The 67177-nt window shown below is 64.3% G+C and overlaps 2 protein-coding genes across 2 annotated transcripts; one reads left to right on the top strand and one right to left on the bottom strand.

Annotated features, from left to right (window-relative positions):
- Positions 1-12286: 12286 nt before the first annotated feature.
- LOC128979046 (twist-related protein 2-like) lies at positions 12287-12811 on the top strand. Its single transcript, XM_054397127.1, has one exon. It carries the CDS (start codon positions 12287-12289, stop codon positions 12809-12811), a length of 525 nt encoding a protein of 174 aa, XP_054253102.1.
- A 7815-nt stretch (positions 12812-20626) lies between these two features.
- Positions 20627-45936, bottom strand: HDAC7 (histone deacetylase 7). Its single transcript, XM_054397143.1, has 23 exons — positions 45787-45936; positions 43763-43853; positions 41980-42091; positions 41495-41610; positions 41245-41367; positions 40677-40786; positions 39517-39715; positions 39034-39239; positions 36941-37138; positions 35297-35519; positions 34386-34519; positions 33062-33182; positions 32847-32896; positions 26312-26419; positions 25553-25608; positions 25240-25327; positions 23937-24056; positions 23485-23582; positions 22906-23024; positions 22583-22716; positions 22400-22484; positions 22109-22247; positions 20627-21384 (listed from the first exon to the last, which is right to left on the bottom strand). The coding sequence occupies exons 1-23, from the start codon at positions 45934-45936 to the stop codon at positions 21339-21341; spliced, it is 2826 nt and encodes a 941-aa protein (XP_054253118.1). The 3' UTR covers positions 20627-21338.
- Positions 45937-67177: the final 21241 nt, after the last annotated feature.

The following is a 67177-nucleotide window of genomic DNA, read 5'->3' as shown; positions in this document are numbered from 1 at the left end:
TCACGCACCGCTCACACCACCCCCCCCCCCCCCCCCGCGCCTTCCCCTCATCCCCGGCCCCCCCCCCGCCCCCCTCCGCCCCACTGCGCCCCCCAGGCCCACCCGCTCTCCTACCCCCCACCCACTCCCTCCCCCCCCCCCCAGTCACCTCCCACCCGCTCCCAGCCCCCGCCCCCGCCGCCCCCCCACGGCCGCTCCCACGCCTCACCCCCCCCCCCGCCCCTCCACCCCCCACCCCCCCCCCCACCCCCCCCCCCCCCACCCCCCCCCCCCCCCCCCCCCCCCCCCCCCCCCCCCCCCCCCACCCCCCCCCCCCCCCCCACCCCCCCCCCCCCCCCCCCCCCCCCCCCCACCCCCCCCCCCCCCCCCCCCCCCACCCCCCCCCCCCCCCCCCCCCCCCCCCCCCCCCCCCCCCCCCCCCACCCCCCCCCCCCCCACCCCCCCCCCCCCCCCCCCCCCCCCCCCCCCCCCCCCCCCCCCCCCCCCCCCCCCCCCCCACCCCCCCCCCCCCCCCCCCCCCCCCCCCACCCCCCCCCCCCCCCCCCCCCCCCCCCCCCCCCCCCCCCCCCCCACCCCCCCCCCCACCCCCCCCCCCCCCCCCCCCCCCCCACCCCCCCCCCCCCCACCCCCCCCCCCCCCCACCCCCCCCCCCCCCCCCCCCCCCCCCACCCCCCCCCCCCCCCCACCCCCCCCCCCCCCCCCCCCACCCCCACCCCCCCCCCCACCCCCGCCCCCGGCACCCAACCACCCCCGGCACCCAACCCCCCACGACACCCAACCCCCCTAGCATCCAACCCCCCGGCACCCAACCCCCTAGCACCCAATCCCCCACCCCCAGCACCCAACCCCTCCCCAGCACCCAAACCCCCCAGCACCCAACCCCCCCCCCCAGCACCCAAACCCCCCCCAGCACCCAAACCCCTCAGCACTCAACCCCTCCCCAGCCACCCAATCTCCCCAGCACCCAATCCCCCCCAGCACCCAACCCCTCCCCAGCACCCAACCCCTCCCCAGCACCCAAACCCCCCAGCACCCAACCTCCCCCCCCCCAGCACCCAAACCCCTCAGCACTCAACCCCTCCCCAGCACCCAACCCCCCCCAGCACCCAACACCCCTCAGCACTCAACCCCTCCCCAGCACCCAACCCCCAGCACCCAACCCCCCGGCACCCACGGACGTGCTGGAGGTCTCCAGTGGGGGCCCAGGGCCGGCCCCCTTTGGGGGTCGCCGCAGTCTTCCTTTGAGCCCTCTGCCCTGCCCCGGGGTGGCAGCAGGGCCCCGGGGGGGTGCTGAGCTGGGGCTGGCAGCCCCCCTGGGACCTCCTGGGGCTCTCCTGCCCTCCCCCAGGAGCTCACCGACAGCTCCGGGAGCTGCTTCTGCCGCGGGGAGGTCGCTCCTGGCGCCGCTCCCAGCTCCCTCCCGCTGGAATCCCGGCGGGGGTCTGCTCCGCCCGGGAGCCCCCGAGGCTGCCCTGCCGCTGGGGAGGTGACAGAAGCACTCTGGGGACACCTCCTGAGCCCTTCCCAGGCTGGGAGTGGAGAGGACCTCTGCCACCAGCCCTGCTCCCTGTGTCAGGTCCGGGGGTGCTGTGGGGTGGCTTTGGGGGATCCCCCCCCAAGGGGTTTAGGGGGGGATTTGGGTTGGACTTGGTGAATCTCTGAGGTCTTTTCCACCCTTGTGTGGTCCAAGGGCAGGGCAGAGCCCTGGGCTTGCCTGCTCAGGACGGGGGAAGCCTTCTCCTGCCCCGGGGAAGGGTTTCCAGGCTCTGCTCTCAACTCAGCAGGGGTGGCACCAAGTGCCAGCCTCACCCCCGCGCTGCTGGGCTCCAAAGGTTCCCTGTGGAGCCAGAGCAAGCCCTGGGCTAGGCTGGAGGCCATCATCTTGCCATGAGAACCTGCAGGGCTGCCCAAGGGTCTCGGTGGTGCCAACCCCCAGCCCTTCCTCCTGCCATCCCCCAGCTGGCAGCGTTGCTGTTGCCCTCTGCTGGGCCTTTGGTGTTGGAAGGAGCTTCCCCCCAGGGAGCTCAGAGCTCTCCACCTGCAGCCCTCTGTCAAACCACCACCAGTGCAGGGCTCCAGCAGCTTCCTGGGACCCCCTGGGTGGGGAGGTCTTGGCACCCTCACCCAGCAGAGGGTCTGCTGCTTGCCCACGCTGGTGCCCCCAGTCCTGCCTTCCTGCTTGGAGCTCTTCAGAGCAGCTGCAGGCAGCCTGAGGCTCTTCTGCCTCTCACCAAATCTGCTCTCAAGATGTGGGGAGGACGGAAATGACCTCTTCAAAAGCCTTCTGCAAGCCCTGCCAGACCTGGGGGGCCCTCCCCAGGGGAGCTGCTGAAGGTGGCACCCTCAGGGGTAGGGTGGAGTGGGGAGGAGAAGGTTGCTCCTGGCAATGCTGCTGGCATTGTGCTGCTGGCAGCATAAATCTTGGCTCTGTGTCCTCTGCCCCAAGCTCTGCCACACACCTTGGAGCTGCTGCCCACCCCCAGTGCCCAGGCAAAGAGGTCCTTCAAAAGCCAGGCTTGGATGGGGCCTTGAGCAGCCTCAGCTGGCAAGGAGGTGCCCCTGGCCATGGCAGGAGGTGCCCTTGGCTGTGGCAGGGGGCTTGGAAGTGGCTGAGCTTCCAACCTGAAGCATTCCATGGTTCTGTGGTTCAGCCATCCCCACCTGGAGCTGGGATGGGAGCATGGAGCTGGGATGGAAGAATGGAGGAGGAGAGGAGAGGAGAGGAGCGGAGGGGAAGGGAGGGGAAGGGAGAGGAGGGGAGGGGAGGGGAGGGAGGGGAGGGGGGGGAGGGGAGGGGGAGGGGGAGGAGGGGAGGGGAGGGGGAGGAGGGGAGGGGGAGGGAGGGGGGGAGGAGAGGGAGAGGAGAGGGGGAGGGGAGAGGGGGGAGGAGGGGGGAGGGGAGGGGAGGGGAGGAGGGGAGGGAGGGGAGGGAGGGGAGGGGAGGAGGGGAGGGGGGAGAGGAGGGGAGGGAGGGAGGGGAGGAGGAGAGGGAGGAGGGAGGGGGAGAGGGAGAGGGGAGGAGGGAGGGGAGGGGGAGGGGAGGGGGAGAGGGGAGAGGAGGGGAGGGGAGGAGGGAGGGGAGGGGAGGGAGGGGGAGGGAGAGGGAGGGGGGAGAGGAGGGGAGGGAGGAGGAGGGGGAGGGGGGGAGGAGGGGGGAGAGGGGAGGGGGGAGAGGGAGGGGAGGGGGGGAGAGGAGAGGGAGGGGAGGGGGAGAGGGAGGGAGGGGAAGAGGAGGGGGAGGGGGAGGGGAGGGAGGGGAGGAGGAAGGGGGAGGAGGGGAGGGAGGGGGAGGAGGGAGGGGGAGGAGGGGGGAGGAGGGGAGGGGGGGAGGAGGGGGAGGAGAGGGAGGGAGGGGAGGAGGGGAGGGGGGGAGGGGGAGGAGGGAGAGGGAGGGGGGGAGAGGGAGGAGGGGGGGAGGGGGAGGAGGGGAGGGGGGAGAGGAGGGAAGGAGGGAGGGAGGGGAGAGGGGGAGGGGAGGGGAGAGAGGAGGGGGGGAGGGGAGGGAAGGGGGAGGGGGGGAGGGGAGAGGGGGAGGGAGGGGAGGGAGGGAGGGGAGGAGGGAAGGGAGGGGGGAGGGGAGGGGGAGGGGAGAGGAGGGGGGAGGAGGGGAGGAGGAGGGGGGAGGAGGGGAGAGGAGGGGAGGGGGAGGAGGAGGGAGGAGTGGAGGGGAGGAGGGGAGGGAAGAGGGGGAGGGGAGAGGGGAGGGAGGGAGGGAGGGAGGGGAAGGAGGGGAGGGAGGAAGGGGAGGGAGGGGAAGGGGAGGGAGGGGGAGAAGGGAGGGGGGAGGGGAGGGGGAAGGGAGGAGGGGGGAGGGAGGAGGGGGGAGAGGGAGGAGGGGAAGGGAGGAGGGGGGAGAGAGGGGGAGGGAGAGGGGAGGGGGAGGAGAAGGGGAAGGAGGGAGGGGGAAGGGAGGGAGGGGGGAGGAGGGGGAGGAGGGGGGGAAGGGAGGAGGGGAGGGAGGGGAGGGAGGGGGAGAGGAGGGGAGGGAAGGGAGGGGGGGGAGGAGAGGGGAGAGGAGGGGAGGAGGGAAGGAGGAGGGGGGAGGAGGAAGGAGGAGGAGGGAAGGGAGGGGAGGGGAGGAGGAGAGGGGAGGAGGGGAGAGGGGAGGAGGGGAAGGGAGAGGGGAGGGGAGGGAGGAGAGGGGAGGGGAGGAGGGGAGGAGGAGGGAAGGGGAGAGGGGAAGGGGGGAGGGAGGAGGGGAGGAGAGGGGGAGAGAGGGGAGGGGGAGGAGGGAGGGAGGAGGAAGGGGGAGAGGGAGGGAGGGGAGGGAGAGGGGAGAGGGGAGGAGGAGGGAGAGGAGGGGGAGGAGGGGAGGAGGGGAAGGGGAGGAGGAGAGGGGAGGGAGGAGGGGGGAGGGAGGGAGAGGGAGAGGAGGAGGGAGGAGGGAGAGGGAGGAGGGAAGGGGGAGGGGAGAGGAGGGGAGGGGAGGAGGGAGGGAGAGAGGAGGGAGAGGAGAGGAGGAAGAGAGGAGGGAGAGCTCTGCCTCGACGCCACGGCTCTTTCATCGAATCACTGCTGTTGGAGGAGGCCTCTGGGCTCATCCAGTCCAACCCAGCATCCCCCTGGGCACCAAACCCTGCCCCCAGCTGCCAAACTCCTTCTGAACACCTCCAGGGCTGGGGGCAGCCTGGTGCAAGGCTTCACACCCCAGAGGTGTCTCCTTCCTGCCCCCTCTCAAAGCTGGCTGAGTGCTGGCCTCAGGAGCACCAGCCCAGGCCAAGCCCTCCTGCTCCTCATCCTCAGCACCAAGTCCTGCCAGGCTGAGGCCTCTTCCCAAGGGAATTTGCTGCTGCTGCTGCTGCTGCCTGTGTGCTCCCCAGCAGCCTGCAGGCAGGAGTGAGGCTTGGAGGAAATTAGCAGTGGGATTAAAAGTTCCCAGCTGAGCTGGTTGGGTGCTGGGATGAGTTAAGTGAGCTGGGAAGCAGCCATGGGATGAGGGAAGGGAAGGGGGGAGGGAGGGGTTGGGGGTTGAGCATCACACAGAGAGAGCTGGGAATGGTTATTTTTAGGCCATCTCTGGAGCTTGGAGAGCAACCAAGCTGAGTAAAATGCTTCAATGTGGTTCCAATATTTAACAAGGAGGCTGAAAATTGCCTGAGGGAAGTGGAGCAGCTAAGGGGAGAGGCTTGGAGGCAACATCTGTGGGGAGAAATGATCTGAAAGCAGAAGGAGCCAAAGCACAGCTTCCCAGAGAGGTTATCAGCTGGGCCTGGCTCCTCCATGGAGCCTGGAGCTGGCTGCAGGGCTCTGGTCCTCCCCTGGCACATCCCAGGCTGCAGGCTTGGAGCTGGAGAGCTCTGATCCTCTCCTGGGACATCCCAGGATGCAGGCTTGGAGCTGGAGAGCTCTGATCCTCTCCTGGGACATCCCAGGATGCAGGCTTGGAGCTGGAGGGCTCTGATCCTCTCCTGGGACATCCCAGGATGCAGGCTTGGAGCTGGAGAGCTCTGATCCTCTCCTGGGACATCCCAGGATGCAGGCTTGGAGCTGGAGAGCTCTGATCCTCTCCTGGGACATCCCAGGATTCAGGCTTGGAGCTGGAGAGCTCTGATCCTCTCCTGGGACATCCCAGGATGCAGGCTTGGAGCTGGAGGGCTCTGATCCTCTCCTGGGACATCCCAGGATGCAGGCTTGGAGCTGGAGGGCTCTGATCCTCCCCTGGCACATCCCAGGATTCAGGCTTGGAGCTGGAGAGCTCTGATCCTCCCCTGGGACATCCCAGGATGCAGGCTTGGAGCTGGAGAGCTCTGATCCTCTCCTGGAACCTGCAGGGCTCTGATCCTCCCCTGGCACATCCCAGGATTCAGGCTTGGACCTGGAGAGCTCTGATCCTCCCCTGGGACATCCCAGGATGCAGGCTTGGAGCTGGAGAGCTCTGATCCTCTCCTGGAACCTGCAGGGCTCTGATCCTCCCCTGGGACATCCCAGGATTCAGGCTTGGAGCTGGAGAGCTCTGATCCTCCCTTGGGACATCCCAGGATGCAGGCTTGGAGCTGGAGAGCTCTGATCCTCTCCTGGAACCTGCAGGGCTCTGATCCTCCCCTGGGACATCCCAGGATTCAGGCTTGGACCTGGAGAGCTCTGATCCTCCCCTGGGACATCCCAGGATGCAGGCTTGGAGCTGGAGAGCTCTGATCCTCCCCTGGGACATCCCAGGATGCAGGCTTGGAGTTGGAGAGCTCTGATCCTCCTCTGGGACATCCCAGGATTCAGGCTTGGAGCTGGAGAGCTCTGATCCTCCCCTGGGACATCCCAGGATGCAGGCTTGGAGTTGGAGAGCTCTGATCCTCCCCTGGGACCTGCAAGGCTCTGATCCTCCCCTGGGACATCCCAGGCTGTAGGCAGGAGCTTCCCTTGGCATTCCAGGCTGCCTGCTGCCTGTCTCCGTGTCCTGGGGGGAAGTTTCATAACCTCCTTGAAGCTATCTCCAGGTTTTGCAGCTCAGGCCTTTGCCTTTCCCTCCTCACATCCTCCCTTGGCAGCTTTTGGCTGCTGCAGGAGCCCCGTGAGGGCCAACAAAGTGGAGAGAAACCCAATCCTGCCCCCACCCTGCCCCCTCTGCAGGGAGATCAAAGGAGGCTTAATCACAGCAGAATTTCCTCTGCCAAAATGAGGAAAATCTGCAGCTCACATCCGCCCTGGGCTGGAGCCTTCCCCTTCTGCTCACCCCCAGCTCACAGCCCATCCTCACCCACAGCTTTGTCACCCCCAGCCCTGCCCTGAGGGGTAGTGAGGACCCCCAGAAGCCTTCTCCTGTGGAGGTCCTGTGAGCACCAAGCTGAGCTGCTGGACCCTCCCTGCCCAGCCTGGGGCCGAGGAGGTTGCTCTGGAGCACTGCAGAGGGCTCTGACATCTGCTCTGGGGGCTGAGGTGGTGAAGTCTCTCTGCAACTGAAAATCTCCTGCCATGGAGCTCAGGAAATGGCCTCAAACCAGCTCCTAAAGCACTCAGCAACTGGTTCCAGCCGTGCAGAGCAGAGTTTCCTTTCATCTCCAGCCAGGGCTTTAAGCAGCTTTTCCTCTCTCCTCACCCAGAGCTTTGAAGGCTTGCAGGATCCTCCCACATCTGCTGCTGGGGCTGGCAGAGGTGGCAGGGCTGGGACAGAGAGGGTGGAAAGCAGCCTGGCAGAAGAAAGGTCCTCTCCTTTTTGGGGGCTGCACCAACTGGAGGGGGTCCTGCCCAGATACCTTCACCCTGGATGGTCTTGGGGCTGGGGGTGTCCACAGGCTTGGGGGATCTGCATCCCTTGGGGGGGGGGGGGATTTGAACTTCTTCAGAGTCTCCTCCCCAGGCAGCTTCAAAGGCTTTGGAGCTCTCTGGGCTGGAGGCAAAGAAGTAACCAGAGGGAGAGTGAAGGATGTGTGGATCCAGGGATGTGTGGAAATGGAGTCAGAGCTCCACAAAGTGTCCTGAAGTTGGATTGTCCCCCAGGGCTGGGCACTGCTGAGGCCTCAGCTGGAATCCTCCTGGGGTCAGATTTGGGCTCCTCACTCCCAGGAAGACATTGAGGGGCTGGAGCAGGGCCAGAGAAGGGCAATGAAGGTGGGGAAGGGTCTGGAGGACAAGGGGAAGGGTCTGGAGGACAAGAAGGGTTTGGAGGACAAGGGGAAGGGTCTGGAGGACAAGGGGAAGGGTCTGGAGGACAAGAAGGGTTTGGAGGACAAGGGGAAGGGTCTGGAGGACAAGGGGAAGGGTCTGGAAGACAAGAAGGGTCTAGAGGACAGATCTAAGTACCCAGTGCAGAGTCCCCATCCCTGGAGGGGTTTCAAAGCTGTGGGGATGTGGTGCTGAGGGCCATGGGTTGGTGGTGCCCTGGGTTGGTGGTGCCATGGGTTGGTGGTGCCATGGGTTGGTGGTGCCATGGGTTGGTGGTGCCCTGGCAGCCTTGGGCTAAAGGTTGGACTCAGAGATGTTTCCAGGACTCTTCCAACCCAAACCAGAGGTGGGCAGAGGGTGACCCAGAGAGGAGACATCCTAAGGGTCAGGACATGCCAGAAGGGAGCTGGTGTGGAGCCCAGGGGTGCAGCTTGCAGACATCAGCACTGACTCTGTCCTCTGCTGAGCTCCCAGCACTGACTCTGTCCTCTGCTGAGCTCCCAGCACTAACTCTGTCCTCTGCTGAGCTCCCAGCACTGACTCTGTCCTCTGCTGAGCTCCCAGCACTGACCTTGTCCTCTGCTGAGCTCCCAGCACTGACTCTGTCCTCTGCTGAGCTCCCAGCACTGACTCTGTCCTCTGCTGAGCTCCCAGCACTGACTCTGTCCTCTGCTGAGCTCCCACACTCCAGAAACTGCTTTTGTGTGTCCATGGCTGCAAGGAGAAGCTTTGATGCCTCTGCTGGGAGGGGGTTTAGGCAGCATTTATACACCCAGGGAGGATTAAACCATGGAAGTCCCTAAGAGCAGAAGACAACTCTTTGGTTTCTCTTCCCACAGGCTGGACTGGAGGCTTCAGGATCTCCTGGCTGGAAATGACTCACCCCAGGAGCAGCTGAGCTGATGCAGAGGGATGGGAAGAGGCTTCCTGCTCCCCAGCCACAGGCGTCAGGATCCTTGCTCCATCTGACAGTGAGTCACTGAGCTGGGCCAGACACCCTCTCTCCCCCCTATCCCATCCCTCATCCCTTCATCCCTCCCCCCTACCTGGCTCCCTCCACCTCCCCTCCTCCCTTCATCCCTCCCTCCTCCACCATCACTCAGCTCCACCTCCATCTCATCCACCATCCGCCTCCCTCCCTCCACCTTCATCCCTCCACCCCCCTCCCCCCTTCCAACCACCCCCCACACCTCCCTCCACCCACCCAGACCTTCCATCCCATTCTACATCCCTCCATCCACCCATTCCCTCTGCCTCCCCTCCTCCCCCTCACCTCCCTTCATCTCCTGCCTCCCACCATCCCCCATCCCTCCATTTTCAGCACTTCCATCCCTCCATCTCTCCCTCTCACTCCTCCCTCCCATCCTGCCTTCTCCCTCTTCCTTCCAATCCCTTCATCCCTGCCCTCCTCCATCATCCCTCCTCTCATCCCTCCCTCCTCTCATTCCTCCATCCATCTCTGCTTCCATCCATCCCTCCCTCCCTCTTTTCCTTCATCCTCCATCTCTCCCTTCCTCCATCCCTCCATCCCTGCCTTCATCCCTCCTTCCTTCCAACCCTTCATCCCTGCCTCCCTCCATCCATCCCTCCTTCATCCCTCCCTCCTTCCATTCCTCCCTCCATCTCTGCTTCCATCCATCCCTCCCTCTTTTCCTTCATCCTTCCATCTCTCCCTTCCTCCATCCCTCCCTTCATCCCTCCTTCCTTCCACCCCTTCATCCCTCTGTCCCTTCATCCCTCCTTCCTTCCACCCCTTCATCCCTCCCTCCCTCCCTTCATCCCTCCTTCCTTCCACCCCTTCATCCCTCCCTCCCTTCATCCCTCCTTCCTTCCACCCCCTTCATCCCTCCCTCCCTTCATCCCTCCTTCCTTCCACCCCTTCATCCCTCCCTCCCTTCATCCCTCCTTCCTTCCACCCCTTCATCCCTCCCTCCCTTCATCCCTCCTTCCTTCCAACCCTTCCCTCGTTCCCTCCCTTCCTCCTTCCCTCCCTCTCTCCCTGGGATCAAAGGGCTTCGCCGCCCTCCCGCCGCCCGTCCCGGCCGGCTCCCTGCGCTCCTCCGCTCTGGGTGCCGGCGGCGGTGGCTGCAGCGCCGGCACCCCCGGCGCATGCTTTGCATTGCTGCTCGCACCGCAGATGTTTCCACTCCGGGGCTGCAGTAACCAAAAAAACCTGCGGCAGCCGAAGCTGCTTCCCCAGCACCCCCCGAGGAGGAGGAGCAGCAGCGAGAGGCTATTCCTGGCTCCCTTTCATCTTCCTCATTATTTAGCCTTCAGCCTCCCTTTCTTCACGCGGCAGGAGAAAAGGGAGAGAGCGTTTGGGGCTGACAAAAGGAACAAGAAATAAACCCCAACAAAAGCCAACGACCCCCAGCACAACCCAAAGCCATCGAGGCTCAGGCTCCGCTTTGCGCTCCGAGAGCTCTGCGGGCGGAGGGAATCAAAGCGATGCTCACACATGGGCAGCGTTAGCACGGCACGGCACGGCACGGCACGGCACGGCCCCGGCACAGCTCCGGCACGGCCCCTGCTCAGCCCTGGCACAACTTCGGTTCAGCCCTGGCGCAGCTCCGGTTCAGCCCTGGCAGAGCCCCGGCACGGCCCCGGCTCAGCTTGGGCTCAGCCCTGGCACAACTCCGGCTCAGCTCCAGTTCAGCCCTGGCACAGCTCCGGCACGGCCCCTGCTCAGCCCTGGCACAACTTCGGTTCAGCCCTGGCGCAGCTCCAGTTCAGCCCTGGCACAGCCCCGGCACGGCCCCGGCTCAGCTCGGGCTTAGCCCTGGCACAGCACCGGCAAGGGCCAGGCTCAGCCCTGGCACAACTCCAGCTTAGTCCTGGCACAGCCCAGGCACAGCTCTGGCTCAGTCCTGGCTCAGTCCCAGCTCAGCCCCGGCTCGGCCCCAGCAATGGGCAGCCCCCAGCCCCCAGTTCCTGGTGAGGGGAGAGTTCCTGACCCTAGGCTGGAGCCGGGGCTGGCTCATTGTGTTGCTCCTCACACTCAAGAGTCTCAACCCCCACCGTACCCAGAGTCATTTCCTTCACCCAAAGTCCTTCTCTGGTGAAATTCAACTTCTTTTTTTGTTTGTTTGTTTTTTATTATTATTCAAACTCCAACACAGAGAGAAAAGCACCAAAATGGGGGGGGGGGGGGGGGGGGGGGGGGAAAGGCAGAAGAAAGGCCAGGCACAAACTGGTGGTCACTGGCAGCTCCCCAGCCCCTGGTGGAGCTGAGGCAGGGTGGGATGAGAGGACTCAGGATGCTTGGCCAAGCTCTGCCCTCCCTGGGGTTCTTCTCCTCACCCTTTGTGTTCTCTCTGCCTTCCCCAGGCCCCTCTGGTCCATTGTCTCTCCACAAGAGGAACATCTGAAGGTCGTTGCTGCCTTGACAGTGCTGGCTGTGAGTAATGCCTTGAGCTGCTGAGGAGAAGGAGCAAAGCCACAGACTCCTGCAGTCCTCCAGGTTGGCAAATCCCTCTGAGATTGTTGACTCCAACCATGGACCCAGCACCACCATGGGCACCAAACCATGGCCCCATGTGCCATGGCCACAGGGTTCTGGAACACCTCCAGGGATGGGGACTCCACCACCCCCCTGAGCAGCCTGGTCCAGGCCCTGACCACTCTTGCAGGGCAGAAATTGTTCCTCATGGCCAACCTGAACCTGCCCTGGGGGCAGCTTGAGGTCATCTCCTCTTGTCCTGGCCCTTGGCACAAGAGCCCAACCTGGCTCCAGCCTCCTCTCAGGGACTTGCAGGGAGCCAGAAGGTCTCCCCTCAGCCTCCTCTTCTCCAGCCTCAACTCCCCCCCAGCTCCCTCAGCTGTTCCTCCTCAGCACTCTTCTCCAGACACTTCCCCAGCTCTGTTGGCCTTCTCTGGCCATGAATGGATGGGTGGATGAAGAGGGATGGATGGACAGATGGATGGATGGATGGATGGATGGATGGATGGATGGATGGATGGATGGAGCTGGATGGCTGGGCAGATGGATGGATGGCTGCAAACTCAAGTTCATTCTGAATGATTCCATTTCTCAGGAGCAGGATGGATTCCTCCTGTGGCTGCTTCTTCCCTCTGGCTTCAGAGGACACCTCTGGTGCTCCCTGGAGCATGCAGTGCTCCACACAACCACTCCAACCCCTCCCAGATAAAAGTCTCCTGTTCCAAACCCAACAAATGAATGTCTCTGGTTGGCTTCTGCAGGGTCAGCTGTGCTTAAGGAAAGGCTAAGAGTCAACCCAAGCCTGGCCTGGGCTCCGTGGCTGCTGCTCACATTAGCACAGGAGATGTCCCCTGACACCCGGGGGGCAGGCAGGAGCCTCTGCTGGAGGGCTTGGGGGTGTCGCTGGAGGAGGAAGGGAGGAAATCTGGAACCCATAAGCTCCACTGCTGTTTGCATTACCTTGCAGGGCTGCATTGGTCTGTGCCTGGTCCGCCCACGGGCCCCCTCGCCCTATCAGCAAGAGCCCTTCCCAAAGTCCCTCCGACGCCCTCCTCTCCGTAACCCAAAGGGAAAACCACCCCAAGCTCCTTGGAGGGCTCCGGAAGGTTGGGGAGGCTGCAGGCTGGGCGCTGGATGCTCCAAGCTTTGCCCCTTCTTGAGCTGGCCTCGGCTGCTCTCCAGCTCCCCTCTCCCATGCACCGCAGCCACCACACCTCCTGAGAGCCTCCCAGCCCTCGAAGCGCCGAGAAGATGAAAGAGGAGAACCTGCGGCCGGAGTCCCCCGAGGGCAGCCCGGCCAGCAGCAGCGAGGAGGAGGAGGACGACGAGCGGCGGCCGCCTAAGAAATGCCTCCGCAAACGTGGCCAGGTGGGCAAAGGCGGCGGCGGCGGCGAGGACCGCAGGGTCCCTTCCCCGCAGGGCAAACGCAGCCGGCGGAGCCCTGCGCCGGCACCGGCACCGGCGGCGCCCTTCGAGGAGCTGCACTCGCAGCGAGTCATCGCCAACGTGCGGGAGCGGCAGCGAACGCAGTCCCTCAACGACGCCTTCGCCGAGCTGCGCAAAATCATCCCCACGCTGCCCTCCGACAAGCTCAGCAAGATCCAGACCCTGAAGCTGGCCGCTCGCTACATCGACTTCTTGTGCCAGGTGCTGCAGAGCGAGGAGCTGGACCAGAAGGTGGCCACCAGCTGCAACTACCTGGCCCACGAGAGGCTCAGCTACGCCTTCTCCGTCTGGAGGATGGAAGGGGCTTGGTCCATGTCCGCATCCCACTGAGCCCCCCGGGGGGTATGTACCGAACCCTCCCCGGCTGCTGCGTTCCCTCCCTCGCTCGCTACCCCTCCCTGGCTTCCACCTCCGCGGCGGGGAGGAAGGCTCCGCAGCTCGGCCCCCTCCTCACCCTCCACGTGCAAACGATTTGGCTTTAACCAAGCCCAGACGCTGCCGACGCCGGCGGGCGCCGGAGGTTGGCGGTTCCCGACCTCGCCGGGGGTCGGTGGGACGAGGCAGGGGGGCCGAGCGGCAGAGCCTTCGAGTAGATTGATCTCCTTTCGAGGGGGTCTGGTCTGGGGCAGGCTGGTGAAAAGGTTTGGAACCAGGGGCTTCAGGAGCTGACTTATCCTCCCGTGCTGCAGCAGCCACCCTCCTGAACCTGCTTGGCTGACCCAGGGGTCGAAGCCACCGGAGCCGCCCCCTACCCACCCCGAGAAGAGCTCAGCCCTGTCCTGCCTGCCCTGGGGACACTGGGCTGCACCTCCGAGGAGCCCTGGGGCCTCCAGCCTGCCAGGCTTTCTCCCAGCCCTCTCCCAAAGCACGACGAGCTCCATAATCCCTTCGGATGTGGAGGAATCCTGCCCTGCAGGGAGGAAAATACGGAGCCAGGATGCCAGGGCAGGGAGGTTTTCCTGCTCTGTGCCCTCAGCACCATCCATCCACCACCTCAGCACCCTTCCAACCACCAGCAAAGCTGCTGAGGGTGGGAGAATCCTGTTTGCAGTGCTCCAGGTCGTGTTGGGATCAGGGAAATGCAGGGAGAAAGCTCAGCTACATCCCAACCCTTCCTGCAGCCCACGAGCTGGAAGCTCTGGAGGACATTCCTGAGCTGTGGACTTCAGGGACACTTCCATGGGAGCTCTGCCCAGCCCTGGGGAGTCCCAACTGTCCCACAAGCAGGATCAGGGTTTCTGGTGTTCCTTGGGCACCAACTCATTAACCCCTGCCCTGTGCTGGCCCTGGCACAGGGGGTGACAGACCCCCCTCAGTTCCTCAGCCTGCAAAAGGATTCTCATTTTTCTTGGCACCCACTGCTAAGGGCTGCCATGGGGGGGCTCTAAGTTAAGCCCTGCTGACCCCCATCTGGGGCAGGGTCTGGTGTGGTGCTGCAGCCCAGTGTGAGGTGGCTGATGCCCAACTCATGATGGGCACAGCCTGCTGGGGGTGATGAGGCCCTCAAGGACCCCTCAGGGACCCCAGAGACCCTTCAGTGATCCCCAAAACCCTTCAGCGACCCTCAAGACCCTTCAGTGACCCCAAAGACCCTTCAGTGATCCCCAAGACCCTTCAGTGACCCCCAAAGACCCTTCAGTGACCCTCAAGACCCTTCAGTGATCCCCAAAGACCCTTCAGTGACCCCAAAGACCCTTCAGTGATCCCCAAGACCCTTCAGTGACCCCAAAGACCCTTCAGTGACCTTCAAGACCCTTCAGTGATCCCCAAAGACCCTTCAGTGACCCCAAAGACCCTTCAGTGATCCCCAAAACCCTTCAGCGACCCTCAAGACCCTTCAGTGATCCCCAAAGACCCTTCAGTGATCCCCAAGACCCTTCAGTGACCCCAAAGACCCTTCAGTGACCCTCAAGGCCCTTCAGTGATCCCAGAGACCCTTCAGTGACCCTCAAGACCCTTCAGTGATCCCAAAGACCCTTCAGTGACCCCAAAGACCCTTCAGTGACCCTCAAGGCCCTTCAGTGATCCCAGAGACCCTTCAGTGACGCTCAAGACCCTTCAGTGATCCCAAAGACCCTTCAGTGACCCCAAAGACCCTTCAGTGACCCTCAAGACCCTTCAGTGATCCCCAAAGACCCTTCAGTGATCCCCAAGACCCTTCAGTGACCCTCAAGGCCCTTCAGTGATCCCAAAGACCCTTCAGTGATCCCAAAGACCCTTCACTGACCCCCAAGCCCTCACAGCTGAATTCAAAACCCACCCTTGCAAAATCTTCCTGTCCTGGGAGCTCTGCCTGCTCACTGATCTTCATCCTTGAGGCAAAGCCACCTTCAGCTGAGGAGATGATCAGCTGCAGTGGTATCAGGGTACCAGCTGGGAGGAGGGTTAGGGGCTTTAGGGTCCCGGGGGGCTGGGAGGAGGATTTGCTAAGCACAGGCCAAACAAAAGCAGGGAGAAGCCAGAGGGGAAGGGATGCTGAGGCTGGAGAGGCTCTGACTCTTCTCACTGTGGGGCTGAGATTTTTGTAATGCAAAGCAGCTCCCCAACTGCTCTGCACTGGAACTCAGCCTATTAAATATCAAAGGGTGCTGGAAGAGCTGGATGGGGATTGTGCCCTTTATTAGCCAGGAGACATCATCTAGGGGGGGGGGGGGGGGGGGCAGGGAAAAGAGGGATTGAGCCCTGGGGCAAGAAAAATCCTGTTTGAAGTCATCCCCCCTGAGCTCAGAGCTTTTCAGTGCAGTCTTCAAGCAAGTCAAAATGGTTCAGTTTCTGCTGGAGGAGCAAAATGAGGCTGGGAGCTGAGGCTTCCAAGCCAGGGGGGAAAGCCTGGCAGAGGTGTAAGGGTTGATTTTCCTTGCCCTTCATTTGTCTCCCTGGATTTATTGGCTCCCTCATGCTGCCCTCCCTTAGCTGTGTCTCCTGGAAGACCTTGGATAAATCTTCCCCTCGGGGGCTGTTTGCTCTTGCCTGGAGCCTGCTCTGGCAGCTCTGCAGCTGCTTCATTTCCCTTTATTTATAAACACCTCTGGTTGCAGGGTGCTGAAGCACCAGGAGAGCACAGGGAGCCTTGGGAGAGCTCCCTGACCCCTTCCCCCCCTTCCAGAGCTGCTCAGAGAATGCTTTGAATGCAGCAAATGCCTCAAAGCACCAAGAGCTGGGGCCCTTTACTGGTCAAACTGGCCAGGGTGACCCAGGGTCCCCAGGGCTGGCTCTGAGCAAGCCCAAGAGCTGAGCTCCTCCTCAGCCTGGTCCCAGAAGGAGCCACTTGGCTTTCACTTTTGGTTTGAGCTCCCAGGAGGGCCAAGGAGTGGCTCAGATCCTGGGGGATCTGGGCCTGGAGGGTTTTGTTTCCCTTTTGGGTCAAGCAGGATCTCTGCTCCCTGCTCCCATCCGTGGGGTTTCATAGGATGCTGAGGGTTGGAAGGGACCTTGGAAGAGCATCAAGCCCAACCCCCCCCTGCCAGCGCTGGGAGCAGGGTTAGAGGGCAGAATTCTCCTCCAAAGGCTGCTCCCAACAAGGGCAGAGCTGGTGTGGCATCTGCCACGGTGTCTGCAGGGTGGGAGGGTAGAAGTGGAGGATATTTGGTGCCCTGGGGCAGGAGGAGCTGCCCTAGGGGAGGCAGAGAGGACATCACCAGGGCTGAGCTCATGCTCCAGTTCCAGCTAAGGCTGTAGATGGTCTGGGGATGCTCAACCCAACCACATCCCACTCCTGTGCTTGGTTCACCCTCACCACGGCCCCTGGCTTCAGGCTGGCATCCAGCATCGCCTGGAGGTGCCCAGGGAGGTCCCCTCCACGGTGTCACCCACCCTGGGGACACCTCCGGGCTGAAGAGGGGGCAGCTCCTCCCGGGGTGAGGTCAGGGAAGGGAAGGAGAGCTGAGCTGAGCAGTTTGGCTGCTTCCCTCCCCTCCATCCTCCCGGAGAAGCACATTTGGGGGGCAGCTGGGATGGTTTGGAGCACTCGGGGGCTCGGGCTCGGCTGCAGAGCCATTTCCCAGGCAGAAATCTGCAGATGTGAAGCACGAAGGCTCAGGAGCCGGGAACCCAACCTGGCTCTTCCCATCCCGGCGCCGCCTTTTCCCCTCCGCCGCGTCGGGAAGCCGGCGCCGGCCGCTCCGAGCCGCCCCCTCGGTGCCTTGGCAGCAGGACTGACCCTTCCTGCTCCTCCTCTCCCCCTCGCAGGTCCCACACCTCCGCCTCGATGGATGCAAGCAGCAGCTCGGCACCCAGCACCTGGGCACCCAGCACCGGGCACCCTGCGCTCCTCCAGCACCCAGCAGCAGCCTCCTCAGCGAGCAGGGAGGAGAGAGCGCCGGCCCCAGCCCACCCCCACCAGGCTCCCTCCTAACCCCCAGGGCTGGGGCAGAGGGAGCAGGACCCGAGTGCTCGGAAGGAGCTCGGTTGGGTGCTGCTAGGAACCTCTTGGAGGGTCTGGGTTAATTTTTGACTCGCAGGTAAGGAACCGCAGAGTTCCCTGCTCCAGGACCGCGCCGGGGAGCTGCTGGCCCCGCACCCACCGATGCAAGGAAGCTGATTCCCTGCAGGAGCAGGCAGGACAATTCCCATCGGGACAATGAGAAAGGGCTTGAGACCTCCCTCACTGCTGCTTAAACTCTCCCCGGAGATGTGGAAAGGCAGCGCCTGAGGATTTGGCCGAGGGCTTCGCCTTGCACTTAGCCCTCCCGGGGGGCAGCATCACAGCGGCGCCGGGGCTGGAGCCTGGCAGCATGGAGCAGATTTTGGGGGGGGGGGGTTGCTGAACCCCTCAACAACGCCTGAGGCTCAGGGCAGCCTCCACTCCTCCCGACCCCACGGACACGGCTCGGGAGCCCCTGCCCGGCGGGAACGACGCGTTGGAAATCCTTGGCTGAAAACGTCCCCCACAGCCTCCTCCCGAGGGGAATGGGGGAGGCTGGAGACACCTCGGGAGTGGTGCAGCTCCAGAATCGTGGCGTGGTTGGAAGGGACCTCTAGGGATCACCTCGTCCTCGGCGAGGTCGTCTGCAGCTCACTCCCCGGGGGTGGGCTCAGGGAATGAGGAGGATTCAGGGATAGGGGAAGGGGGGGTAGGGGGGAAGCAGAGGTTCTGGAGGGATGACAGAGATGGTGGAGGGGTGCTGGAGGGATACCAAAAGAGGGCAAGGAGGTGCTGAAGGACCTCCAGGGATCACTTTGTCCAACTGGAGATCATCTGCTCCAAGCAGGAATCCACCCAGGGGTGGGTTGAGGGAGGGAGAAGGATTCGGGGTGGGGAAAGCAGAAGTGCTGCAGGGATGACAGAGACGGAGGAGAGGTGCTGGAGGGATGACAGAGGTGGGGAGGGGGTTCTGGAGGACCTCCAGGGATCGCTTTGTCCAACTGGAACTCGTCTGCTCCATGCAGGAATCCACCCAGGGGAGGGTTGAGGGAGTGAGAAGGACTCGGAGAGTCTGGAGGGATGAGGGAGATGGTGGAGGGGTGCTGGAGGTGCTGGAAAGGGGCTACAGAGATGCTGGAAAGGGGCAGGGAGGGTGTTAAGGTTTCCAGCCGATCCCAATAAAGCCCAAGGCGGGGGAGGGAATTTTCCAAGCTCCAATCCTTTTGTTCCCTAAGGGAATGGTGCCGCCGGGAGCAGCCTCCCCTGGCGCCCTGCCCCCTCCGGCCGCGCTGAGCTCAGCCACTTGAATTTAAATCAGGAGGAAGAGAATTGGGATTTTTTTTTTTGGTGGCTTCTTACAGCAGAGAATCCAAGGAAAAAGTCTCAGGACTTTGGAGCCTCAGGAAGGATCAAAATTCCTTTTTTTTTTTTGGCCTGATTTGGGACTTTTTTTTTTTTCTGCCCAGGATGATTTCTCTGCACCCTCAGGGAGCTGCCAGCAGCCTCCAAACCATTTGGATTGTGCTCAGAAAAACTTAAAAGCCACCAAACCCCTCCTGGGAGCTCATCAGGGGAATAATTTTCACACAGGATAAAAAGAAGGGGTGGGGGGGGAAGTTTTGTTTTGGTTTTTTTTTTTTTTTTAGGAAGAGAATTTTCCTTTTCAACCCCAAAATAAAAGAAGGAAGCCCTCAGGGGTGGAAGTTGAAGCTTCCAACCTTAAATTAAAGCAAAAAAGAGCAGGGGGGGGAAAGGGAAATCTCTTTAGAAATTATTAAAAACTTTTCTGTTGCCTTCTTTTTTTTTGTCTGTAAATCCTAATTTTGAATTGTTTTAAAATGAGCTCTGACCAAGGAAGGGACAACAAATGGAAGCCAAGGCCTTGGGCTGTTTGCTGTCAGGAAAGTGGGAAAGGAAAAAAAAGGAGGAAGGAGGAAGGGGGGGGTCAGGAGGGATGGATCTGGAGCTGGAATCACAGCTTTGGGTGGGAAGAGACCTTCAAGATGATCCAGGCCAAGCCTCAGCCCAGCACTGCCCCAGCACCACCAAGCCCTGGCCCTCAGCACCACAGCTCCAGGGCTTGGGAACCTCTCCAGGCATGGAGACTCCACCACCCCCCTGGGGCAGCCTGGGCCAGGCCTGGCCAAGCCTCCAGGGGCAGAAATTGTTCCTCAAGGGCAACCTGAACCTGCCCTGGGGCAGCCTGAGGCTGCTTCCCCTTGCCCTGTCCCTTGGCCCCAAGAGCCATTGGGCTCCCAGCCTGGCTCCAGCCTCCTCTCAGGGAGCTGCAGAGGGCTGCAAGGTCTCCCCTCAGCCTCCTCTCCTCCAGCCTCAGCTGCTCCTCCCCAGCCCTCTTCTGCAGACCCTTCCCCAGCTCCCTTGCCCTCCTCTGGCCCTGCTCCAGCTCCTCAAAGTCCTGCTGGGAGTGAGGAAGACTGAGGAAAAGAAGCCACAGGAAAGCCTCCCCCTGGCCTCTGCTCAGTGCCCAGGAGGCTCAGTGCCCAGGAGGCTCAGTGCCCACTGCCCCAGGGCAGTGCTGCTGCTGGAGGTCATCTCCTCTTCTCCTGTCGTGTCCTAAGGGTCCTCCCCTTGGTGTCTTCATGTTGAACAGCCCCAACCAATCCTGTCCCCAGGGCACACTTGGCACAGCACAACTCTGGGCACCCCACAGCACCCTTGGTCCCTCGCAGGCCCACCTGGCAGGATGCCCACCTGGTGGCTGCCCAGGCCCTGGCAGCCAGGAGGCAGCTGGCAGGGGAGCAAGGGCAGTGCTGTGGCCCTCACAGCTTCTCTGTGCTGCCACCCAGCTGACAGGGCCCTTGCCCCCTCCCCAGTGCCAGCAGCTGGTGCCAGCTCTGGGCACCTCCTCCCCAGGTCCCTTTCTGGGATTTGTTTCTTTTTGTTTGTTTGTTTGTTTTTTTTTTTTCCTTGGTTTTTGTTAATTCCTCTTTACAAAAACCTCCTCCCTGCCCCTGCAGGTGGACCTGGGCACCTCCCAAGCTCAGTGCCCTCCCCATGCCCCTATCTGTCCCCTCTGCACCAGCCCAAGCTGCCCCCAAACCCCTGCCCAGCACTGAAATGCCCAAGTGGGGACCTGCCCTTGTGGGGCAAAGCCATGGGGCACAGGGAAGGCTCTTGGGGGGGGGGACATGCTTGTGGTGCCTCCTGGCATGTGGCAAATCCAGAGGGCCCTGGGGGGGGCCTGCCCTTGCTTCTGCCACCCCAAGGTGGCCTGGGGTCATTCCACCTCTGGAACCATTCCAGGCCAGGTTGGACAAAGCTCTGAGCAAACCTCAGCTCACTGCAGGGAGGGGGCTGGGGGTGGAGGACCTTGGAAGGTCCCTTCCAAGCCAACCCTTTCCATGGTTCTGTGCCCCCTGGGGGCACAGCTGAACACCAGGAGGGTGGCACAGGACCTGATCTGCCCTCAAGCTGCAGAAGTGAAGCCCCGAGGGGGGTTGGGGGGGGGGGTGTGAGCTCAGGGCTGTGTGGTTGGCACACCACTGGGGGGAGGCTGCAGGGGCTCCATCCAGGCCCCCTGGGGAGGTGCAGGGGGAGGTGGGGGCAGGCCCCAAGGAAGGAGGAGCAGCTCAGGTTCACATTGGCACACCTCAGTTGTACATAGTGCAAATCAGAGCCTCAGCACCAGCTGGGGGAAGCTCTGCTTAGTGGTTAGGATGCCCCACGGGTGCCCCCCTGGGCACTGCAGACACTCCACAGCTCTTGCTCCTCCCCACCCCCTTCCCCCCCTCCCCAACAGCTGCAGGGCCTTGGCACCACCACCCACAGCTGTCCACAGCCTGCTGGTGCAGGAGGAGCTCATCCCCCCCACGGCATTGCCACCACTCAGCTCCCACCCTGTGCCCAGCCAGAGGGCAAGGGGTGCCAGGAAGCCTTCAGAAGAAGGCAGAGAGCCTGGTGTGCTGCTTTGAGGCCCCAGGGGGCCTGGGTTGAGTCCTTAGGTGTCCTGGGTTGAGTCCTTAGGTGTCCTGGGTTGAGTCCTTAGGTGTTGTCCTGGGTTGTCCCCAACCCTGGGCACTGCCCCTGCCAGGTGATCCCCGAGGCAGCTTCTCAAAGTCATCACTGCCTGATGGAGAGGAGCTCTGAGGGTGGCTCTGCCCCACCTGCAGCAGGGCCTCAGGACCCATCCCAACCCTCACCCAAGGTCCCTGGAGAAGGGCAGGTCCTGCCTGGGAGGCCTCCCAGAGAGGGGGCTCCAGGTGCCAGGGGCTGGGCTCTGGCTCTGCAGGGCCAGGTGGTGCAGAGGGAGGTTGTGGTTTCTTCAGTGGTCCTGAGCTGGGCAACATCTTCCTGGTGGCTCCACGCTGGGAGAGCTGCAGAGGTGGCAGCCAAGGGTCCAGGCCACGTCAGGACTGTGGCTTGGGGAGTGGGAATGCCATGGGCAGTGGGAAGCCAGGAGTGGAGCCTGAGCACTGGGCTCAGGAGAGTGCAGCCATGGCCTGGGAGCAGGGGAGCAGAGCCCACCCCTGCTCATCACTGGTTCATGGCCTCCTCTTCCTCCATGGGCTCATCCCGGGGCCTGGAATGGGAGGAAGGAGGCACAGGAGGTGAGGAGGAGGCTTGGGAGGCAGCACAGAACCCTCTCAGCACCCAGAGGTCAGCTCCTGGAGCTGCCCAAGCTGCCAGCACTCCCCCGGGGGCCACAAGTCCTGCTGGAGATCAGAGAAGGTGGTGGGGACCCTGCTGAGAGGAGGAGACCTCCCCCCAGCCTCCCCTGAAGGGAGGAGGATTTGCTCTTGCTGTGATGTGCTGGGGCTGGGCTCAGCCCTGAAGCCACCCAGAAGCCAATCCAGGTCCTGTCCAGGTGGATGCAGGACCTCAGCCCAGCACCCACTGGGGCCAAATCTGCTGAGACTGAGGGGGGGAAGGGGGGGAGTGCCAGGATCAGAGCTCCTGGTGGAGAGCTTGGTTGTCCCCAGCACCTCAGGATGGCTTCAAAGCTGGCACTGTCCTGCCCTCCCAGGAGCTGGAACAGGCTGCCCAGGGAGGTGGCTGAGGTCCCACCCCTGGAGATACTCAAGGCTGAGGCTCAGCAGTGCTCTGAGCAGCCTGCTCTGGTTGAGGATGTCCAGGGGGGCTGCCCTGGATGCCCTTTGGAGCTCCCTTCCCACCCAAACCATTCCATGACCCTCCCAAGCTCACCTGGCTGCCAGCCACGACCCTTCCCTGCTGCCACCCCCAAGGCCTGGGGGTGAGGCAGAGGGAGAGGAGCAGGCAGCACCTCCTGGGGCTGCACCACTCACCTCTTCTCCACCAGCACAGCCACAGAGAGGGAGGCCAAGGCTGTGACAGTCTCCACCTCTTCTGCCTCGTGGTGCTGAGCCTCCAGGAAGGAGCAGCCCAGCTTGGGGGCGAAGCGCTGCAAGGCCACCCAGTACTTACCTGCAGGAGGAGACCGAGTCAGGAGGGCAGCAGGCTGGGCATCACCTTCCCATCAGGAGGATGATGATGGAGGGGGAGGAGGAAGGGGGAGAGGGCATCTTTCAGGCCCAAGAGGGAGGGGAAGGCTCCCTGCTGGCCCTTGGGACACTCACTCTGGACCTGCACCACTGCCTCCAAGGAGCGCACGGCGTTGGGGTTGGGTTTCTGCCTCAGGCTTTCCTCTGGGAGAGGCTCCAGCTGCCAGGCACCAGGGGAGAGGGTTAAGAGGAGGGAGCAGTGCCCAGGTTTGGGCTTTGCTCCCAGGATCAGGCTCCCAGGCTGGGCTCAGCCCTCACCTCGTCACCCAGCAGGGCTGAGACGCAAGCCTCGGAGGCGTCGCAGATGGCAGTCAGGTCGTGGCCACCTTCCAGGGCCAGCACAACAGCTCCCCCAGCCAGGCTCATCAGCTGCTTGGTCATGTAGCCAAAGCCTGCAGGAGAAGGCCAAGGAGAAGCTGCCCTCCCATTCCCTGCCCTCAGCCCCGCATGCTGAGCTGCTAAGGACCTCCCCAAAGGCCTTCCCCTTCTCTCCCGGCGAGCTGCCAGCCGTGGTGCCAAGGCTGGGTGGGCAGTGGGCACGACCCACCCCGAGGCTGCAGGGCTGGCTCCCACCTCCTTACATTTGGCAGAGACTCTGTAGCCACCCAGGGCTGGTGGGTGGCCATCAGCAGCATCAAAGCCAGCAGACACCAGCACCAGGTCGGGGCAGAACTCGTGGGCGATTGGCATCACCACGCTCCTGAGGGGGGAGAGAACAGAGCCCAGCTGGGGAGGGGCAGAGGCTGAGAGCCTGCAGAGGAGCAGCCCCAGAGGGGAGCTGAGCAATGCTCAGCAAGAGCTAAAGGAGCTGTGGGGAGGGGGCAAGAGGCTGGGGCTGGCATCTGCTGAGTGGTGCCCAGGGACAGGCCAAGGGGCACAAAGTAGAGGCCAGGAGGAGAAAGTTGTTTGGGGTGAAGCTGCTGGAGGCCTGGAGCAGGCTTCCCAGAGAGGTTGTGGAGTCTCCTGGTGTGGAGAGCTCCCAACCCCCCCTGGGCACTGTGCCCCTGGGCAAGCTGCTGGGGGTGCCCTGCTGGAGCAGGGTGGGGGTGGGCTGGGGGAGCTCCAGAGGTCCCTTCCAGCCCCTCCATGTTGGGATTCTGGGATGCTGTGGAGAGGGCTTCAGGGCTGGCTCAGCAGGGAGGGAACAGCAGGAAGGGTACCTGAAGGCTGCCAGGTACTCAGGGTCACCCATGGGGGGGTCCAGCCCTCCAGTCCAGGCTATGTTGATGTTAAATCCCTCACCAGGGCCAGCACCAACCTGTAAGAGACACAGGACAAGTGCTGAAGGTCTGGATGTGGCCTGGAAGGATCCTGGAGCAGTGCCAGGCTCTGGAGAAGCAGGGTGGGTGCCCTGGACCCCCCTGCCCTGTGCCCCAGCTGCCAGCTGGCTTGGCTGAAGAGCAGCAGAAGCTTGGGATGAAGCTTCAGCTCTGCAGCCAGGCTGGAGGGGAGCTGCAGGCAGGATCAGGGATGGATGGGAAACGAGGTCAGGGATGGATGGGAAATGAGGTCAGGGATGGATGGGAAATGAGGTCAGGAGGTGCTGGCACAAAGGCCCAGCAGAGCTCTGTCCCCCTGGGTGCCCTCCCTGTGCCCAGCAGAGCTGCTTTACCTCATCAGCAGCCCCACTGCCAGGGAAGAAGTTGCCATCGTCGTGGCGATGCAGAGAGATGTAGAGGACCTCAGGGTCCCTGTAGAAGATCTGCTGAGTCCCATTGCCATGGTGGACATCCTAGGAGGGCAGGGAGATGAGCACAAGGCTCAGCTCTGGTGTCCCAAGCCCCTCATGGAGCTAGAAGGACTTGGAGGAGCTGGAGCAGGGCCAGAGAAGGGGAAGGGTCTGGAGAGGAGGGCTGGGGAGGAGCAGCTGAGGGAGCTGGGGGGGGTTGAGGCTGGGGGAGAGGAGGCTGAGGGGAGACCTTCTGGCTCCCTGCACCTCCCTGAGGGGAGGCTGGAGCCAGGGGGGAACTGAGATCTCCTGTCCTAAGTGATGGGGCAAGAGGAGATGGCCTCAGGCTGCCCCAGGGCAGGCTCAGGTTGGCCTTGAGGAACAATCTCTGCCCTGAAAGGGTTCCTCAGGCACTGGCCCAGGCTGCCCAGGGGGGTGGTGGAGTCCCCATCCCTGGAGGTGTCCCAGGAAGCTGTGGCCATGGAGGGGTTGGGCTCCTGCTTGGACTCAGTGACCTCAGAGGACTCTTCCAAGGTTCCACTGACTCCCACCCTGCTCCAGGGCTGGCTGCCCCATCCCCAGAGCTCTGCTCTTGCTCCCCCAGTCCTGAGCTGCCAGGGAGCTCCCAGAGCCCCTCCCGAGGGAGGAGGTTTCCCTGCTCCAGCTGCCAGGCAGAGCTGGGAGGAGCTGCAGCCCTCTGCTGCCAGGGACAGCCTGGGCAGGGTGGGGACAGTCTGGGCAGGGGTGGGGACAGCCTGGGCAGGGGGGTGGGGACAGCCTGGGTGGGGGTGGGGACAGCCTGGGCAGGGGTGGGGACAGCCTGGGCAGGGTGGGGACAGCCTGGCAGGGGTGGGACAGCCTGGTGGGGTGGGACAGCCTGGGTGGGGTGGGGACAGCCTGGGCAGGGGGGTGGGGACAGCCTGGGTGGGGGTGGGGACAGACTGGGCAGGGGGTGGGGGACAGCCTGGGTGGGGGTGGGGACAGGCTGGGCAGGGTGGGGACAGGCTGGGCACGGGTGGGGACAGGCTGGGTGGGGGCGGGGACAGTCTGGGCAGGGTGGGGACTGGCCAGGGTGGGGGTGGGGAAGGCCGGGGCAGGGTGGGGACAGGAGGGGACAACAAGGGGGTTCTGGGACAGGGGGTGGGGGGGGGGGGACAGTCTGGGGGGCGGGGGGTGGGGGGGGGAAATACGTCTGGGCGGGGGTGGGGACAGCCTGGGCAGGGGGGTGGGGACAGAAGGGACTCACCCAGTCCACGATGAGGATCTTGCTGAGCTTCCCCTTCTGCTGCAGCTGCCTGGCAGCGATGGCCACAGAGTTGAAGAAGCAGAAGCCCCTGCAAGAGCCAACTGGGGCTGGTGAAGCCCCCCCGGGACCCTCCCTGAGCTCCCTCCCCCTCCTGCCTCCCCGGAGTGGCCTCTCCCTCCCCCCTCCCCCTCAGCCTGCACCGGGAGGGGCTCACACTGGGAGTGACTCTGAGCCAAGAAACTGGGGGGGAGGGGCTGGGGGCTCCCCATTTGCCAGCCCAAGGCTCCCCCCCCAGCTGCAGGAGGGTCCTCACATGGCAGTGGAAGGGTCTGCATGGTGCCCAGGAGGTCTCACCACAGCGAAGCCATTCTGGGGGCACAACAGGAAGGGGAAGTGACCAAAACTGCTCCCCCCCGGCATCCCCTCCCCCACATCAGCCCTCCTCCCTGGCATCCCCTCCCCCCCCAGCATCCCCTCCCCCCCCACATCATCCCCTCCCCCCCGGCATCTCCTCCCCCACCACATCACCCCCTCCCCCCACAGCATCCCTTCCCCCACCACATCATCCCCTCCCCCCACAGCATCCCCTCCCCCACATCACCCCCTCCCCCCAGCATCCCCTCCCCCCACAGCATCCCCTCCCCCACATCACCCCCTCCCCACCAGCATCCCTTCCCCCCCGGCATCCCCTCCCCCACTGCATCCCCTCCCCCACTGCCTGGTCTTGTCCTGCTGCAGGGTGCTGGCTGGTGCCACTCCATAGCCCCCCTCTTGCCAGCCCATGTGGTGATGGCAGCTGTGCCACCTTCAATGGCAGCTCTGGCACCTCCATGGCAGCTGTGCCACCTTGAAGGCAGCTCTGGCACTCCCATGGCAGCTGTGCCACCCCCATGGCAGCTGTGCCACCTTGGAGGGCAGCTGTGCCACCTTGGAGGGCAGCTGTGGCACTTTGCTGGCAGCTGTGCCACCTTCATGGCAGCTCTTGGCACCTTCATGGCAACTGTGCCACCTTGAAGGCAGCTGATGCACCTTGCTGGCAGCTGTGGCACCATGCCAGGCAGCCTCTCCCTACCTTCAGCTCCCTGGTGGCCACCTTGAATGCCAGCTCGGTGACGCTGCCAGCGGCCCAGCGGGCAGCGTTGGAGGAGTGCAGCTCGTTCCAGATGGTGTCACTGTCCACCTGCCAGCCACAGCACAGCCCTCAGGGGGGCACCAGCCACCAGTGGGCAAGATCCAAGTCCCCTCTGAGTCGTCCCCACCCCCTCCCCAGGCTCTCTGCTGGGGGCTGGGGGCTGTGCAGGGCAGGAGGGTTGGGGCTGAGCAGAGCTGGACCAGGCTGAAGGCATCTGGGCAAGCTCCCTGCACTGCTGGCACTGCCCCTGCCCTGCTGGCACTGCCCCTGCACTGCTGGCACTGCCCCTGCACTGCTGGCACAGCCTCTGCACTGCTGGCACTGCCCCTGCACTGCTGGCACAGCCTCTGCACTGCTGGCACTGCCCATGTCCTGCTGGCACTGCCCATACCCTGCTGGCACAGCCTCTGCACTGCTGGCACTGCCCCTGCCCTGCTGGCACTGCCCCTGCACTGCTGGCACAGCCTCTGCACTGCTGGCACTGCCCCTGCCCTGCTGGCACTGCCCCTGCACTGCTGGCACTGCCCCTGCACTGCTGGCACTGCCCATGTCCTGCTGGCACAGCCTCTGCACTGCTGGCACTGCCCCTGCCCTGCTGGCACTGCCCATACCCTGCTGGCACAGCCTCTGCACTGCTGGCACTGCCCCTGCCCTGCTGGCACTGCCCCTGCACTGCTGGCACAGCCTCTGCACTGCTGGCACAGCCTCTGCACTGCTGGCACTGCCCCTGCCCTGCTGGCACTGCCCCTGCCCTGCTGGCACAGCCTCTGCACTGCTGGCACAGCCTCTGCACTGCTGGCACTGCCCCTGCCCTGCTGGCACAGCCCTGCACTGCTGGCACTGCCCCTGCACTGCTGGCACTGCCCCTGCACTGCTGGCACAGCCTCTGCACTGCTGGCACTGCCCCTGCCCTGCTGGCACTGCCCATACCCTGCTGGCACAGCCTCTGCACTGCTGGCACTGCCCTGCCCTGCTGGCACTGCCCCTGCACTGCTGGCACTGCCCATGTCCTGCTGGCACAGCCTCTGCACTGCTGGCACTGCCCCTGCACTGCTGGCACTGCCCCTGCCCTGCTGGCACAGCCTCTGCACTGCTGGCACTGCCCCTGCACTGCTGGCACTGCCCCTGCCCTGCTGGCACAGCCTCTGCACTGCTGGCACTGCCCCTGCACTGCTGGCACTGCCCATGCCTGCTGGCACAGCCTCTGCCCTGCTGGCACTGCCCCTGCCCTGCTGGCACTGCCCATACCCTGCTGGCACAGCCTCTGCACTGCTGGCACTGCCCCTGCCCTGCTGGCACTGCCCTGCACTGCTGGCACTGCCCATGTCCTGCTGGCACAGCCCCTGCACTGCTGGCACAGCCCTGCCCTGCTGGCACTGCCCATGTCCTGCTGGCACAGCCCCTGTACTGCTGGCACAGCCCTGCCCTGCTGGCACTGCCCATGTCCTGCTGGCACAGCCCCTGTACTGCTGGCACAGCCCTGCACTGCTGGCACAGCCCTGCACTGCTGGCACAGCCCTGCACTGCTGGCACTGCCCCTGTACTGCTGGCACAGCCTCTGCACTGCTGGCACTGCCCATGTCCTGCTGGCACAGCCCTGCACTGCTGGCACAGCCTCTGCACTGCTGGCACTGCCCCTGCACTGCTGGCACTGCCCCTGCACTGCTGGCACAGCCTCTGCACTGCTGGCACTGCCCCTGCCCTGCTGGCACAGCCCTGCACTGCTGGCACTGCCCCTGCCCTGCTGGCACTGCCCATGTCCTGCTGGCACAGCCTCTGCACTGCTGGCACTGCCCTGTACTGCTGGCACTGCCCCTGTACTGCTGGCACAGCCTCTGCACTGCTGGCACAGCCCTGCACTGCTGGCACTGCCCCTGTCCTGCTGGCACTGCCCTGCACTGCTGGCACAGCCTCTGCACTGCTGGCACTGCCCTGTACTGCTGGCACTGCCCCTGTACTGCTGGCACTGCCCTGCACTGCTGGCACTGCCCTGACTGCTGGCACTGCCCCTGTCCTGCTGGCACTGCCCTGTACTGCTGGCACTGCCCCTGTACTGCTGGCACTGCCCTGCACTGCTGGCACTGCCCTGTACTGCTGGCACTGCCCCTGTACTGCTGGCACTGCCCTGACTGCTGGCACTGCCCCTGTACTGCTGGCACAGCCTCTGCACTGCTGGCACAGCCCTGCACTGCTGGCACTGCCCCTGTCCTGCTGGCACTGCCCTGCACTGCTGGCACAGCCTCTGCACTGCTGGCACTGCCCTGTACTGCTGGCACTGCCCCTGTACTGCTGGCACTGCCCTGCACTGCTGGCACTGCCCCTGCCCTGCTGGCACTGCCCCTGCACTGCTGGCACTGCCCCTGCCCTGCTGGCACAGCCTCTGCACTGCTGGCACTGCCCCTGCACTGCTGGCACAGCCTCTGCACTGCTGGCACTGCCCATGTCCTGCTGGCACTGCCCATACCTGCTGGCACAGCCTCTGCACTGCTGGCACTGCCCCTGCCCTGCTGGCACTGCCCCTGCACTGCTGGCACAGCCTCTGCACTGCTGGCACTGCCCCTGCCCTGCTGGCACTGCCCCTGCACTGCTGGCACTGCCCCTGCACTGCTGGCACTGCCCATGTCCTGCTGGCACAGCCTCTGCACTGCTGGCACTGCCCCTGCCCTGCTGGCACTGCCCATACCCTGCTGGCACAGCCTCTGCACTGCTGGCACTGCCCTGCCTGCTGGCACTGCCCCTGCACTGCTGGCACAGCCTCTGCACTGCTGGCACAGCCTCTGCACTGCTGGCACTGCCCCTGCCCTGCTGGCACTGCCCCTGCCCTGCTGGCACAGCCCTGCACTGCTGGCACAGCCTCTGCACTGCTGGCACTGCCCCTGCCCTGCTGGCACAGCCCTGCACTGCTGGCACTGCCCCTGCACTGCTGGCACTGCCCCTGCACTGCTGGCACAGCCTCTGCACTGCTGGCACTGCCCCTGCCCTGCTGGCACTGCCCATACCCTGCTGGCACAGCCTCTGCACTGCTGGCACTGCCCCTGCCCTGCTGGCACTGCCCCTGCACTGCTGGCACTGCCCATGTCCTGCTGGCACAGCCTCTGCACTGCTGGCACTGCCCCTGCACTGCTGGCACTGCCCCTGCCCTGCTGGCACAGCCTCTGCACTGCTGGCACTGCCCCTGCACTGCTGGCACTGCCCATGTCCTGCTGGCACAGCCTCTGCCCTGCTGGCACTGCCCCTGCCCTGCTGGCACTGCCCATACCCTGCTGGCACAGCCTCTGCACTGCTGGCACTGCCCCTGCCCTGCTGGCACTGCCCTGCACTGCTGGCACTGCCCATGTCCTGCTGGCACAGCCCCTGCACTGCTGGCACAGCCCTGCCCTGCTGGCACTGCCCATGTCCTGCTGGCACAGCCCCTGTACTGCTGGCACAGCCCTGCCCTGCTGGCACTGCCCATGTCCTGCTGGCACAGCCCCTGTACTGCTGGCACAGCCCTGCACTGCTGGCACAGCCCTGCACTGCTGGCACAGCCCTGCACTGCTGGCACTGCCCCTGTACTGCTGGCACAGCCTCTGCACTGCTGGCACTGCCCATGTCCTGCTGGCACAGCCCTGCACTGCTGGCACAGCCTCTGCACTGCTGGCACTGCCCCTGCACTGCTGGCACTGCCCCTGCACTGCTGGCACAGCCTCTGCACTGCTGGCACTGCCCCTGCCCTGCTGGCACAGCCCTGCACTGCTGGCACTGCCCCTGCCCTGCTGGCACTGCCCATGTCCTGCTGGCACAGCCTCTGCACTGCTGGCACTGCCCTGTACTGCTGGCACTGCCCCTGTACTGCTGGCACAGCCTCTGCACTGCTGGCACAGCCCTGCACTGCTGGCACTGCCCCTGTCCTGCTGGCACTGCCCTGCACTGCTGGCACAGCCTCTGCACTGCTGGCACTGCCCTGTACTGCTGGCACTGCCCCTGTACTGCTGGCACTGCCCTGCACTGCTGGCACTGCCCCTGTACTGCTGGCACTGCCCCTGTCCTGCTGGCACTGCCCTGTACTGCTGGCACTGCCCCTGTACTGCTGGCACTGCCCTGCACTGCTGGCACTGCCCCTGTACTGCTGGCACTGCCCCTGTACTGCTGGCACTGCCCTGTACTGCTGGCACTGCCCCTGTACTGCTGGCACAGCCTCTGCACTGCTGGCACAGCCCTGCACTGCTGGCACTGCCCCTGTCCTGCTGGCACTGCCCTGCACTGCTGGCACAGCCTCTGCACTGCTGGCACTGCCCTGTACTGCTGGCACTGCCCCTGTACTGCTGGCACTGCCCTGCACTGCTGGCACTGCCCCTGCCCTGCTGGCACTGCCCCTGTCCTGCTGGCACTGCCCTGCACTGCTGGCACAGCCTCTGCCCTGCTGGCACTGCCCCTGTCCTGCTGGCACTGCCCCTGCCCTGCTGGCACTGCCCCTATCCTGCTGGCACTGCCCATGCACTGCTGGCACTGCCCATGTCCTGCTGGCACAGCCTCTGCACTGCTGGCACAGCCTCTGCACTGCTGGCACTGCCCCTGCCCTGCTGGCACTGCCCCTGCACTGCTGGCACAGCCTCTGCACTGCTGGCACTGCCCTGTACTGCTGGCACTGCCCCTGCCCTGCTGGCACAGCCCTGCCCTGCTGGCACTGCCCCTGCACTGCTGGCACTGCCCCTGCACTGCTGGCACTGCCCATGTCCTGCTGGCACAGCCTCTGCACTGCTGGCACTGCCCCTGCCCTGCTGGCACTGCCCATGTCCTGCTGGCACAGCCTCTGCACTGCTGGCACTGCCCCTGCACTGCTGGCACTGCCCTGCACTGCTGGCACTGCCCCTGTACTGCTGGCACAGCCCTGCACTGCTGGCACTGCCCCTGCACTGCTGGCACTGCCCTGTACTGCTGGCACAGCCCTGCACTGCTGGCACAGCCTCTGCACTGCTGGCACTGCCCCTGCACTGCTGGCACAGCCCTGCACTGCTGGCACAGCCTCTGCACTGCTGGCACTGCCCCTGCCCTGCTGGCACAGCCCTGCCCTGCTGGCACTGCCCCTGCCCTGCTGGCACTGCCCATGTCCTGCTGGCACAGCCTCTGCACTGCTGGCACTGCCCCTGCACTGCTGGCACTGCCCTGCACTGCTGGCACTGCCCATGTCCGGCTGGCACAGCCTCTGCACTGCTGGCACTGCCCCTGCCCTGCTGGCACTGCCCATGTCCTGCTGGCACAGCCTCTGCACTGCTGGCACTGCCCATGTCCTGCTGGCACAGCCTCTGCACTGCTGGCACTGCCCCTGCACTGCTGGCACTGCCCTGCACTGCTGGCACTGCCCCTGTACTGCTGGCACAGCCCTGCACTGCTGGCACAGCCTCTGCACTGCTGGCACTGCCCCTGCACTGCTGGCACAGCCCTGCACTGCTGGCACAGCCTCTGCACTGCTGGCACTGCCCCTGTCCTGCTGGGACTGCGCATGTCCTGCTGGCACTGCCCCTGCCCTGCTGGCACAGCCCTGCCCTGCTGGCACTGCCCCTGCACTGCTGGCACTGCCCCTGCACTGCTGGCACAGCCTCTGCACTGCTGGCACAGCCCCTGCACTGCTGGCACTGCCCCTGTCCTGCTGGCACAGCCCCTGCACTGCTGGCACTGCCCCTGCCCTGCTGGCACTGCCCTGCCCTGCTGGCACTGCCCCCAGCCCAGCACTGAGCTCTGGGGGGGCTTTACCTTGGGTCTAAGCAAGCGACCAGGAGCACATCAGAGCTGCAGGATTCAAACCTCTTCTGCCCAGTGCCAGCTGGGCACCTCAAAGGCCTCCCCCTCTGCCCTCCAGCTCCCCCCACACCCCTGCCTTTGGGGGGCACAGGCCAGAGGGGGAGCAGGAAGGGAGGCAGAGCAAGGGGGAAGGAGGCTGAGCAGAGCTGGTGCCCAGCAGCTGGAGGGGGGAGGCAAGGAGAGGAGGAGAGCCAGAAGAGGCAGCAGGAAGGCATGGATGGAGTGAGAGCCCTCCTGAAAGAGAGAGAGAGGACAGGGAGAGGGAGGGGGAGAGAGAGGAAGAGGAGGATGCTGTGAGTGGAGAGAACCCAGGCTGGGGCCAAGCTGGGAGAGGCCAGGAGGGGCCGGAGGGAGGTGCTGGAGCTGCTGTCCCCCAGGCCTTGTGGCTGTCCCCCCCCAGCTGGCTCTGAGAGGCCTCTGGTGGCTCAGCCCCTGCAGTCAGGATGCCCTCTGGAGGGTGGGCACACAGCAGGCACCAGGGGAAGCTCTGCCACCATGCCCTCTCACCCCCAGCTGGGGCTGTGCCCACCCAGAGGCTGCCCACCCTTGGCAGCCCAAAGGCTCTGGGGGGTCCCTGTCAGCTCCAGCCCAGGAGGAGACCCTGGGGGGGGGGGGGGGGGGGGGGGGGGAGGGGGGACAGAAGGAAGGAACAAACCCACCCCAAAGGGACCCCCAGGAGAAGCCAACCACTCACCCCCACCCCGCCACAGGGCAGCATGACAAACATCCTCTGTGCCAGGATCCCTGCGGGGACAGAGGGCACAGCCTCAGAGCCGGGCAAGGCTGGCACCCAAGGGGGCACCAGCAGCCTCCCAGCCTCCAGAGCAGCTGCTGGGGAGGTGCCCATGGCTGAGGGTGCTCCAGGTGGGCAGTGCCAGGCCCGGGCAGCGCTGTGGCTCTGTGCCCAACCTGCCAGCTTGCCGTTGTCCAGCTTGAGGCGGTTGAGGGGGTTGGTGCCATAGAGGAAGACGTGGCGCTCGGTGTGGGCACTCTGCAGCTCCTCCAGGGTGGCCTTGCGCCCCCTCAGGCACTGGCACAGACAGAGGCAGGCAGCTGGGACACAGGGGGGTGGAGGTGGCACCGTCCTGCTGCCCCCTCTGCAGCCACAGCTCTGTGGCACAGCCGCTCAGAGCCCTGCTGGCTCGCCCTGGGGTGGCACCTGGGCACCACCCTGAGCAGAGAGCAGCAGCACCCAGGGGGCACCAGCAGTGCCCCAGGGCACCACCAAGCCCTGGCCCTCAGCACCACAGCTCCAGGGCTCTGAAACCCCTCCAGGCATGGAGACTCCACCACCCCCCTGGGCAGCCTGGGCCAGGCCTGGCCAAGCCTCCAGGGGCAGAGATTGTTCCTCAAGGCCAACCTGGACCTGCCCTGGGGCAGCCTGAGGCTGTTTGCCCTTGCCCTGGCCCTTGGCACAGGAGCCCAACCCCCCCCTGGCTCCAGCCTCCTCTCCCCCAGCCTCAACCCCCCCAGCTGCCCCTCCCCAGCCCTCTTCTCCAGACCCTTCCCCAGCTCCCCTGCCCTCCCCCAGCCCTGCTCCAACCCCTCCAAGTCCTTCTTGGAGCCCAAGCCTGCCCCCAGCAGCCCCCAGCCCAGGCTGAGGACAATCCCAGGCCTGGTTCTGCAGTGGGCAGGGGGGGGGAGGAGGCTTCCTGAGGCTCCCCAGGGGCAGGAGGTGCGGGGTGGGGGCGGGGATAGGGGTGGGAGTTGGGGTTGGAAGGAGGGTGGGGGGGAGGGGGAGGGTGGGGATGCGGGTGGGGATGAGGGTGGGGGTGAAGGTGGGGGCTGAGGTAGGGGTGGGGCTGGGGGTGGAGGTGGGGGTGAGGGTGGGGGTGGAGGTGACGGTTGGGGAGGGGCTGGGGATGAGGGTGGGGCTGGGGGTGGAGCTGGGGTGAGGGTGGGAGTGGGGCTGGGGGTAGGTGTGAGGGTGGGGGTGGGGTGGGGGCTGGGGTGGGGGGGGTGGAGGTGGGGCTGGGGTGGGGGTGGGGTTGGGGGTGGGTGTGAGGGTGGGGGTGGGGTTGGGGCTGGGGTGGGGGTGGGGGTGGGGATGGGGTGGGGGTGGGGCTGGGCTGGAGGTGGGGCTGGGGGCAGGGCTGGGCTAGAGGTGGAGCTGGGGGTGTGGGCGGGGCTGGGGATTATGGTGAGGGTGGGGGTGTGGGCGGGGCTGGGGCGGGGCTAGGGTGAGGGTGTGGGCGGGGCGGGGGGCGGGGCCGGGGGCTCCCTGCAGCCTGACCTCGCAGCGGCTGCGGAGGCCTCGCTCCTGCAGCCGGGACCAGACGCTCTGGATCCTGCCGGCGTGCTCGGGGTGGTTGCTGTTGTCCCCACAGCAGCATTGGTGCTTGAGCATCACTGAGTCATAAACCAGCCCTGCAGGAGAGAGCTGCTGGCACCAGCCTGCGTCTGGGGTGGGCACCTTGGCACTGCTGACCCCCACCCCCCAGGGCAGCTCCTGTCCAGGGCTCCTAAGTGCCCCAGAACTGCCTGGGTGGACTGGGGCACCTCAGGGCATGGCAGCTGGGTTGGGGCACCCCAGAGCATGGCAGCTGGGTTGGGGCACCTCAGAGCATGGCAGCTGGGTTGGGGCACCCCAGGGCATGGCAGCTGGGTTGGGGCACCCTCAGAGCATGGCAGCTGGGTTGGGGCACCCCAGAGCATGGCAGCTGGGTTGGGGCACCTCAGGGCATGGCAGCTGGGTTGGGGCACCCCAGGGCATGGCAGCTGGGTTGGGGCACCTCAGGGCATGGCAGCTGGGTTGGGGCACCCCAGGGCATGGCAGCTGGGTTGGGGCACCTCAGAGCATGGCAGCTGGGTTGGGGCACCCCAGGGCATGGCAGCTGGGTTGGGGCACCCCAGAGCATGGCAGCCTCTGCCCTAAGCTGCTTGAAGCAAACTCTGCCTCAGAGGCTTTCAGGGAGGTCTGACCCTTGCCAGCTGGGGCAGGCTGGCAGCCAAAGGGCCAGGTGGGCAAAGCCCTGCTTGGCAAAGCCACCTCAGATAAGAAGAGGCCCTTCAGGGCTTGCTCTGCTCTTCTGGCAGCACTGCCAAGCGCCTTTCAGGCTGGCACTGCCCCTCTGGGCGCTGCCACCTCCCTGCCAGCTCTGGTGCTCCGCCCTCCAGCGGTGCCAGCTGCCTGGGGGGGCATACCTGTTGTGAAGTGAGGCTTGGCTGCCTGCTCCTGCAGGGAGAGTGGCTTGGAGGCTGAGTCCTGGGCAGGAAGGGAGATGGTGGCAGTGGCAGGAGATGACTGTGCCCTGGAGAGGGGCCTGTGCCCAGCCTGCAGGCTGGGGGGCACCATGGGGGAGTCAGCCAAGGGCTGGGGCTTGAGGAGCTGCTGCTGCACTCGCTGGTAGGAGTCCCACAGGTAGGCCTGGGGGAGAGAGGAGTTGGGGAGAGGGCAGCAGGAGGAGATGGGGAGAGGGCAGGAGAGAGGAGTTGGGGAGAGGGCAGCAGGAGGAGGAGATGGGGAGAGGGCAGCAGGAGAGAGGAGTTGGGGAGAGGGCAGCAGGAGGAGATGGGGAGAGGGCAGCAGGAGGAGGAGATGGGGAGAGGGCAGCAGGAGAGAGGAGTTGGGGAGAGGGCAGCAGGAGGAGGAGATGGGGAGAGGGCAGCAGGAGAGAGGAGTGGGGAGAGGGCAGCAGGAGAGAGGAGATGGGGAGAGGGCAGCAGGAGGAGATGGGGAGAGGGGCAGGAGAGAGGAGTTGGGGAGAGGGCAGCAGGAGGAGATGGGGAGAGGGCAGCAGGAGAGAGGAGATGGGGAGAGGGCAGCAGGAGAGAGGAGTTGGGGAGAGGGCAGCAGGAGGAGATGGGGAGAGGGCAGCAGGAGAGAGCAGATGGGGAGAGGGCAGCAGGAGGAGATGGGGAGAGGGCACCAGGAGAGAGGAGTTGGGGAGAGGGCAGCAGGAGAGAGGAGTTGGGGAGAGGGCACCAGGAGAGAGGAGATGGGGAGAGGGCACCAGGAGAGAGGTGCCAGGCTGCTGAGCAGAGCTGCACCCAGCCCTGAGCTCTACCTCCTCCCAGGGGCTCAGCTCCACTTGGCAGCAGCTGAGGACCATCAGGCAGCAACTGCTGCTCTCTGCTGGCTCAGCCCTGAAGTGCTGGTGACAGGATCCAGCAGGATGGGAGCAGGATCCAGCAGGATCCAGCAGGCTGGGAACAGGATCCAGCAGGATCCAGAAGGCTGGGATCAGAATTCAGCACTCTGGGGGCAGGATCCATCAGGATCCAGCAGGCTGGGAGCAGGATCCAGCAGGCTGGGAGCAGAATTCAGCACTCTGGGAGCAGGATCCAGCAGGATCCAGCAGGCTGGGAGCAGGATCCAGCACTCTGGGAGCAGGATCCAGCAGGATGGGAGCAGGATCCAGCCCTGCCTGCAGCTCTCATCCCTGCCCCAGCAAGCTCAAGGCAGGTCCAGACTTGGTGCCTGTGTCCTTCCCCACCCCAAACCTCTCCTCCTGCCCCTTTCTGACCTGGATCTGAAGCTCCCCAAGGCCCCAGGCTGCCCCCAGCCTGGCAGGCTCTGGGCAGAGCCACCAAGGGCATGGACAAAAGATTGGCTCCAAACTTGAGGGCAGAGACCTCTGCACTCTGCCCACTCAAGGCTCAAGGGCAGCAGCTCCACATCTCCTCCAGCCCTCTCCCCTTCTGTCCTGAAGCCTCCAAACCACCCTGAGGCCTCCACACAGCTTGGGACAACCAAATCCCTGCCCCAGGAGCTCCCTGTGCCCAGCCAAGAGCTGGCAGCAGCCCAGGGGCTCTCTCTCCTCGCCCCGCCGGCCCCTGGCTACCTACCTGCTGCAGGACAAGTTCCTCCTGAGGCTGCATCACCTTCTGCATCCTCTCTGGCTCCTTCAGGCTGCTCCCCAGGCGTGTGGGCTCCAGATGTGTGCCAGCTGGGTCGGTGCTGTCAGCCCTGGGCTCGGGGAGGCTGCCCTCAGCCTCCATGTCCTCGGAGGAAGGAATCTGCCGCAGCCGCGGCTTGGCCATGCGCTGCGGCCGGAGGGGGCACAGTGAGGGCAGGGCAGGGGCCAGGGCACAGCCCAAGGAGGTCACAGGGGGTTGGCAGCTCAACAGGGGGGCCAAGGAAGCTGAGCAGATGCCCTCAGCTCACTGGTATATGAGGCTGGGCATGGCAGCACCTCCTGGGCCAGGCTCAGCACCCCTCTGGCCCCAGGCAGTGCTTCCAGGTTGGGGGCAGGGAAGCTGCTCAGGAGAGAAAGGCCTGGGGGGGGTTGAGCAGCAGGGGCTGAGGATGGGGCACTGGTGGCCACCAGCAGTGGTGTGGGGCAGGGACTGGCCCCTGGACTTGGCCACAGCCCAGGCACTGGGGGCAGCTTTGGGGCCTTCACTCCAAGGGCACTGAGGGGCTGCAAGGTGTCCACAGAAGGGCAATGAAGCTGGGGAAGGGTCTGGAGAACTTCTGAGGAGCAGCTGAGGAGCTGCAGGGGTTGAGGCTGGAGAAGAGGAAGCTGAGGGGAGACCTTCTGGCTCTCTGCAAGTCCCTGAGAGGAGGCTGGAGCCCAGTTGGGCTCTTGTGCCAAGGGACAAGGGACAGGACAAGAGGAGGTGGCCCCAAGGTGCCCCAGGGCAGGGTCAGGTTTGACATCAGAAGAAACTTCCTCACTGGAAGGGATCTCAAAGCCTGGCCCAGGATGCCCAGGGAGGTGGCTGAGTCCTCAGCCCTGGAGGGGCTTCAAAGAGGCAGAGCTGTGGTGCTGAGGGCCAGGGCTCAGCCCCAGCCTGGGCAGAGCTGGAGAAGGGTTGGGGCTGGATGCTCTGAGAAGTTTTGTCCAACCCAAACCACTCAATGGCTCCAGGACTCTGCCTGGCACTGCCTGCCCTGCACCTTGCACCTTCCAGCTCCTCTCCCTCTCCTCCTTGCACCTTCCAGCTCCTCTCCCTCTCCTCCTTGCACCTTCCAGCTCCTCTCCCTCTCCTCCTTACACCTTCCAGCTCCTCTCTCCCTCTCCTCCTTACACCTTCCAGCTCCTCTCCCTCTCCTCCTTACACCTTCCAGCTCCTCTCCCTCTCCTCCTTACACCTTCCAGCTCCTCTCCCTCTCCTCCTTACACCTTCCAGCTCCCTCTCCCTCTCCTCCTTACACCTTCCAGCTCCTCTCCCTCTCCTCCTTACACCTTCCAGCTCCTCTCCCTCTCCTCCTTACACCTTCCAGCTCCTCTCCCTCTCCTCCTTGCACCTTCCAGCTCCTCTCTCCCTCTCCTCCTTACACCTTCCAGCTCCTCTCCCTCTCCTCCTTGCACCTTCCAGCTCCTCTCCCTCTCCTCCTTACACCTTCCAGCTCCTCTCCCTCTCCTCCTTACACCTTCCAGCTCCTCTCCCTCTCCTCCTTACACCTTCCAGCTCCTCTCCCTCTCCTCCTTACACCTTCCAGCTCCTCTCTCCCTCTCCTCCTTCACCTTCCAGCTCCTCTCCCTCTCCTCCTTACACCTTCCAGCTCCTCTCTCCCTCTCCTCCTTACACCTTCCAGCTCCTCTCCCTCTCCTCCTTGCACCTTCCAGCTCCTCTCCCTCTCCTCCTTTCACCTTCCAGCTCCTCTCCCTCTCCTCCTTGCACCTTCCAGCTCCTCTCCCTCTCCTCCTTTCACCTTCCAGCTCCTCTCTCCCTCTCCTCCTTACACCTTCCAGCTCCTCTCCCTCTCCTCCTTGCACCTTCCAGCTCCTCTCCCTCTCCTCCTTACACCTTCCAGCTCCTCTCTCCCTCTCCTCCTTGCACCTTCCAGCTCCTCTCCCTCTCCTCCTTACACCTTCCAGCTCCTCTCTCCCTCTCCTCCTTACACCTTCCAGCTCCTCTCTCCCTCTCCTCCTTGCACCTCCTCCCCCCTGTCTCTGCCCCTCCCTGGCACCTCCCTGCCCACCCTGGCTCACCTTGCCCAGCTGTGTCTGCTGCTTGAGCCTCTCCAGGAACTGGCTGTGGTGCTGCTGGTAGACCAAGTGCTGCTGGATGGCTTTGGGGTTCTGGGGCAGGGGCTCGGAGCGGGTCCTGCCCAGCGGCTTGTGGTGTGCTGGCAGCGGCAGACGCTCTGCCACCAGCGAGGGGGCAAAGGACAAGGGCACAGCTCCCAGCCCTGGCACTGCAAGGCAGAGCAAGAGGCGAGAGGTGCCAAGAGGTTCAGGCTGGACAGCAGAAGAAACTTCTTCACCGGAAAGGTTCTTCAGAGCCCAGCCCAGGCTGCCCAGGGAGGTGTTTGGATGCCCACCCGAGGCCGGGGGGTGGGGGTTTGGCACCAGGCTTGGCACAGTTCAATACTGCCCTGGACTGGATGACCTCAAAGAGCTTTTTCCCCCCCCCCCCCTCCCAAAAGGCTTCTGTGGGCAGGCTGAGTGCCTGGCAGCCAGCTTGGCACCTACCTGCCACCAGGGGAGCGTGGGTGACGGAGGGCTCGAGGATGATGAGGGGCTGCAGCCGGGGGGACAAAGGGCTGCCAGCCTCACGCTGCTCCAAGCCAGCTGGGATGAAGAGTGGGGAGGGAGTGGCCCCCAGCACAGGCCCGTTCAGCACGGGCACCCTGTGTGCCAGGCTGGCCAGGGGGCGCCGCTCTGCCTCTGCCTGCAGGGGGGAGGAGGAGGAGGAGGAGGAGGGTTGGCTCCAGGGCCCAGCAGGCTGTGGCACCTCCTGACTGCTGAGCCCAGCACATGCCTGGCACTGCCCTAGGAGCCCCAGGCCTGAAGAGAAAGGCCTCCCCTGCCCCCCAGGAGCCTGCTCTGCCCAGCTCTGCAGCTGCCTCCCCTGCTGCTACTGGCAGGTGGTGATGCCAGTGTGAAGGCTGGCAGGGAGAATGTGCCCTGCAGGGAGCAATCCTGCATCACCAGGTGCTGGGCCAGGGGGGTCTGTACCGAGCACAGCCCAGCAGTGTCCTGCTCTGGCACTGCCACAGCTTGGCATGGGCAGCAGAAGAGGCTGGCAGAGCACCAGCTGTCTGGGGGGAACACCTGGGGCTAGGGCAAAGGGCACTGGGGGGCCAGGGGGTGGCACTGGGGAGCCAGAGGGGTGGCACTGGGGACTGGCACTGGTAAGCCATGAGGATTGCACTAGGGAGCCATGATGCTGGCACTGGGGAGCCAGAGGGTGGCACTAGGGAGACATGGGGCTGGCACTGGGGAGCGAGAGGGTGGCACCGGGGAGCAATGAGGATGGCACTGGGGAGCCATGAGGATGCCACTGGGGAGCGAGAGGGTGGCACTGGGGAGCCATGAGGATGGCACTGGGGAGCCATGAGGATGCCACTGGGGAGCCAGAGGGTGGCACTGGGGAGCGAGAGGGTGGCACTGGGGAGCCAGAGGCTGGCACTGGCACTAGGAGTCAGGAAGTTCAGCCTGTGAAGGGCAGGAGCAGCAGTGGGCCAGGCAGGAGGTGCCAATGAGTGGGCAGAGCAGGACTGAGGGCAGCTCCTGGGCAGGGAGGGGTCCAGGGCTGGGGTCCCTGGGTGGGGGTCAGCTACCTTCAGCCGAGCTGAGGCGGGGAGGGGCAGGGGAGGGCAGCCCCAGGCCCCCAGGGCTGTGGCACTCACCTCGAGTGCCAGGCTGGCGGCGGCAGGGAGGGCTCCGTGCTCGGCCGGGAGGCTGTCGTTGGGAGAGCTGCAGCCAGACACGGGGGTGCTGCTGCTGCTGGGGGAGGAGTCTGGGCAGAGAGCAACAGGAAAGGTGCTGAGGGGGCACCAGCACCCCGAGAAGAGCTGCCCCAGCCCTTCAGAGCCTTCTCTTCCTCTACCAGCTGCCCGCTGCCCTCCCGGAGCCTCGCGTCCCCCTGGCACAGCAGGCATGGAGCTGCCCCTGCCAGCCCTGCCCCCACAGCCCGGGGAGGACTCCTGAGCAGCTCAAGGCCTGGGACCCTTCCAGGCCTGCAGGTCCATCCTGGGCCCAAGGAGCAGCAGGGCAGAGCTGCAGGGAGATCCTTTCCTGCCTCATCTGCTCCTGCCCCACAGCAGAGAGCCTCCTGCCCTGGGGAGCCCCCGAGACACAGCCCCACAGGCAAGAAGATGTGGTGCAGGATGCTGGGCAGATCCCAGCTGCCCCAGCCTGGTCCCAGGGGCTCCCCACAAGGCCCTGGAGGTGACAGGGGGCAGGGGGAGCCCTCACCAATGGCCTCAGGTGGCCTTCTCTTCAGCGAGGGGGGGGCACTCTCCTTGCGGGTCAGGGGATTCTTGCGGCGGTCAAGGCACTTCCTGGGCTTGCAGCGCACCTTCAGGTTGGGCTCAGAGGCTGGCAGGACACAGGGGGGGGTTAGTCCTGGTCCCACTCCCACTGGGGAGGCAGCTGTGGGGCCAGGCCACCCTTCTCTGCAGGGCAGCTGACTGGGAGGGAGATGGTTTCAGCCCCAGGGTCTCACCTGTCTTCCGCAGGGGGAAATGCTCTGGGGGGTCAAGAGAGGTGCTGGGGACAGGGGGCAGGAAGGTGCTGAGCACAGGAGGGGAAGGGCCCTCAGGATCCAGAGGTTCCAGAGACCTAAGGGCAGAAGCAGGCAGCTTGTTAAGAGACCTCTCCCAGCTGGCAGGCAGCTGGCAGGCAGGCTCCAGCCTCCCACAGCAGGGTGGCACACAGGGCACTGCCTCTCCTGGCTGGGTGCTGCCCTGGCCAGTGCCACAACCACCTGGAGGAGGCATCCAGCTGCTGACCTTTGCCTCCTCTTGGCACAAGGATAGAAGCCTGGCAGTGTTCTGGGGGCTCAGCAGTGAGCCAAGCCAGCAAAGTCCAGGAGAGCTGTGTGGGAGCTTCCCCTGCCTCCTGCACCTCCCACAGGACCACCTCAGCAAGGCCTTGCCCATGCCAAGCTGGCACCTCTGGTGGTCCTGCCCAGCTGTGCTGTTGCTGTACCTGTAGGGCATGGCTGAAGGGTTGGGGTTGCTGGTCCTCTCCAGGGCTGCCTGCTGCTTCTTCAGGATGACCTCTGCCAGCTTCTGCTTCACCACTGTGCTGGCCACAGCACCTGCAGGAAGACCACCCAGGGCTGGGAGCCTGCAGAGAGCCCCTCCAGGGACCCCTGACCACACCAGCAGGGCCCCAGGCTGCCTCAGAGACCTCCTCCAAGCACAGAGACCCTGAGAAAATACCCCCTGAGGTGGAGTCCTCAGGTCCAGACTGGCACAGGGAGAGCTCAGAAGGGGCAGCTGGAGTTTCCCAGGTGGTGAGGGAAGCATCCCTGTGCCACCCTCAGCTCTGCCAAGCCTGCTGTGCCCCACTGGGCATGAGGAGCATGGCTGGGGAGAGGCAGAGCAGCAGCAGAGGACCTGAGCCAGGGAGAGCAGGCACCAGCTGGCACCAAGCACTGCAGGGCCTGGGCAGCTGCAGCAGAACCTCCCTGGGGGTGGGGAACCCTCCTGAAGCCTCTCCAGGGGGCCCTGGGGAGCTCCTTGAGCCTGTGCTGATGAAAGCTCTGAAGATCCTGGAGATGCTGAGGGGCCTGTGAGGAGCAGAGGCTGAGAGCCCTGGGGCTGAGAGCCTGCAGAGGAGCAGCCCCAGAGGGGAGCTGAGCAATGCTCAGCAAGAGCTGAAGGAGCTGTGGGGAGGGGGCAAGAGGCTGGGGCCAGGCTCTGCTCAGTGGCACCCAGGGCCAGGCCAAGGGGCACAAAGTGGAGCCCAGGAGGAGAAAGTTGTTTGGGGTGAGGCTGCTGAGCCCTGGAGCTGCCCAGAGAGGTTGTGGAGTCTCCTGGTGTGGAGAGCTCCCAACCCCCCCTGGGCACTGTGCCCCTGGGCAAGCTGCTGGGGGTGCCCTGCTGGAGCAGGGGGGGATGGGCTGGGGGAGCTCCAGAGGTCTCTTCCAGCCCCTCCATGCTGGAGGGAAGAGCTCAGAGGAGCTGCCTGCAGCCACTGGCAGCAGATGGCGCAGGGAGACCACAGCTGGAGGGAGGTCTCCAAACCTCTCCTGTTCAGCACCGAAGGACCTCCCCTGGCCCCTCCCCCACCGCCCAGCCTGGGGCTGGCAACTTCAAGAGCCCCCCGAGCTCTGCCTGCCCCCCTGAGCTCTGAGCTCTGCCTTCCCCCCTGAGCTCTGCCTTCCCCTCTGAGCTCTGCTTTCCCCCCTGAGCTCTGCCTTCCCCTCTGAGCTCTGCCTGCCCCCCTGAGCTCTGCCTTCCCCTCTGAGCTCTGCCTTCCCCCCTGAGCTCTGCCTTCCCCCCTGAGCTCTGAGCTCTGCCTTCCCCTCTGAGCTCTGCCTTCCCCCCTGAGCTCTGCCTTTCCCCCCGAGCTCTGCCTGCCCCCCTGAGCTCTGAGCTCTGCCTTCCCCCCTGAGCTCTGCCTTCCCCCTGAGCTCTGAGCTCTGCCTTTCCCCCTGAGCTCTGCCTTCCCCTCTGAGCTCTGCCTTCCCCCCTGAGCTCTGAGCTCTGCCTTTCCCCCTGAGCTCTGCCTTCCCCCCTGAGCTCTGAGCTCTGCCTTTCCCCCTGAGCTCTGCCTTCCCCCCTGAGCTCTGTGCTCTACCTTTCCCCCTGAGCTCTGCCTTCCCCTCTGAGCTCTGAGCTCTGCCTTCCCCCCTGAGCTCTGAGCTCTGCCTTCCCCCCTGAGCTCAGCCTTCCTCCCTGAGCTCAGCCTTCCTCCCTGAGCTCAGCCTTCCTCCCTGAGCTCTGCCTACCCCCCTGAGCTCTGCCTTCCCCTCTGCTCTTACTTCTCTTGCTCTTGTCCTTGTTGAGGATCTGTCTCAGCTCCTGCTCCTGCTGCCCAGCCTCAGCTTCACGGTGTGGGGATTCCATGGTCACCTGCAAGAGGAAAGGGACATCACCACCAGGAGCCTTCAGCCTCCCCCAGCACAGCCCAAACTCACTCCCTGCCCAGCTCTCAGCCTGTCCAGGCCACTCTGGCTAGCCCAGCCCAGCCCAGCTGCATTTGCCTGGTGGGTTTGTACCCATGTGGAGGAGCCTGGAAGCAGAGGGGGTGCAGGGCAGGGGGTGCAGGGCAGGGGGTGGTGCTCTGGGTGCCAGCAGTTTCAGTGAGGACTCCTGAAGGGAGCCAGCTGTGCCCCAGGACAGAGCAGAGCTGTGCCCCATGGCAGAGCTGAGCCCCAGAGCTGAGCTGTGCCCCAGGACAGAGCAGAGCTGTGCCCCATGGCAGAGCTGAGCCCCAGAGCTGAGCCCCAGAGCTGAGCTGTGCCCCAGAGCTGAGCTGTGCCCCAGAGCAGAGCTGTGCCCCAGGGCAGAGCTGTGCCCCAGCGCTGAGCTGAGCCCCAGAGCTGAGCTGTGCCCCAGAGCTGAGCTGAGCCCCAGAGCTGAGCTGAGCTCCAGAGCTGAGCTGTGCCCCAGAGCTGAGCTGTGCCCCAGAGCTGAGCTGAGCCCCAGAGCTGAGCTGAGCCCCAGAGCTGAGCTGTGCCCCAGAGCTGAGCTGAGCCCCAGAGCTGAGCTGTGCCCCAGGGCTGAGCTGTGCCCCAGAGCTGAGCTGTGCCCCAGAGCTGAGCTGAGCCCCAGAGCTGAGCTGTGCCCCAGGGCAGAGCTGAGCCCCAGAGCTGAGCTGTGCCCCAGAGCTGAGCTGAGCCCCAGAGCTGAGCTGTGCCCCAGGGCTGAGCTGTGCCCCAGAGCTGAGCTGTGCCCCAGAGCTGAGCTGAGCCCCAGAGCTGAGCTGAGCCCCAGAGCTGAGCTGTGCCCCAGAGCTGAGCTGAGCCCCAGAGCTGAGCTGTGCCCCAGGGCAGAGCTGAGCCCCAGAGCTGAGCTGTGCCCCAGAGCTGAGCTGAGCCCCAGAGCTGAGCTGAGCCCCAGGGCTGAGCTGTGCCCCAGAGCTGAGCTGTGCCCCAGGGCAGAGCTGAGCCCCAGAGCTGAGCTGAGCCCCAGAGCTGAGCTGAGCTCCAGAGCTGAGCTGTGCCCCAGAGCTGAGCTGTGCCCCAGAGCTGAGCTGAGCCCCAGAGCTGAGCTGAGCCCCAGAGCTGAGCTGTGCCCCAGAGCTGAGCTGAGCCCCAGAGCTGAGCTGAGCTCCAGAGCTGAGCTGTGCCCCAGAGCTGAGCTGTGCCCCAGAGCTGAGCTGAGCCCCAGAGCTGAGCTGAGCTCCAGAGCTGAGCTGTGCCCCAGAGCTGAGCTGTGCCCCAGAGCTGAGCTGAGCTCCAGAGCTGAGCTGTGCCCCAGAGCTGAGCTGAGCCCGAGCTGAGCTGTGCCCCAGGGCAGAGCTGAGCCCCAGAGCTGAGCTGAGCCCCAGAGCTGAGCTGTGCCCCAGAGCTGAGCTGAGCCCCAGAGCTGAGCTGTGCCCCAGAGCTGAGCTGTGCCCCAGGGCAGAGCCTGCAAAGCCAGTGGCAGCTCACAGACAGCAGGCATCCTGTGCAGCCTTGCTGGCTCCCTCCTCCAGCACATGGGACGTGGTTGACAGCATTTCCCTGCTTCCCACAGCCCAGGAGGCCTCCCTCCTCCCCCCAGCCTTGGCAGGATGGAGACCTGGCCTGAAAATAAGACAGGAACCTCCCCCCCTGCCTCCCCGAGCTGTCTCCTTGCGTCAGAGCTCTCCTGCCTGCCTCAAGAGCTCCACAGCCTCTCCAAACTCAGGGAAAAGAAAGGAATCCACCTGGGAAAGGTTATTTTGGGGCTTGGGATTTCCAGCTTCTAATCCCTGCCAGAGATGGGAGCTGAGCCAAAGCCAGGCCTGAGCCAGGGGCACTGCTTGGCAGGGGGGGGAGTGAAAGCTTGTTCCAAGTGGCAGCCCCGGGGGTGCCCCTACCCTGACGTGCTGGTGGGTGAGCTGCTCCACTTGCTGCTGGTGCAGGCTGGCCAGGAAGAGTTGGTGCTGCAGCTGCTGGGTGTGCTTGAGGGCCAGCAGGGTGGTGTCTGTGCCAGGCTTCACCAGGCGCTGCCCGATCCGCAGGTCCATGGGGACGGCCTGGGGCCCCCGTGGGGAGGTGCAGGGGGGGCTCACAGCAGCTGTGGAGACACCAAGAGGGGACACAGCTCAGTCCCTGTCCCCCCCACTGCCCACCTCAGACCTCTCAGGTTGGGGAAGCAGCAGGGTGGAGCTCTGGGGAGGTTCCTGCACCCCAAGGGCTGGGAAGGGTTCACAGCACAACCTCCTGCGGCAAAACCGTCCTGGGGGAGAGCCTTGGAGGGTCTCCAAGGGGCTGCAGGCAGCTCTCCCTGAGACCACAGCTGAGAATTGCTTTGCCAGCTTCAGAGGGTGCCACCCCGGTGCCCAGCCTGCCCCTGCTCCTGGGGGCATCGCCCCCAGCAGTCCTCCTGGCACAGGGTCACAGCCCCAGGGCCTGTGCCCTGCAGCCACTCAGCTCTGTGAGCTCTGCTTGGCTGATCCTGCTCCTGCCAGGGCACAGCAGCTCACCCCCAGCTGCCACACACAGGAGACAAACCTGCAGCAGGGCCCACCCAGCCCTGCAGACAGCTGCATGGCTGCATGGCTGCAGCGAGCTGCTCCCAACAATGCAGCAGGGAGCAGGCAGGGAGGGGCTGGGTGAGGACAAGAGCAAGGGAAGGACTCACAGACAAGCCCTGTGGTGTCCCTCCTGCAGCTCCACTGCAGCACTGGGGAACCATGGACTGGGTTGGAAAGGATCTTGGAGACCATGGAACCATTTGGGTTGGAAGAGACCTTCCAGCCCATGGAGCTCAGCACTGCCCCAGGGCACCCCCAAGCCCTCCAGGGCTCTGAAAGTCCTCTCCAGGTGTGGAGACTCCACCACTGCCCTGGGCAGCCCGGGCCAGGCCTGGACAAGCTTTTGGGGGAAGGAATTGTTCAGTTCAACCTCTTGCCATGAGCAGGGTCACCTTCCACCAAACCACCTTGCTCCCAGCCCCATCCAGCCTGGCTCTGCTCACTTCCAGGGATGGGACACAATCCATAACCCCTCCAGACAACCTGCCCCAGTGCCTCACCACCCTCTGAGCTGGCAACAGGCAAGAAGGGGCAGGAAATGCAGCATGGAAAGACCAAACCATGGCCCTCAGCACCACATCTCCAGGGCTTTGAAACCCTTCTCCAGGTATGGGGACTCCACCACTGCCCTGGGCAGCCTGGGCCAGGCCTGGACAACCCTTCTGGGGGCAGGGAATCCAGCCTGGGAAGCTGCTGGAAGGGGAATGCTCAGCAGCTGCAGGCTCCTTCACACATCCCCATCACCAGCATGGCCGTGGCCAGGGGGCAAAAAGGCCTTGAGAAGGTCTTGGGGGCAACCAGAGGTGAAGGAAGGGCTACTACAGACACCTCTGTGGATGGAGGGGGAGGAGGAGAAGATGTGGAGGAAGGCACCGGCGGGAGGCTGTGGGCATCTCCCGGCCTCGATCGATCGTTTCGGTGCTTTTGAAAACAAACTGCGGAGCAGGCGAGGAGGAGGCGGAGGAGGAGGAGGAGGAGGAGTGGGAGGGACGTGCGGGATGTGCTGGGGCAGAGGGAGGCAGGGCAGGCCCCCGGCCAGCAGCCACACAAACAACTCCGCTCGCCCCGAGCCGGGAAGGAGCCCGGGCGGGAGTCCCGGCGGCCGCGGAGCCAGGGGACAGCCCCGGCAGGGACCCCTCCTCCTCCTCCTGCTGCCCCCCCAGGCTCTGCACCCTGGCTCTGCTGGGGACCTCCGAGGGGTACGGAAGGAGTTTGGGGCGAGCGAAGGCACCGTGGGAACAGGCACTGGGCTGACAGCGCTCCGGAGGGACAGGAGTGGCCCAGCCCCGGCGCTGGCAGCTCCGCAGCCGGCCGCAAGCCGCAGGGCTCGGAGAGGTTCTCCAGAGCTTGGGAACATCCCAGCCACAGCCCAGTGCCAGGCTGGAAGGGACGGGGCCAGGCAGCACACAGCACTGGGCACAGCCCAGCCCCCTGGCTACTGTGCCCATGCCAGGAGCGCTCCGGCGCATGGCACCTGCGCCTGGCAGCTCCCCGGGGGCTGCTCCGCATCCTTCCCAGCCCCAGCCCCGGGGCTCCAGCAGCTCTGGAGCCCTCCACAAAGCCCTTCCTGCCCTGGGAGCTGTTTGTTTCGGCCCTGACCTCCTGCTTCAGCTTGAATTCATTTGGGGTTTCGCGCTGGGACCTCCGCCAGGAGCTGCAGTAAACAACTCCCTGCCGATGCTTCGGGGCGCAGGTGGCAGGGCCAGCAGCTCCTCCTCTCCCCTCACCCAAAGAAGGCCAAAACCGCGACCCCCACCAGGGCTCCTGGAGGGGCTGACCCCATCCCAGCGCAGCCTGGGTCCTGCCAGTCCCCAATGGGCCTTCAGAAGCCACCAGCACCACCACACGTGGCCACGGAGGGGGCTGGCATCAGGGATGCTCCGCTGGCCCCGGGGCTGCCTCCATCCTCCTCCTCACCCACATGGCCAAGGCAGGGTGAAGGGAGCTGGGAGCAGCCACCCAGGGAAGAGGCAGAAGGATTCTGGGCCAGGCTGCCAACATGTTTGGGAATGATTTTTAGGCCACAGGAAGATTCCCATGGGAAGGCTGCTGCTGGGGGCAGGCTCATCTGCACGGGAGGGCTGCCAGGGGCTCAGCAGCCACCACCTCACCAGGGCAGGTGGCTTTGTGGATGCCTAAACTCTGCCTCTTCACAAGGAGGTGATGCCTCCTCCTCCTCCTCTTCCTCCTTCTCCTTCTCCTCTTCCTCCTTCTCCTCTTCCTCCTCCTCCTCCTCTTCCCTGCTTCTGCTGAACAAGCAGCAACTGCAAAGTTGAGCTCAGCTCAACCCACCCAGCCCCTGCCCTGGGCAGCCTCTGCCCTGAGCAGCCTCTGTCCTGAGCAGCCTCTGCCCTGAGCAGCCTCTGTCCTGGGCAGCCTCTGTCCTGGGCAGCCTCTGTCCTGAGCAGCCTCTGTCCTGGGCAGCCTCTGCCCTGAGCAGCCTCTGTCCTGGGCAGCCTCTGCCCTGAGCAGCCTCTGTCCTGGGCAGCCTCTGTCCTGGGCAGCCTCTGTCCTGGGCAGCCTCTGTCCTGGGCAGCCTTTCTCCTGGCCAAGGTGAAGGTGGCCATGGGGTCACCTCCTGGCCTGTTCCTGTTAGCACCACATAAAGCAGAAGCACAGAGGATGGCCTAAAAAACATCACAGGAGCTCTTTGGTTGGCAAAACCTCCCAGACCATGGAGTCCAAGCCTCAGCCCTGCACTGCCAGGGCACCACCAAGCCATGGCCCTCAGCACCACAACCCCATGGCTCTGCAACCTCTCTCCAGGATGGGGACTCCACCACCTGCCTGGGCCAGGCCTGACCAAATCTTGCAATAAAAAATTGTTCCTCATGTGCAACCTAAACCTCCCCTGGGGCAACCTGAGGTCATTTCCTCTTGTCCTGTTCCTTGGCAGCAGAGCCCAACCCCCACCTGGCTGCAGCCTCCTCTCAGGGACTTGCAGGGAGCCAGAAGGTCTCCCCTCAGCCTCTTCTCCTCCAGCCTCAACCCCCCCAGCCCTCTTCTCCAGACCCTCCATCAGCCTTGCTGCCCTCTGAGATCATCAAAGTCCAACCACAAACCCAACACCAAAAGCCCTCCAAGATCACCCAACCCAAGCACAAACCCAACCCCTCCATGGCCACTCCACCACCTCCCCAGTGCCACATCCTCCTAGGGATGAGGACTCCACCACCTCCCTGGGCAGCCTGGGCCAGTCCCTGACCACTCTTGCAGGGCAGAAATTGTTCCTCATGGCCCAACCTAACCCTCCCCTGGTGCACCCTGAGGCTGCTTCCCCTCATCCCATGCTTGGTTCTAGGATCACATCCCCGTGGAACCCAACACAGTGGTGCAGAGCCTGGAGGCCAAGCAGGAGTTAAAGGCAGAGCTTCTTGCAAGGCTTTTCCCATCTCATGCTGATGAGCTGTGAAAGGTTCAGAGTTCAGGCTGGGTTGAGGGTGATTAAAAACATTCCTCCTGAAGTTGGGGGGGGGGGGAAGGTCTTCTCCAGAGCCAGGCAGAGGGACCAGAAATTAGCTGGAGGGAATCTGCTCAAATTCAAACCACTGCACTCAGAAACCACACGAAAAGGTCTCTGCTGAAAGGAGGCAAAGATCAGAGAGCCAGAGCTGGGGAGAGAGGAAATCCCAGGGCTGGGGACCTCGAGTAACCTCAGCCAGGCCTGCAGCCACCACCAGCCTGCCTTGAACCATGGCACCACCAACGGTGCCTGCTGGCTACAGCCTGGAACTCCTGGCTGCAGGACCTAAACCCAGAACCTTCCCAGGGCACTGAGCTTCCAGAAATGTGGAGCAAAAAGCTTTGGACCTGCAGCTGCTGCTGGGCTTGGAATCATGAAAGTTGAGAGAGACCTTCAAGATCAAGGTGGGACCCAAGAGCTCCTCTCCTGCAACCACAGCCTGGGGGTGGGACTGGAGAGGCAGCAAGTGAGCTCCAGCCCCTGGCACAGCTGGAAACCTCTGGCAGTCATTTCCTGCATCCTCCCACCTGCACCAGGCCCCAAGCCAGGCCCAAGGCTGCCACCCTGGGGAGGATACTGTGTGGAGGAGTCTGAGGGATCCCCAGGGAAGCTCCCAACCACCATTTCCTCTGGAACTGAGGGAAATTCAAGCCCAAAAAAAGCTCTGCTGGAGGAGAGCCAAAGCTGCCTGGCAGCTCCTCCTGCTCCCCCAACCAGCGTGGGCAGCTCCTGGAAACCCCTCAGATGCAGGAGAAGTCCTCCCATGCCAGCTAGGAACCACCCCTCAGAGCCCACCCTGCTGGGCTCCATCCTCACCTTGCTCACACAGCCTGGAGGGGGTCTGCCAGCTCCTCCCTAGGGGCTTGGGAGGCAGCAGGAGCAGGCTGGTGGAGGCCCCCCCACGGTGTTCTGCTGCTCCTCCTGCTGATGCTGAGCCCCAGCAGCACCTCAGCAGCACAGCCTCAGCACCCATGGCCCAGCAGCACAGAGCTGCCCTCTGCTTGCCAGGCAGCTGGGGGAGGAGCAGGGCTTGGTGCTGAGCTCCTCAAACCTTCACTGCTGCCAAGCCCTGCAGGCAGACGCAGAGGGATGCCAGGCAGCACTGCCAGGTAAGCAACTGCCCTCACCCTGCCCAAGCTGGCACAGCTTGCTGCCTTCCAACAGCTCCACCACCACCTGGCAAGGGCCAACAGTCCAGTCCAGAGCCTCTGCACCATGCCCTGCCATCATCTCTGGCAGCAGTCCTGGCCAGAAGCTCCTCTGGGTCTCTTCTCCAAGCAGGCTGATGCCAGCCTGAGCCCCAAGATCCCTGCCAGGTGCCCCTGGGGAGCCAGCAAGCAGCCCCCAGGCACAGCTGCCCAGGGCCTGGGGCTGGTGACATCAGAGGCAGAGGATGTGGCCAAGGGAAGCAGAGCAGAGATCAAAGGATTGCAGCAACCTCTCCTCAGGCAGCTGCAGAGAGGTCCTGCTGGCTGCCACCCCCTGCCTGCACCAACCACAGAAGGGGAGGGCTTGGAAGGGACCTCCAGAGATCACCCAGCCCAAGCCCCCTGCCCGGGCAGGGCACACAGAACACAGCCAGGGGGGGTTGGAAAGGCTCCAGAGCAGGAGACTCCACAACCTCTCTGGGCAGCCTGCTCCAGGCTCTGCCACCCTCACAGGGACAAAGTTTTCCCTCCTGTTCCCCTGGCACCTCCTCTGCTGCAGCTGGCACCCAGTGCCCCTTGTCCTCTCCTTGGCCATCCCTGGGCAGAGTCTGGCTCCAGCCCTGCACATCTTCATGCCCAGCCATGAGGGCAGCCCTCAGGCTCCTCTGCTCCCAGCTCCCTCCCTCTGGCCTCCCAGGAGATGTTCCACTGCCTGCAGCAGCTCTGGGGCTCTGCCATGGACTCTCTCAAGCACTTCCCTGAGCTCCTTCTTGACCTGAGGGGCCCAGACCTGGACACAATACTCCAGATGTGGCCTCAGCAGGGCAGGGCAGGGCAGGGCAGAGGGGCAGGAGAACCTCTCTGACCTCCTCAGCACACCCCCAGGATGCCATTGGCCTTCCTGGCCATGTTGCTGGCCCATGGGCATCCTCCTGCCCACCAGGCCCCCCCAGGTCCCTCTCTTCTGAGCTGCTCTCCAACACCTCAGCCCCAACCTCTCCTGCTCCATGAGGTTCTTCTTTCCTGAAGCTGCTGCTCAGAGCCTCCCACCACAGCCCAAAGCAATGTCCCCACCTCAGGTGGCTCAAAGCTGCTTCACCTCCAAAGGGTGCCCACAGCCCTGGGGGGCTGCTGCCAGGCACCTCTCTGGGCAGCCTGGGCAAGGCTCTCACCACCCTCAGTGTCAAAATTTCCTCCTGTCTCCACTCTGAGTCTCCCTCTTTGAGTTCAAACCATCAGCCCTTGGCCTGTCCCAGCAGGCCCTGCTCAAAGTCTGTCCCCAGCTCTCTCTAAGCACTCGAAAGGCCACCAGAAGGTCCCCCTGGAGCTGACCACCTCCAAGTCTCTCAGCCTGGCCTCCCAGCAGAGGGCTTCCAGCCCTCCCAGCATGGCTGTGGCCTCCTCTGGCCCTGCTCCAGCAGGTCCCTGTCTGTGCTGAGGACTCCAGAGCTGCCCCAGCACTGCAGGGCAGGTCTGAGCAGAGCAGAGGCAGAATCCTCTCCCTCCATTTCTGGGTCTCCTTTAGAGCTGAGGATGAAGGGATTGCAAGGAAGACCCAAGCAGAGGCTTGCCTGGGAAAAAGAGCAGGAGCAGGGAGACAACTGGGAGGAGGAGAAAGAGAAGGAGGAGGAGGAGGAGGAGGAGGAGGAGGAGGAGGAGGAGGCGGGGGAGGCAGGCAGCTTCCCGCTGACGGCTGCGGAACGGCGGAGCCCCGAGGCAGCCGGAGCGGGGCCGGGGAGGGCGCGGCCGGGAGGGAGCAGCGAGGGAGCAGCACTGCCCAGGCTGCTCAACCCACAACACGGAGCCTGCCTGCTGCCGAGAGGCTCCCGCACAGGGGCGCGAAGCCAACCCGCCCGGGCAGTGCCAACCCGCCCGGGCGGTGCCACCCCCCGGCCAGCCCAGCGCAGCGCCGCCCTGAGCCCCAGGCACCGAGGAGCCACCGCGGGGGGCTGGGGCCCTCAGCACCTCTTGAGATCAGCCCCCAGCAAGAACCAACATCCCACCCAGGACCCTGCAGCTCCCCTGGCACCTGGCATCCACCAACCGACGGCACCTGGCTGGCTGCAGAGGGCTGAAGGATGCTCCAGGTGCAGCCGACGCACAGCCAAGGCTCTGGCAGCGCCTGCCAGGGGCACAGCCAGCTGGCACACGGCCCTAGAGGTGGCATCGTGCCCCTCCGAGCCCTCGGAGGGGGTGGGCACAGCCCTGAGAGCCAGGCTGGTGGCAGCGGGCAGGAGCTCTCAGATCTCCTCTCCCTGCACCACACCCTTGCAGTTCTCACGGGCACAGGCAGGAAGCTTGGCAAAGCCCTTGGCTCGCTGGCAGCCAGCCCCAGCAGGCTCATTAAGTGTAATTAAGCCAAGGTGGGTACCCCTGGGCACACACACCCCCCCTTTGGGGGAGAGAGACAAAATAAACAGGGAGGTTTTGCGTGGGCTTGGGCAGGTGGTTGGCAGCCAGGACCTGCGAGCTGCAGGTGGAAAAGGCTGAGGCCTCTGGCAGGGAGGCAAAAGGGCACAGAAACCACAGCATGGCAGGGGGCAGAAGGGACCTCAGGGCCACCCAGAGCAGGCTACACTGGGTGGCATCCAGCTGGCTTTTCAGTGCCTCCAGAGATGGAGGCTCCACTGCTCTCCGGGCAGCCTGGCCCAGGGCTCCGCCACCCTCAAGGTAGAGAATTCCCTCCTGGTGTTTAGATGCTTCAGGTTTGTGCCTCTTGCTTCTTGTCCTGCCACTGGGCACCAGTGAATCCTGGCTGGACCTATCCTGGTGGCTGCCAAGGTGGAGCAGGAGGATGCTCAACCCTCCCCCCCTGCTCCTGCACTGCCCCCTCCAGCTCCCCTGGCTGTAGCAGCTGCTGCAGATGCAGACCAGGCCCTCTCATGGGGACGTGCAACAGGACAGACCACAATGAAGCTTGCAGGTCCAGCCTGGTCATGCTTGGAGCACGGAGAAAACCTTCTGCCTGTCACAGCTCCCTCCAGCCCCTCTAAGCTGGGCTCCAGAACTGTTACTCTGCTGCACTCTCCCTGCTCTGAGGCTCAAAAGCACAGAGAAGGAAGGAGACAACTGAGCTGCACCTCTCCTGCTTCCACACAGCCTCTCCACCTCTCCTGCTTCCACACAGCCTCTCCACCTCTCCTCCTGCTTCCACACAGCCTCTCCACCTCTCCTCCTGCTTCCACACAGCCTCTCCACCTCTCCTGCTTCCACACAGCCTCTCCACCTCTCCTGCTTCCACACAGCCTCTCCACCTCTCCTCCTGCTTCCACACAGCCTCTCCACCTCTCCTGCTTCCACAGCCTCTCCACCTCTCCTGCTTCCACACAGCCTCTCCACCTCTCTCCTGCTTCCACACAGCCTCTCCTGCTTCCACACAGCCTCTCCTGCTTCCACACAGCCTCTCCACCTCTCCTGCTTCCACACAGCCTCTCCACCTCTCCTGCTTCCACACAGCCTCTCCACCTCTCCTGCTTCCACACAGCCTCTCCACCTCTCCTGCTTCCACACAGCCTCTCCACCTCTCCTGCTTCCACACAGCCTCTGCTTCCACACAGCCTCTCCACCTCTCCTGCTTCCACACAGCCTCTCCACCTCTCCTGCTTCCACACAGCCTCTCCACCTCTCCTGCTTCCACACAGCCTCTCCACCTCTGCTCCACAGCTCTCCACCTCTCCTGCTTCCACACAGCCTCTCCACCTCTCCTCCTGCTTCCACACAGCCTCTCCACCTCTCCTCCTGCTTCCACACAGCCTCCACTCCTGCTTCCCACACTCTCCTGCTTCCACACAGCCTCTCCACCTCTCCTGCTTCCACACAGCCTCTCCACCTCTCCTGCTTCCACACAGCCTCTCCACCTCTCCTGCTTCCACACAGCCTCTCCTCCCTGACAGAGCTCATCACAGGGTGGCGAAAGCTGACACACAGCCCAAGGGTCAGGAAGGTTTCAAACACGCAGGAGAGGTCCTGCCCCTGACCCCCTGGGGACAAGGAGCACTTCCAAAAGCCTGCAGATGGTTTGGGTTCCTCCCCAAAGCACAGAGCTGGCTCTGATAGCCACTAAGTCCTTGCTCCACTGCCCTGGCACTGCTGGGCACCATGAAATCCAGGAGCTCTCAGCACCCCTGGCAGGTTACAAGGGCTGGCCCCGACCCTGAGCTTCACCACAGGCTCTGAAGCAGGGCACGGAGGGTGGCCCTGAGAGCAGGACATGAGAGGTGCTGTGTGAGGACAAAACAGCCACACTGTGACCCCATCCAGCTTGGCACAAAGTAAGAAAGGGGGAAAAAAAAATCCCAACAGGGATCCTTAAAGTTTTGTGCTTCCCTGGGGGAGAGCTGAGAACGCTGCTGGCCCAGGAGGCACTCACCAAGGGCCACAGGTGAAGGTTGGATGTGGACTCTCCTGGCTGGCCCAGGATGATCCCCAGCTGAGCTGGGATCCAGCTCAGTCAGAGATGGCTTTTCCCAGTTTGGCTGCTCCCAGGAAGTGCCAATCACCCCAGGAAGTGCCAATCAGGGTCCCACACTCAGAGCTGCCTCACCGGGGAACCTCTCCCTGCCGATGGAGGGCAGAGGTGTGGCCAGGCTCTGCCCGAGATGCTTCGAGTGCCTGAGGTTTGTTTGCTGCTGCTAAAAAGGGATTTAACCAGAGCAAATGAAGAGCACTTCCTAGCTTCATGAACTCTGCTTTCACTTCCTGGCACGTGGGAACCTGCAGCAGAGAGCAGCCTCAGACTCTGCACGGCCACAGCAAGCCAGAGCTGTGCACCAAGGCACTGAGGACCACGCACAGCCTGTGCCATGTCCAGAAAACATCCCCCCCCTCCAAAAGCCAGAACCTCCTTTCCTGGCCACGTTTCTCCACCACAAACAGGAGGTGACCTTCTCCTTTGTTCCTCCAATGGAACTAAACTGGAAGTGAGGAGATTCAAGATTGGATGTGAGGAAGAAATCCTTCCCCAGCAGGCTGGGGAGAGCCTGGCACAGGCTGCCCAGGGAGGTGGTGGTGGAAGCCTCATCCCTGGAGGTGTTCAAGGCCAGGCTGGAGGTGGCTGTGAGCAACCTGCTGTGGGGTGAGGTGCCCCTGGGCCTGGCAGGGGGGTTGGCACTGGCTGAGCCTTGAGCTCCCTTCCAACCACAACAATTCTATGATTCCTCATTCCCCATTCCCCTTCCCCACCAGGATGCTTTCAGAGGCACTGACACCAGCCCCACCGAGGGCTCTGGGATTATCCTGCCACCCCTGCAGCCCCCACCACGACACCTCCAGGTGCTCAGAACCTTCCAATCCCACTTTGCCTTCCCCAAATACCTTACACTGAAAGGCAGCAAGCTCGGGACAGCCTCCCCCCAGCACTGCAGGGCACAAGGGGCATGGGGGCAGCAGCATCTCCCCCAGCACTGCTGAGTCCACATCCCCTGGGAGCCACACTGCAGAAGCTGATGGAGCTCCAAAGCCCCCTGAGGCCCTGAGCCCACTGCTTGCCATCAAGGACGCAGGAGACCAGATGCATGTCCCCTGCCAAAGGAGGGGACCCCCGGGGCCACCTCAGGCCAAAACGTCGCCCCCCGGCCCCGGGCGGAGCGGGCTCGGTGCTTCCCCTGCCGGAATCCTGCCTGTTGCACAACCACCGGCCAGAAGAATCCTCCCCTCCCGCCCCCCACATCCCTTTGAGGCAAAAAGGAAGAAGGTTGGAAACATCCTTCCTGTGCTGCGGACAATGCAATGGAAATAGCAAGGGAGGAGCAGAGGCAGCCCCGGCTCGGCACGGCTCGGCTCGGCTCGGCCAGCACCGCTCCCGGCTTCCTGCCATTGTCCCAGCCGGGGCCGAGCTCCCCCAGCAGCTGCTCAGACCGGGATGGCAAAACCAGCACCACCACCCCCCCCCCCAAAGCAAAAAACCAACCCAAACCTGCTGCTGGCTGCATCCAGGACACCTTCAGCCCTCAGCCCGGCCCCGTCCAGGGCTCGGGTTTCACCTGAACCCCAGCAGCAGCCCCGGAAGGACGCAGGGCGGCGGCCGGGGGCAGGGTCCCGGCGGAGGGGCTGCAAACCCCCGCGCCAGGCACCGACACCCTGCTAGGATCCACCGCCGAGCCCGGGGCAGTTTTCCAAGAGGACGGAAGATGCTTGCTCTGGATCCCCAGCCCGGAGAGTGAAACAAAGCCCCCCAGGGAGCAAAAGTTCCACCCTAAATTCCTATTTTTTTTTTTTTTTTTGTCTCCTCCAAAGAGGAGGTGCAGGCGGGTCAGGGCTCCTCCGGCACACGTCAGCAGCCGGGAAAAGGGAAAAAAAAAAAAAAACAAAACCCTGCAAGGATCAACGGCAGCAGCTCATCCTGCTGGAGGATGGAGCTTGACAGCAGCTGGAGGGGGTGAGGGTGGGCAGAAGGACCTGGCCAGGGCCTACAGGTGGCCAAAGAATCAAACTCAAGTGGGTGCCACTTTGTTGTTGCTGTTTTTGTTCACCTCCTGGTTCTGAGGAGGGTTTGGAAGTTCTCTCTTGCAGGTCTTGTTCACCATCCAGGTGGTGAAAGCCAAATGGATTTCTTTAAATTAGAGATGAAAAAAAAAACAAAACAAAACAAAAATTCGGTTTGAGATGCTTTTAAGGCCTGGCACCTGGCCTGGCACCACCCAAATGCTGACTGAACTCATTGTGACCCAGCACAGCCAGGTCCCTGAAGCCTTCAGTGCTCCCCCACCACCTCCACAGCCTGGCAGGGGCACAGCAGGGAGGAAAAGGAAGGAGGGAAGGATTCCACACATCCCTGCTCCACCTCACCACCTCCCAGCCCCCTGCCCCTGCAGCTCAGCCCACCAGGGCAGGGGGACAGAGCCCTGTGCTCCTCTTGACCCGCTGAAAAGTGGGAGTCAGGCACCCCCGAAGCTGCTGCTGGCGCTGCCAAGTCCCAGCCCAGCTGGCAGAGAAGAGCTCTGCCCCCCGCGGATTCCCAAGAGCCTTTTGAACCCTGCTGCTGCCTTAAAAATAGAAAGCAGGCACCAGGATCGTCGTGTCCCCCCCCAGCAAATCTGGGAAGCTGAGTTCCTCACAGCTAAAAAAATCCACGCGGCAGAGCCCGATCCTGCCACGGCCACGGCAGGAAGCAACCAGCTCAGCACCGCTCAGAGCACCGCTGAGCCGCAGCGCTCAACTTGCCTGCCCCCTTCCTCTCCTCTTCCTCTCCCTCTCCCTCTCCTCCTCGGGGTTTGGGGTTTTTTGCAGGCTTTGGGGGTTTGGCTGTTTTGGGGTTTGTTTTTTTGCAGGTTTTTAGGCAGCAGCCGGCGGGAGGGGAGCGCAGGGCTCCCGCCACACCTCCCCTCCCCCGAGGAACTGCGCGGCCCCGGGGCTGCCCTCGCAGCTGGGAAAGCAGCGGAGCCAAAGCTGGGAGTGGTCTTGGTCACCCTCCTCACTTAACGCTTTGCAGCTCTCAAGCAATGGAATTGTTGCACTCGGAAAAGATCTTCAGGATGGTGGAGCTCAAGCCTCAGCCCAGCACTGCCCCAGGGCACCACCAAGCCCTGGCCCTCAGCACCACAGCTCCAGGGCTTGGGAACCTCTCCAGGGATGGAGACTCCACCACTGCCCTGGGGCAGCCTGAGCAGAAGGGGCAGAGATTGTTCCTCATGGCCAACCTGAACCTGCCCTGGGGCAGCTTGAGGCCATCTCCTCTTGGCCTGGCCCTTGTCCCTTGGCACAGGAGCTCAACCCCCCCCTGGCTGCAGCCTCCTCTCAGGGAGGTGCAGGGAGCCAGAAGGTCTCCCCTCAGCCTCCTCTCCTCCAGCCTCAGCTGCTCCTCCCCAGCCCTCTTCTCCAGACCCTTCCCCAGCTCCCTTTGCCCTTCCCTGGCCCTGCTCCAGCCCTCAAAGTCCTTCTGGCACTCAGGAGTCCAACCCTGCCCCCAGGCTTGCAGCTGTGCCCTCCCCAGTGCCCAGGGGCACAATCCCTGCCCTGCTCCTGCTGCCCACACCACTGCTGCTGGTGGCTTCCTTGGGCACCCCCTGGCTCCTCTCCAGCACACCCAGGCCCTTCCAAAGTGTTGCTGCAGGCAAGAGGCTGATGCTGTCCTGGAGAGAGGAGCTCTGCAGTGCAGGGAGCCAGGGGCAGGCAGAGTCTCCATCCCAGCTCCACTTCCCAACAGGTAAGAACTATTTGTCTGCTCCTTCCCCCCCTGGGGACATGGCAGTGGTGACCTCAGAGGTGGCAGCAGCCCTGCTGAGCTTCCCCCTCCCCTCACCCTTGCTGACTCAGGAGGGAGGGGGCCCTCAGCCTGAACTAATTTCTTGGAAGGGGAAGTCCTCCACGCAAGCTTGGGCCTTTCCATGAGTGTTTGTGCTCAGGTCCCACCCAGCTGGGACCTGCCTCTGGATCCAGCCTCACTGCCCAGAAGATCCCAGGGGAGATGAGAAGAATGCTTGGGGTCACATCCAGCTGCAGGCAGGCAGCAACCCTGGCTCCTGCTAAAGCAGCCCTAGGAGAGGGAAGCCCCTGGGCAAGGGGAGGGTTGGTCCTGCCAGGAGCTTCCTGGAGTGGTGCTTGACATGGTGATGGCACCACCAGGACCTCACCAGCTCTGCAGGGCCACCAGGCTCTGGTTAACAGCATCTGGAGCTGAGCCAGGGGGTGCCCAGGTGGGCAGGGCTGGAGCAGCAACGGTGTGGGCAGCAGGGGCAGGGCAGGGACTGTGCCCCTGGGCTGGGCACTGGGGAGGGCACAGCTGCAAGCCTGGGGGCAGGGTTGGGCTCCTGAGTGCTAGAAGGGCTTTGAGGGCTGGAGCAGGGCCAGGGAAGGGCAAAGGAGCTGGGGAAGGGTCTGGAGAAGAGGGCTGGGGAGGAGCAGCTGAGGCTGGAGGAGAGGAGGCTGAGGGGAGACCTTCTGGCTCCCTGCACCTCCCTGAGAGGAGGCTGGAGATGACCTCAGGCTGCCCCAGGGCAGGTTCAGGTTGGCCTTGAGGAACAATCTCTGCCCTTTGAGGGATGTCCAGGCCTGGCCAAACCTGCTCCTTGCAGCCAGAGCAGGGCTCCCTTCACCCCCTCCCCTTCTCCCCAGCCCCACACACGCCCAGGACCAGCAGGAAACCAGGCAGGAAAAACCCAGCAGCGACGTCAAAGCCTTCCCATTCCCAGCAGGAATCTGCTCTGCCCTCTGCCACATGCCCCTCACCACGCTGCCAGCTGCCCACTGCCCCTTTGCCATCCCCTGCCTGCTGCTGCTGGGGGGAGGGAGCTGAGGTGTCCTCAGCTGCCAGCTCTCTGCTGCCTGCCCAGCTGAGGGCTGAGAGCAGCTGAGCTGCAAAGGCAGCCCAGGGCTGTTGCAATGCCAGGAAGGGCTCCAGCTGCAGGAACAAATGTTTTCATCCCAGGCTGGGAGCAGTCACCCAAGTGCAGAGCTGCATTCCTGGGGCTCTAGCTCAGCCCTCCCCAGGCCTGCTGGGGTGGGGGTGGGAAAGGTGCTGAGGCTTGGATCTGGGCACTTGCGTCACCCAGGAGCTGCTGCTGGGATCCCATCCTGCTCCCAGCTGGCACCAGAAAGGGACAGGCCAAGGTTTGCCTGCAGCTCCTGCAGCGTTGGCACTGTGCCTGCTGGGGTCTGCAGCCTCCTGGGCAGAGCAAGAGGTGGCAGGAAGGGACAGGAGAGACCTCTGGGAGGAGGGGACAGGAGAGACCTCCGGGAGGAAGGGACAGGAGAGACCTCTGGGAGGAGGGGACAGGAGAGACCTCTGGGAGGAGAAAACAGGAGAGACCTCTGGGAGGAAGGGACAGGAGAGACCTCTGGGAGGAGGGACAGGAGAGACCTCAGGGAGGAGGGACAGGAGAGACCTCAGGGAGGAAGGGACAGGAGAGACCTCAGGGAGGAGGGGACAGGAGAGACCTCCGGGAGGAGGAGACAGGAGAGACCTCCAGGAGGAGGGGACAGGAGAGACCTCTGGGAGGAAGGGACAGGAGAGACCTCTGGGAGGAAGGGACAGGAGAGACCTCCAGGAGGAGGGGACAGGAGAGACCTCTGGGAGGAAGGGACAGGAGAGACCTCTGGGAGGAGGGGACAGGAGAGACCTCTGCAGCCCAGCCCCACAAATCCTTCTGCAGTGGCCTCTGTCCCCCCGAGCGGTGCCAGCAGCCAGCCCACACCCTGCACCCCTCCCAGGCTTCTCCCCAGCCCCACCCTGCACCTTCTCTGCCCTGCTCCTGGGCCCACACCTGCCCATGGGTGCCAGCACCCCGACTGCCCTGCAGCACAGAGCCAGCCAAGTGCCTGAGGCTGCTCCCTGGGCTGTCCCCCAGCCTGGGCTGCTGCAGGAGGCAGAGCACAGCTCCCTCCCGGCCAGCAGCAGCTCCTCAGGGCTGAGCTGGAGCCAAGGAGCCCTCCAGGCCTGACCAGCAAGGTCCCAGCAAGGCAGAGGAACAGGAACCCTCCCAGCTCCTTGCTCTTGACAGCCTCCCTGTCCCCAGCACTGCCCCAGACCCACACCTCGGAGCAGAAGCAGCACAGGCAGCCAGGAAAGCTGAGGGGAAGCACGGAGGGGGCTCAGGGATCCCTGGCCGGGGCAGGAGCAGCTCCACAGCTCTCCAGGGACCTCTCCTCTGCTGTCATCTGGCCTGAGGAGGGCCCAGCCCAGAGGTGGCCCTGCTGGGAGGGCTCAGACAGGAGGGCCAGGGCCAGCCCAGCAAACCACAGCCCCCTGCCTCCAGCACCTCCTGGATTTGCTCCACCAGCTGCTGCCGCCCGGGGGCTCCCTTGCTGGGCTTCACCTCCAGACTCTGCCCCTGAGAGGCAGAGTCTCCATTTTTTGGTGGCTTTGAAGCTTTCTGAAGCAGGCAGCAGAGTGCTGGCTGCAGCCTCAAGGCCACTCAGAGGGTCCTGAGCCACAGAGGGACATCTCCTGGCACCTCTCAGTTAGTTGTGCCCACAGGAAGCCCAGAGCTGATGCCCAGCCCTTGTTCCTCTGCCTCCTGCTGCCCCCCAGAACTGGGGAGTGCCTTGCAGCAAGGCCCCTGGGTGCCACCCAGACACAACCACCCAGCCCTGCTTGGTGCCACCCCTCCAGGGGCCTTTCCTTTCCCCACAGCATCCTGAGGCTGCAACCAGAGCACCAAAGGATGTCCCAAAGGCCCCTAACAAGTGGCACAGCAGCCAGGGAGGGAGGGAGGCAGCAGAGCCTCTTCCTGCAGTGCCTTACCCTGCAGCTGGCTCAGAGTCTCCAGGGCAGCTCCTGAGCCCAGAGCTGAGCAGAGGGGGAGGACACCAAGAGCTTGCCCCTGGCCCCTCTGCAGCTCACAGCTCACAGCCTGGAGCAGCTCCTGGCTGCTCTGCTCCTCAAACAGCTCCACTTCCCACGGGGCTTTCGTGGGCCCAGGAAGCATTTTGCCTCTCCTACTCCTCTCCTGCCCCTCCCCATCCCTGCTGCTCCTCTCCTGCCCCTCTCCATCCCTCCTGCCCCTCTCCATCCCTCCTGCCCCTCTCCATCCCTCCTGCCCCTCTCCTGCCTCTCTCCATCCCTCCTGCCCCTCTCCATCCCTCCTGCTCCTCTCCTGCCCCTCTCCATCCCTCCTGCTCCTCTCCTGCTCCTCTCCATCCCTCCTGCCCCCTCCTGCCTCTCCATCCCTCCTGCTCCTCTCCTGCCCCTCTCCATCCCTCCTGCCCCTCTCCATCCCTCCTGCTCCTCTCCTGCCCCTCTCCATCCCTCCTGCCCCTCTCCTGCCCTCTCCATCCCTCCTGCCTCCCTCCCTCCTCCTCCTCTCCTGCCCCTCCCCATCCCTCCTGCCCCTCTCCTGACCCTCTCCATCCCCTCTCCATCCCTCCTGCCCCTCTCCTGCCCCTCCCCATCCCTCCTGCTCCTCTCCATCCCCTCTCCATCCCTCCTGCTCCTCTCCTGCCCCTCTCCATCTCTCCTGCTCCTCTCCTGCCCCTCTCCATCCCTCCTGCCCCTTCTCCATCCCTCCTGCCCCTCTCGTGCCTCTCTCCACCCCTCCTGTCCGTCTCCTGCCCCTCCCCATCCCTCCTGCTCCCTCCATCCCTCCTGCCCCCCCTTCCCTCCTGCCCCTCCTCCCATCCCTCCTGCCTCCTCCATCCCTCCTGCCTCCTCCCTCCTCCCTCCCTCCCTCCTGCCCCTCCCCATCCCTCCTGCTCCCTCCATCCCTCCTGCCCCCCCTTCCCTCCTGCCCCTCCTCCCCATCCCTCCTGCCCCTCCTCCCCATCCCTCCTGCCCCTCCTCTCCTTCCCTCCTGCCCCTCCTCTCCTCCCCTCCTGCCCCTCCTCTCCTCTCCCCCCCCCCCCCCCCCCGGGGGTCTCCCCTCTGCCCACAGGGCTCCTTCAGTGCTGGCCCTGGGCCTTGCTTCCTGCCCCACCTGGGCTCCATCCAGGGGAGCTGCTGCTGCTCGGAGGGCTGGAAGCTAAGCTTTGCTCTGCATTCACAGCTCACATACCAGCCCCAGCCTCTCACACCCTGCACAGGGGGCACCCTCGCAGCTCCCAGCCCCTGCCCCACCGCAGCCTCCCCGGGCCCTGGGAACTGTGCTGCCGTGCCAGGAAGCAGGAACCTGAGTGCCCAAGGCAGCCACAGACCCCGGGAGGCACTGGGGGGCTGCCAGGGGCTGCAGGCTGGGGGAGCTCAGCAGGCTGGGAGGCAGCTCAGCTTCCCTGGGCAGGCTGCAGAGGGGAGTCAGAGCCCTGAACCAGCACCCGCCAGAGTGCAGCACCCCCAGCACCAGTCAGGATCAGGCACCCCCAGCACCAGTCAGGATCAGGCACCCCCAGCACCAGCCAGGATCCAGCCCCCCCCCAGCACCAGTCAGGATCCAGCCCCCCCAGCACCAGTCAGGATCCAGCCCCCCCAGCACCAGTCAGGATCCAGCACCCCCAGCACCAGTCAGGATCCAGCACCCCCAGCACCAGTCAGGATCCAGCTCCCCCCCAGCACCAGTCAGGATCCAGCCCCCCCCAGCACCAGTCAGGATCAGGCACCCCCAGCACCAGTCAGGATCCAGCAACCCCCAGCACCAGTCAGGATCCAGCCCCCCCCCAGCACCAGTCAGGATCAGGCACCCCCAGCACCAGTCAGGATCCAGCACCCCCAGCACCAGTCAGGATCCAGCACCCCCAGCACCAGCCACGATCAGGCGCCCCCAGCACCAGTCAGGATCAGGCACCCCCAGCACCAGTCAGGATCAGGCACCCCCAGCACCAGTCAGGATCCAGCACCCCCAGCACCAGTCAGGATCCAGCCCCCCCCAGCACCAGCCAGGATCCAGCACCCCCAGCACCAGTCCGGATCAGGCACCCCAGCACCAGTCAGGATCAGGCACCCCCAGCACCAGTCAGGATCAGGCACCCCAGGACCAGTCAGGATCCAGCCCCCCCCAGCACCAGTCAGGATCAGGCACCCCCAGCACCAGTCAGGATCAGGCGCCCCCAGCACCAGTCAGGATCAGGCGCCCCCAGCACCAGCCAGGATCAGGCACCCCCAGCACCAGCCAGGATCCAGCACCCCCAGCACCAGTCAGGATCAGGCACCCCAGCACCAGTCAGGATCAGGCACCCCCAGCACCAGTCAGGATCCAGCACCCCCAGCACCAGTCAGGATCAGGCACCCCCAGCACCAGTCAGGATCAGGCGCCCCCAGCACCAGCCAGGATCAGGCACCCCCAGCACCAGCCAGGATCCAGCACCCCCAGCACCAGTCAGGATCAGGCACCCCAGCACCAGTCAGGATCAGGCACCCCCAGCACCAGTCCGGATCAGGCACCCCAGGACCAGTCAGGATCCAGCACCCCCAGCACCAGTCAGGATCAGGCACTCCCAGCACCAGTCAGGATCAGGCACTCCCAGCACCAGTCAGGATCCAGCACCCCCAGCACCAGCCACGATCAGGCGCCCCCAGCACCAGTCAGGATCAGGCACCCCCAGCACCAGTCAGGATCAGGCACTCCCAGCACCAGTCAGGATCCAGCACCCCCAGCACCAGCCACGATCAGGCGCCCCCAGCACCAGCCAGGATCCAGCCCCCCCCCCAGCACCAGTCAGGATCCAGCACCCCCAGCACCAGTCAGGATCCAGCCCCCCCCCAGCACCAGTCAGGATCAGGCACTCCCAGCACCAGTCAGGATCCAGCACCCCCAGCACCAGTCCCTGCCCAGCACCACCACCAGCACCACCAGCAGCAGCAGCAGCTCTGAGCAGCCGGCAGAGCCCAGCTTGGTGCAGAGGGCAGAGCCTGTCCCCTCCAGCTGCAAAAGCACAGCCCAGGGCACAGCTCCCAGCCTGCTCTGATGATGAAGCTTGGCCCAGAGGTGCAGCTGGCACATGCCAGGCTTGAGGGCAGCCTCCAGCCCACCCTCCTGCACCCCCAGCCCCCTGCCTGCCCCCCTCACACACATCCACCCCAGCTGCAAGGTGGGCAGGGAGCCCCAGGGAGCATCCAGAGAGGCTCTGCTGGCCCAGATGGCTCAGATCCAGGGATCATGGAACCATGGAATGGTTTGGGTTGGAAGGGAACTAGCCAGCAGGGACATCCTCCACCAGAGCAGAGCCCTGCCAGCCTCCCCAGGCTTGAGGCCTCACCCCCCTCCCTGGGCAACCTGCTGCAGTGCTCCAGCAGCCTCCTTGCTGCTGAACTTCTTCCTCACATCCAATCCCAATCTGCTCTGCTCCAGGCTGAAGCCATGGCCCCCGGGGCTGTCCCTGCAGGCCTTTGGGAGCAGTCCCTCTGCAGCCTTCTTGTAGCTCCCTTCAGCTCCTGGAAGGTTGCTCTAAGCTCTCCCTGGAGCCTTCTGCAGGCTGCACCCCCCCCCCCCCCCAGCTGCCTCAGCCTGGCCCCCCAGCAGAGCTGCTCCAGCCCCTGGATCATTTTGTGGCCTCCTCTGGAGCCTCTCCTGGGCAAGCAGCTGTGGGCACCCTGCTGGAGCAGGGGGGGGGGGGGGCTGGACTGGGTGAGCCCCAGAGGTCCCTTCCAGCCCCACCACACTGAGATTCTGTCACCACCCATGGGAGGAGGCTCCGAGGGGCACAGAGAGTTCCCTGAGGCTGTGCCCAGCCCAGCAGCACAAACCCATCCAGCCCTGGCAGAGGCTTGGGAGAAGGCTTTTTGGTGGAGCCTCTGTGGGCAGACTCCACCAGAAGCTGGCCAACTGTCCTGAGCTGGAAGCAAGAGAGGGAGAAGGCTCAAGTGATTCATTCAGGGTGAACCTTGCTGCTTTCTTCTTGCTTCCCCAGGAGCCAGCAGCTGCTGAGGCTCAGCTGGGCCAGCTCCAAGGAGCAGACAAAAAAAAAAAAAGGCCTGGGAGAAATGGGTCAGAGGAGGAACTGCTGCTTTGAAAAGCAGCCCTAGGAGGGGGAGCTGAGGAGGAGGGAGGTGCAGCAGCACGAGAGGAAGAGGAAGCCAGAGAGCACCTAAAAATAAATGTGGAGAGGACAGAAAAGCAGCAAGCAGCCAGGCTCAGCACCAAGGCCTCATCTGCACGTGACGGGCAGGATGCGACCAGCACCACTCACTGCTCAGCAACCCCCAGGGAGGGAGCCTCAGCCACCTCCCAGCACCCAGCCCAAGCTCAACTCAGCACCTCCCAGCCCCAGGGTGGGCTCCTTGCTCCTGGGCCACGAAGCTCTCAAGAGGTGCAGGATGCTGCTCCTGACCCCCAGCAGGCTGTGCCTGATCTGTTCAGGGATGGACACCCAAGATGCCAGCAGAGCTTGGCACCAGCCAGGACCAAGGAGGGCAAAGGAATGGAAAGGAAGCCTGGCAAAGAAGATTTGCCCCCCAGGGCAACTCTGCAACCCAGCTGAACCCTGCAGAAGGGTCACCAAGGGATCCCCTGCAGAAGGGTCACACAAGGGATCCCCTGCAGAAGGGTCACCAAGGGATCCCCTGCAGAAGGGTCACACAAGGGATCCCCTGCAGAAGGGTCACACAAGGGATCCCCTGCAGAAGGGTCACCAAGGGATCCCCTGCAGAAGGGTCACACAAGGGATCCCCTGCAGAAGGGTCACACAAGGGATCCCCTGCAGAAGGGTCACACAAGGGATCCCCTGCAGAAGGATCACCAAGGGATCCCCTGCAGAAGGGTCACACAAGGGATCCCCTGCAGAAGGGTCACACAAGGGATCCCCTGCAGAAGGGTCACCA

The sequence above is a fragment of the Indicator indicator genome, chromosome 41 (genome assembly GCF_027791375.1).
Source record: "Indicator indicator isolate 239-I01 chromosome 41, UM_Iind_1.1, whole genome shotgun sequence".
NCBI lineage: Eukaryota > Metazoa > Chordata > Aves > Piciformes > Indicatoridae > Indicator > Indicator indicator.
Note: the sequence above shows the minus strand (reverse complement) of the source record. Positions and strands in the feature narration are given on the sequence as shown.

Excerpts from the sequence above, each read along its gene's own strand:
- LOC128979046 (XM_054397127.1), top strand. The coding sequence starts at position 12,287 with ATGAAAGAGGAGAACCTGCGGCCGGAGTCCCCCGAGGGCAGCCCGGCC.
- HDAC7 (XM_054397143.1), bottom strand. The coding sequence starts at position 45,936 with ATGGACCTGCGGATCGGGCAGCGCCTGGTGAAGCCTGGCACAGACACC. Across the intron at positions 26,420-32,846 it reads TGCCCTGTGGCGGGGTGGGG|GTGGACAGTGACACCATCTG; the intron begins GTGAGTGGTTGG and ends TGTGGCTGGCAG. Across the intron at positions 25,328-25,552 it reads GCAGACCCTTCCACTGCCAT|GGGCTTCTGCTTCTTCAACT; the intron begins GTGAGGACCCTC and ends TGGCTCTTGCAG.